Source organism: Antechinus flavipes, chromosome 3 (assembly GCF_016432865.1).
Source record: "Antechinus flavipes isolate AdamAnt ecotype Samford, QLD, Australia chromosome 3, AdamAnt_v2, whole genome shotgun sequence".
Taxonomy (NCBI): domain Eukaryota; kingdom Metazoa; phylum Chordata; class Mammalia; order Dasyuromorphia; family Dasyuridae; genus Antechinus; species Antechinus flavipes.
In genome coordinates this window covers 508829726-508901814 of record NC_067400.1, presented here as the reverse complement: position 1 = coordinate 508901814, position 72089 = coordinate 508829726, and the positions used below count along the sequence as shown (strand labels likewise).

At 36.5% G+C, this 72089-nt stretch overlaps 1 pseudogene; it reads right to left on the bottom strand.

Moving 5' to 3' along the window:
* Positions 1-20369: 20369 nt before the first annotated feature.
* On the bottom strand, positions 20370-34898 carry LOC127557358 (sorting nexin-24-like; annotated as a pseudogene).
* Positions 34899-72089: the final 37191 nt, after the last annotated feature.

Genomic DNA, 72089 nt, shown 5'->3' with positions numbered 1-72089 from the left:
CCTCTCTCTTCCCTGAGAATATGAGAACTTGATTATTTTTTTGCCGACCTTAGTATTTGTTCTTTTATTTAGTAATCTTGAGTCTCTTCCATTGAGAATATTGAAAGGTCAGGAGACTGAGCCTCTGTTACTCTAGAAGGTTGCCTCCCTGTGTGGCTTTACAGCTAACCTATCATTGATGCCCCATAGAGGATTAAGGACTAATCTTCAACATTCTAGGTCAGTGGGAGCTGAGATTCATCCAGCAATGAATTTGGTCAGATCAATATTCTGTAGAAACTGTGCTAAGTATGAGAGCCCTCTTTTCAAAGAAAATAGAATGAAGGAGAGCATGAATCTGAAGTGTTTGGGGGAAATGTTTGTACTTTTGTTCTTACCATAGCTTCAAAGTAAATATCTTTTGATAAGAGCTAATTGATGATGAGTGGTTAATGGAATTGGGAGTCTAATCATTCATTGATTGGCTAATAGAAGTGTTGGAGGTAGTAGAACACAGCTGGTAGGACCTTCAGCCAAAAACTTTAGAGAAGAGATACCGTAAAACGTCTGTATGCCCCTAGAAGCCTGAGGGGGCAATGTAGCTGGCCCATCTTGGAGAAAGTGAACCAGAAAAAAAAATGGTTAATTTACCTATGTTGGCTCTTCTGACAGAATTGGGCTTATTTGTTTTTTATTTGTATCTCTGTATTCTCAGAGCATAGTATCCAGTAGATGCTTAATAAAACCTTATAGATGGATTAATTGACCAGTAAGTGTATATGTTATTGAAGGAATTGGACCATATCAATATCAAGATTCTCACTATAATTGTAACAGTATACATCTTACAGCAAGATTTGCAAGCACTGGACTCCTATTCCTGCACCTGAAGTCTTTAATAGACATACGTGGCTACTACATGCAAGGTATTATGCTAATTTTGGGACTATAATGACAAAAAAAGGAAGTAGCCTCTGATGACTGGAACACTGCAGTTCCTAGTAGAGTGAATAAATTAATTTTTTAAAAAACTACTATAAAGCACCTACTATGTGCTAAGCACTGTAGATAGAAAAAGAAAGTAAGACATTTCCTCCTTCAAGAAGTTTACATTCTAAAGGGGGATATGTAAGAGTTTATCAAGCCAAACAGATAGAAAAATCCCATGATTATCAGCAACAAAGCAGATGGCAAGGCTTCTTTTACAATATCATTTTCTTGATAAAATCATATCAGTTTTGATATTGAACCATCTAATAGTGTCCAGGACATTGGTGACAGGCACTTTCTTTTCCAGCTCTTCAACAGTGCTGGATAAAGCACCTGCAGGAACAGTCTGCATCAATGCAGAAGATGCTAGGTGGCACAGTAAATAGAGCTCTGGGCATGGAGTCAGGAATACCTGAATTCAAATCTAGCTTCAGACATTTACTGTGTCATTTAACCTGTTTGTTTCAGTTCGTCAACTGCAAAATGGGGATAACAGCATTTATTTCATAGAATTGTTATGAGGATCAAATAAAATATTTGTGAAAGTCTTAGCATATTTCTTGGTACATAGAAGGTGCTTAATAAATGTTTATTCCCTGGAGCAGCTAGGTGGTACAGTGGATAGAGTACCAGCCCTGAAGTCAGGAGAACCTGAGTTCAAATCTGGCTTCAGACACTTAACACTTCCTGGCTGTGTGACCTTGGGTGAGTCAGTTAACCCCAATTGCCTCAGCAAAAAAAAAAAACAAAAAACACAATTAATTAATTAATAAGTGTTTATCCCCTTCCCAGGATGATGGCTGAAGATACTGGACTATTATCAGGGCTCTTGGACTCAGGATCTCGAGTTAACACCATCAGACTCTGAGGAGAGTCAGTGGTCAAAGTGGTATTGGTTAACTTACCACATTCTGCCCCTTCTTATCTTGAGACTTTTTGAAAGTGATTATTTGCATGGTCTGACTCTAATAGATTTGTGTGTGTGTGTGTGTGTGTGTGTGTGTGTGTGTGTGTGTGTGTGTGTATTTTAAGGAGGATACACAAATGAACATGTGAACATGTTTTCCCTTGACCTTTAGAATAACTAAACAAGAGTTACTGCTTGATTGAGATGGATCCTGTCTGGGATCTGAGGAAGTGAAGAGGAATCAAGTTACGCCTATTTGGACTGAGGACCTGCTTCTGCAACTGAGAGGGAGTGAAAACATTGGTGCAACAGCTTGTGGAATCCTTTGGGCACCATCTAGATGGGCCACAGGCGACACCAGAGGAGAGAGAAGGAGAGGGGATAAATATTTCTGTACCATCCACTATATCCCAGGCATTGTGCAAAGTGTTTTACAAATATTATCTCATTTGTTGATATTTGACAGAAAAATGTCAAAATCTCATAGGTTTTCCTCAAGAGATTAAAACAACAACAACAACAACAACAACAAAAAACTGGTGGAGTTGGTTTCTCAGAGAATTCAAAGACAAGAAGAATCAATCAACATAGTTTTCACAGTCTGCTGGGTCATTTTACTTTGTGTGATTCATGATGAGTACAAATGTAAATCCAAAATTAAAATTTTCCATGTAGCGTGTGTTAGTTTAAGCACAAACATCCTTTGCAGAGAGACTGAAGAACAGCAATTCTAAGAAGAACATGATGAAGTTCTCCACTTCATCTTCAACATCTTTAGCTTCTATTATCACTCACTGGTATGAAGCTCTGTAAGATGTAAAATGTATTTTGTGAAAGGATTTGCTCATGATCATCTGTAGGAAGTGGTAGGACTGGCAAATGAAGCTACTTTTTGTGTCTTCTCAAGAACTACATGTTTTCTGTATTGGTCAACCTATCATCTGGGGCAGGGGGTGGGGGAAAGGAAGAGAAAAATTGGAAAAAAGGGTTTTGCAATTGTAAATGCTGAAAAATTACCCATGCATATATCTTGTAAATAAAAAGCTATTTAAAAAAAAAATAAAATGTATTTTGCACATTATACTAAACAGATCTGAACTCCTGCTTTCTACTCAGAGGCAAGAGAAGATAATTACAATTAAAAATGCTTTAAAAGATTTAAATTTTTAAAAATATATTTTAGAATGTTTATTTTTAAAACTTAAAAAATCTAATTATTCATTAGCACATGAAACTCTAAATCTATTATGTACAATTTGTTATTCCTTTTAAACATATAATAAATTTATCATGTAAATTTCTTTTTTCTTCATTTTTTCCTTCCCTCTTCCGACCTTGTCCTTTAGATGATTCCCATTAGAAACAAATAGGTATATGTGCATATAGATACACACATGTATCTATATAAATATACATATATATTTGTATGTATATTTGTAAACTTATTCTGTACATATTTCTACTAATTAATTCTTTCTCTGGATACAGACAGCATCTTTCTTCATATATCCTTTACAGTTAATTGGATAATTGACCTATTCACTCAAAGTAGTTATTAAAACAATATTGCTTTCATTGAAACATTACAATGTTCTCTTGATTCTGCTAATTTTGCTCTTCATTACAATTTATATCAAGAAATTAAAGAAGTCAGGGTCTTATGGACAACTTAGAAAACACCCAGCTACTATTAGCTTGTTAGATTATGAGTTAAATAGATTTTTGTGAGCAGAATTGAGTCCTTGTCCACCATTTATATTATTGATTCTGTGGCAGACTATATCATCTCCATCTCCACATATGTGATTTACAAGCATATCTTTGGAACCCAGCTCCTTCGTGTAAGAGTCTGAATGAATGATGCAGCTAGGTGATAAGAATGGAGTTACTAAAATTTGAATTTGATTTCTCCCAGACTAGCTATGTGACTCTGGTTAAATCATTATCTTCTCTGAGCTTCACTTTCCCCATTTAGAAAATGAGGATAATCATAGCCTCTGTCTATCAGAATTGTTGTAAGGATCAAATGAAGTAATATATGTAAACTGCTTTGTAAGAATTGTTTTTTTTTTTATCTTAAGATACCATCAATCAATAAACATTCATTAAGCACCTACTATATTCTGGGCAGGGCAGCTAGATGGTACAATGGATAGAGTTCTAGCCTAAAGTCAGGAAGACCCAAATTCAAACCCAACCTCTCTCTATTGTTTAGTACCTATGCCATCCCAGGAAGACACTTAATTGTAATTTGCCTTAATCCACTGGAACAGGAAATAGCAAATCACTCTAGTATCCTTGAAAAGAAAACCTTCTGGACAGTATGGAGTACATGGTCATGGAAAGCTGGAGATGATTAGACAACATTATTGTAGGCACTGTTCTAAGAGCTGGGTATACAAAAAGAAACATATAGATGTTTTATTGTTGTCGGCTGTTTTTGCTATAATTGTTATAGTTATTTGTATTGCTAGAGATGGCCCAGGCACCTGAGGAATTCAGTCTAGTTAAGGAACTGAGAGTACCGCACGTGAAGCAACTTAATAGAAACAAAAGACAGTACATGATTATGTGGCAAACAGTATGGAGGGCAGGCTATTAAGTGGAATAGGAGTACTGAGAATGATTGCTCCTTCTAAACTTGGGAAGTGCAGCTACTGAAGTATGTTCACAGTAAAATAAAAATTCACTGATCTATACGAGACTAGCACACTGGAATGACTTTTTGCCCCTGAACGGGAACATAATATGAATTAAATAAGGCGTGCAAAGATATAGACCATGGTTAGAGACATGAAACATATTTTGCTGTGAATATATCTCACCTCAATATGTCATAGCCAGTGGAGATCTTCCTTGCTTTGTATTGATCTTCTAAGCTGTGACATCTATGTATTCTGTTGCAGACTCCTAGCACGGTCTTAAGAAAGCTCTATCACCTCTGTAGATCCCTGTTTCTCACCTGTCAATAGTCCAAATGTCTAAATGACCTCTAAGTTCTTTTTCTGCTTGTTATATTCTGTCATTCAGTGGCAACCAAATGACCATGTTGGTTTCTCTCTCAGAACTTTTCAGTTTAATATCTATTGTTTAATTGACACCTGAGGCTCCTCATCTTTTGGGTTATATTCTTCAGAAATGAAAGATGAACAATAATATAGGGACATAATGAGAGCTGTGACATTTTCTTCTTGTAGTTTCAGCTTCATTTTGAATCCTGTCTTCTGATATTTGACAGGGAAGAAAACGTGCAGGTCTTTTTAAAGATCTCACTCATTTAGAAATGGCAGAGCAAAATCTGACAGCTATAATAAGAGCTGAATGGAAAATGGATTTGGGACAACTTTTGGTTGAGAAGGGAAAGAAGAAAAAGAGTAGATCTTGAAACTGTAAGGAGATGTGGATGCATGCACTACCATAGGGCTATTAAAGTGTAGGAGGAAACAACCCCAAGGAGGGAAGTGGAGAAGCTGGCTTGGGAGCAGGGATTAAAGGAGAATGGGAAGGAAAATTAAGCATGGTGGTGGGAGTAGTCCAGGTAAGTGCAGTAAGAAAGGATTGTGCTGGAAAGGCTGCTCCAAGATTTTTACCACACTGATGCTGTACACCTGAGGTTTTAGCTCCACTGCAGCTCAGAATTCTTGAACTCAGGTGATCTACCAGACTCCCAAGAATCAGAAAATACAGGTGTTGTTGTTCGGCTAGAAGAGAGATTTTGTGGATATTTATCTTGTTTCTTCCAGTGGAACATAAGCTTCTTTAGGGATAAGAAAGGATTATTTCTTTTCCTTGATAAAAGTTTTAGACTGTCTCCTGGAATATTTTTGGTCTTCAAAATGCTTACTGAATTAAACCATTCTTTCCACATTTACTGTATTTCTTCTTCTATTCCCTCCAAGGACAGTCTTTTGACCTCCAAATAAAACCACCTCAACTCTATGAAGATTCAGTCAGGACCACCCAGTAGTTGAATCTCCCAAGCATGAGCATGGAAAACAAGCAGCTTGTCAAGAAAGCAACCAAAAGAGGGCTATAGAATGCTGTCTATTTGCTGTTCTCCCTCCAGTTTTTCTATAAGCTTATGGGAGGATATGGTTTAGTTGGCTCTCACATGAATTTTTCCACCTGTTTATTTTCCCCTCCATTGCCTTAGAATATTTTGTATCCATATTGGCAATATTCATGGATCAAAGAAGGAAGATAATTGAGTTAGGAGAGAGTGGCCCAAACATTGCTTCTCATATCTGTCTTGCCTGGAATATATTACATTCATGGGTTTCACAGAATGAAGAAGAGCTTGGAGGAAGCCTAAAAGTCCTCAAGTCAAAACCCCTCCTTTTATAGTTAAAGAAACTGGGATCCAACAAGTTAAGTGATTTTTCCATATTCACGCAGGTAGTAAGCTGGAATTTGAAATTAGATCCTCAAATACAATACTCTTTCTATTATACCATGCTGATAGAGCATCGGAGTTGGAGTCTGGAAAGACTAAACTTAAAGCTAACTCAGATACTTATTAGCTATGTGATGGTGGGCAAGTCATTTAACTGCTATCTGCCTCAGTGTCCTCACCTGTAAAAAGGGATTAATATTAGCACCTACTTCCCAGGATGGTTGTGAGCATCAAATGAGGTGATATTTGTGAGGTACTTTGCAAACCTTTAAGTGCTATATAAACGCTAGCTATTATTGTTACTGTTATTAATTCCCTACTTTTTAGATGAGGCAATTGGAGTGATTTCCTAGAAGCAACACAGCAAATCATGGAGCCACTGTTGGGACACAGATCCTCCAACCTTTTGATTCCACTTTCACACATGACTTCTACTGTCAGATCAGAGTCCATCTTGAAACAAAGAAAAGAGTTCCCCATGTTCAGTAGAGATTCTGCATAATTGGACTGTGATTTTTGAGTCCCCAAAAAAGTCCTTCACCCCTCAAGCAGTTTTTTTCTGCAAGGCTAAAAAATGCCTCCAATTCTGTGGGCCAGGAATTTGAGGACCCTTGCAAATCTGCACTTGTTCATGGTCCCAGGGAACATAAGAAACCAGATGTCAATGTAGTGAATGCAATTAAAAAAATGAAAAGTGCTCCCTATTTATGCTTTCCTTTCTCCTTGTTCAACTTCCAGTTATCAGAGGTTTCCTTGAGAAGACTCAGGCAGAACTGAATTACTTTTGTGACCAGAAGTTTTAAAACTTAAATGAAAAGGTAAGTGAAAGAGGATCCTATTAGCAAACCAGTTTGCTCCCTTGGTGGGCTAATTTTCATTTCAATCTTTTGTACTTAAAGCCAGTATCCTACAGATTAAAACACTTAGGGACATTGATGTAGAAGAGAGAATTCTAACAGTTTTATGCATGAATCATTTAATATGTAAGCAGGTTTCCACAGCACCTTTCCTTCAAGTAGTTCAAGGTGATGTACAAGTAACCTTCACAATGGTCCTTCAAAAAAGTGAAAGAAAATCTAAACCTTTGACTTCATTGATGTGGAAATTCATAGTGAAGAAACTTCCTCTACTGGTGCATTTCTGCAACTGTTTTACAATTCACAGTTTTAGAGGGAAAACCAGAATACTGAAAGGTTGGGATAGAAGTCTTATCTTCTTGACTTTGAGGTGGGCTATCTGCTATATTGTTTCATTTTTTTTGTAAGAAACATTTCTGAATATCAAATAGCAGACTGGTATGACAGATAGGAAATGGGGACAAGGAGGACAGATTAAAATGGAACTGGGAGAACAATTAACTTACTGTCTCTGTTGCTATCTAATGTGCCAAGAAAGATATGGTATCTAAACATTTAGGAAATTTATGTCAGAAAGTGAATGGCTGTAAACATGCAATAATCATGGTGCAATATTTTATTTTGTTTTTGCAACCATTGGCACAAATAAGTTTCATAGTCTTAGATACAGAAGAATGGGGCAGGAGGAACAGAAAAAGAAAACAATTCAACAGAGCCTCTTTTTTGTCATTATAAATCTCTTTCTATTACTGCTACCCTGCTTTTTATGGACTTTATTCTTTTTGCTATCACTATAAACAATCTACATTTTTATCATCAGAGTAGGTGGCTACCTACATGGAAAGATTCCATCCATAGACAAGAATCTGCTTTCCATTTCTGTTCAGTGAGATGTTCCTTAATGCCAAATGATGCTAACTGATAGACTATTTCTATGTAGTTGAGCTATTGCTCTAAATATGGTAGAACATCAAAGGATTATTAGGTGGCTCACCCATCTGACTCTACTTCTGGTCTTGTCTTGCATTATTTTATTTCTCAATCCCTGTCAGCCAGCTTGCTGTGTAAAGAGAGACCATATCCTGGTGATCTTAATTACTTCACCTCTGGGATTGTGCCTTAAATTCTCTATACTTTGCTTTGGTAAATGACTCATCTTACCCACTATTCCAGACAGAACTCAGCCATATTTCACATTACTCTTTGCCAGAAGTATGCTGGTAAAATTTTAACAAGTGGGTGGAGGTAGAGGGATGGTGGAAATGCATGCACGCCCTTTTAAGCTTAATCTTCATTATTAATACTCTTCTAAGTCGAGACAATCAATAAAACTATAAATCAAACTCTGGTTTGTAGTAATTGCTGATTTCTGAAATGTAAATGCTCACACTGAAAATTTAGCAACTGTCTCTGACTAGCTGGTTAGAACTCCTACGTCTATCATACTCTTGCTCCTTATTCTCTCTGGAAATCTCTCCAAAAGATTTATGATCCTCCACCCCCAAAACACACACACAAACACACACACCAAAAACTTTCTGCTTTTTGGTTCTATATCTATAATAAAAATTAATACCACCATTGCTCTTGGAAACAGTATTTCAATCTATTCCTCTTCAGCTCCACTGAGCATCCCTATAACTTTCCGAACCAAAATATCCCTCCCTACATGCAACTCCCCTATATATGTTATCTCCCCTTGTTAGAACAGTATGGACTGTTTTTGCTTTTGCATAGGTATCCCTATTGCTTAGTACATAGTAAGTGCTTAATAAATTTTTTTTCCCATTAATTCATCAATTGATGTTTTTAGATCTGTGACATCTGCACCCTGGAATAGAGAGCTGAGTGGAAAATTCAAAGTATCATGAAATAATTTCCTGCATAATCATCATCTTGGACACTGTTGTCACTAAATTTGAATATGGCCCTTTCCCTGTTCCAAGAGTGGGATGCAATATAATACAATGGCAAGAATGCTGGATAAGAAGTCAGAGAACTTGAATTTGCTTCCTGACTGCTACTTAAGATCTGTATGATCTTAATTGTGATTACACCTCCCTGAACCTCAATTTCCTCATCTATAAAATGAGACTTGGACTAGATGACCCCAGAGTTCCTTCCAGACCTAACTCTCTCAATGTAGGATGGTGTCAGGCATTCCAAAAAAGGACCCATTTTCTCTACTCTACTGGATTACTTGCTGCTACAGAAAATATTCAATATTTCAATGGGAACCCATTGTTTCATTCACACTTCTGGACAGCTATTCTCATCACCTGCTGAGTTAAATTGAGTTAAAATATATCTATTTACTGTTGAATGTCTCCCAGTGATGAAGATATACGGAGAGGGCCAACTAGGACCTCAGATAGTACCTCTGCAGTTATATTTCTATCACCAGGACAACTGAGTTATTTTCTTTCCACAATGTAGTTATGTCAACAACTCCATGACTACCTCCTTACAAAACTCCTTTGCTAATTATGATTTTCCCCAACACTTCTGTCTTCCAGTGATATTTCATGTATTTATATTCATAGGCAATTAATACCTGGTAAAGGCAAATGGAGACCAATCTGGCAGATCTAAAAGTAGGATTTGGTGGTAAATGATTAATAATCCTACTTTTTGGGGAGGGAAGTGCCTTTAAGTTTAATCTATATTATCAAGATTAGATAATGAACAAAATGATGAATCAAACCCTGGTTTTTATTGATTGCCAAATTATGAATTGTAAATGCTCACACTAAAAATTTAACAATTTGCTCCCTTAAAAGCCCTGAGCTGGTTCAAACATAATACCCTAGTTTATAGAGTATTCTAAGTAACTTACAAAGAGGCTGCTTATATTTGTCAGGCAAGTAAACATGAATTTGCTAAGTACCTACTGTCTGCCAGACATTATGCTAAACACTGATGATACAAAGAAAGAAAGAAAAATTCTCTATCCTCTAATGGGAGGGAGTGGCAATATGTAAATAAAATATAGACAGGATAAATTGGAGATTATAAACAAAAGGAAGTCATTAAGATACCAGAAAAATTCTTTAAAATTCGAGATTTGTGTGATTCTCTTTATGGATCCTTTGTCTAATCACCACTCAAGAACTGGAAGATTGTGGTAATAGAATTCTTTCTGATAAGCTAATTCACAAGTCTTATGGACTTCCAATTAAAGCTCTTGCCTCCATGAAAATTCCTCTATAAGTCATTATGGGAGAAAGCTCCTAGAGCCCAATATACTATTTATTCACTCCTTAGCCAGCTTGATCCCAGTTGGTGACGGTGTTAAAGTTGATGGTTGGGAAGATTTTGATGAGTTATAAGGATAGGCAATAATGGTACCTGGAATACTGGGAAGACTGTGGTATTTTGGGAAGTTACTCAAAATATTCACTTTTGAACTCTTCAGCACCTTTGACCAATAATAACCACAAAAATCCCCAAGGATTTTGAGATACAAAATTGAATTAGTCCCCATCTATTTGACAAGATAGCCACTCATAATATTAGATAAATATTCACAACATCTCTCTCTCTTCTGTGGTAATCACTCACTAGATTCTATGAAGATACATTGGGGTGTGTGTGTGTGTGTGTGTATGTGTGTGTGTGTGTTTAAGTCAGAAGTCAGTAATAGGACTTGAACAGAATGAAGTCTGGCTTAAGCACCTCCATAGCATGAGGGTCCTAGAAGAAATTCACCAATCACAGAAGTGAGGAGGATCCTGAAAAGAAATAGTTTAGCTTGAAAAAGTCTCAAGGAAGGGTGATGTTCAAAAGGGAGGGGTCCTTAGACACAGAGAAGTTCTAGAATGGGACAGCAGAAGAGGCATGATTTCTAATAAAATTAAAAGAAAAGAAACAAACAATTTAAGTATATTCCAAAAACTTGAAATAACTTAGGCAAATAGGAGCAGAGAAAGAGAGAGTCTAAAGAAATAGACTCAAAATAAGGTAAACTAAACTGATCTTGGGAATAAAGTGCTGACTTAAAAGAGAAAGGGAGACCAAAAAAAAATAGATCAATAGCAAATAAACAAAGGGAGAAAAACACAAACCTTGAGATCAGAACTACATATTTGAATGAACTCAACACCCCAATAAAATGAGATTGACATCTGTTAAGAAAAGAAAAGCCAGCAATTTGTTGACATGAGAATAGCATCTAAAAAACAAAGATACACCCAGAATGAAAATAAGAGGCTGAAACAAAATTTACTCTGTTTCAGGTGAATGCATAAAAGCAATTGTAATCATGCTGTCAGTCAAAGTAAAATTAAAATTCACAATATCAACAGAGATAAACAATGGAAATCACTTTCCCATTACCATTCAACTATTCTCTGAGAAAGAGATCTTTCTCTTATTCCTCTCAGTCTTCTCTTTCTTCCTTCTCTTTTAATGTAAATATTTTCTATACTATTCTCTCTTCCAAAAGACATTGATTCAATATGGGAAGTCAGAGGTCTAGTTTACGGTGACTTATACCACTCTTCCAACTTAAAATCTCTTAATTCTTAAAATTTTGCTTAAATCTTTATCCCTTTGTGTATTTTTTGTTTCTTAATATTCTTTATTTTTCCTCTTTTGAACTATTGATCATATTTCCCCATACAAAAACAATAACATCCAAAATTGGGGCAATTATCTTTGATACTTAAATCTTTTCTTATTATATTTATTCTCCCCATTTTATTTACTTCTGTTTGAGGTGTTTGTAAATCAAATAATCCAGACGCACAGATTTTTATATCTATCTATTTATTTACATTTTTCCTCAGAAATGCCTCAAATGTTCTTTTGTTGAATGTCCATCATTCTTTTGTTGATGACTAGGCTCTGGTTTTCAGGAAAAGTTATTTTGTGTTGCAACCTGATCATCTTTGCTTTTTGGAATATTCTTCATTTTCTCTGATGTTTTGGAATTACAGGATGAAACCTTATTATTCAATTTAACTTTATCTTACATTACATTGAAAGGGACTATGGTTCAAACACCACCTCTGATGCTAACTTAAGGATCATAAGTCTCTCAGAATATAACAGATCAAAAGATCAGAATACCATAATGCAGTAAATAAGACACTCACTTTGTTGTGCTATTTCCTGTATCATTTGAACAATGTTTGAAAATGTCCAGAGGTGACTTCTAGAAATAATCAAGAATTGAAACTCTTAAGAGAGATTCATGCACAGTCTTATCTTCAGCATCTGTTGTTTTAACTTGTATAGAATTCACATGGTCCCTTTATGTTTTCTTTTGTTGCTCTTTTGTGAAATTTTCTTCTACTTCAGTCTTCATGTGTCCCAAATCGGTTCCCTCCTTTTGAGAAATTTTCTGCCATGTATTCCATTTTTCCTAATCAATTCTTTGTTTAGTACTTCAATTACTCATGCAAATTTACTCCTTTATGGATTTAATTTCTCTTTTGAACCATTCTGAGGTTTCTTGTTTCAAAACTTCTGGAGAGATCCAAAGAATTCTTTGTTTCAGGGGTCATCCTCAGTTTTCTTTCTTTCATATTTCCTAGTAAAATTTTAGTTTCTCTTGGTGGCTTTGTTCATTTTTCCTTCTGAATGTTAGTTAGGATCTTCTTTGATGGGTGCTAGGTTTTTATTATGATTTCAATATCTGGATATCTTGGGCATTTTTAACTTTTCTCTTTTATTCCTAGGTACACGCTCTCTGGTCCCTTCCTTTTGCTATGGCCAAAGACAATCTTTGGGAAGATTACAGGTTGGCCTCAGCTTCCTCAGAAGGAGAATATAGACTTTCCTGGCCTCTCTCTCTCCATTTGGAGGAACTGTGAGTGGGTGAGTTTTTTGCAGTACAGTTTCTAGTAGCTTTTCCCTTGGGACCATAGCTGCTTATACAGATCCATTCCCTGAGCCTTCATTCTCCCATCTCTCATTCTGACCTCTTTTTTCAATCTGTTTTTCTTTCATGTATATCATAAGTGGCTCTGTGGGTCCCTATTTTGGGCCCACAAATGGAAGATCTAGCTCATTGATCAGGAGACAGGTGGAGTGGATACTGAGTGAATGCTCTACATGTTAATTTTGTCTAATATTAATTCACTGAGTTTCTATCCTGCCTGTCTGTCTTATTTTCTCATGAGAATTTAGCTGTCTGCTATTGTTCCTGTTGTATCTATTATACACACATATCATCTGTGACATATCACTCATATGACATATTTATATTATGTATAACACATCTATGGTTAACAACATTAACATTATCTATCTGTATCTATCTTAGATCCAGATCTGTAGATTTAGATTTCTATCTATCTAGAGCCATAGAATATGATCTAGGTAGATATCGGTTGCCATTTAGTTCCACAGATCTAGATTTGGATAAACAGGAATCCAAATCCATAAATCTATATAGATCCACAAATCTAGATAAATAGCTATGTAGATCCAGATCTATAGCTCTAGACAGCTACAGTTCTAAATCTACATAGCTATCTACCTAGATTCATGATCTAAATACATTTCCATCTGTCTAGATATCTATTTTTCTATATTTATGGCTCTAGATACTTATAAATCTATCTATTTAGATCTAAACTTAGATCTATAGGTCTAGAAGTAATTAGATAGATAAATAGATAGATAGATAGACAGACAGACAGACAGCTATCGACAGATAGCTGGTTATCTTACCTACGAATAGATGATCTGGATCCTTTTTCCTTCCTAGTCTTACATATTACTTTACTTCAAGTACTCTTACAGTCTAATCATATCAGTTTTATACATGATGATGCTTCATCTCCCATCTCCACCCCTTTACAATGGCTGTCTCTCCATGCCTGAAGGTTTTCCTCTTTACTTTTGCCTCCTAAGATCTCTGATTTCCTTCCAAACTTAGTTCAAATGCTGCCATCTATGTAAAGTCTTTCTTGATTGCTGCTCTCTCATTTTCTTTCTCTTTCCATCCATCTTAAAGACATCTTGACAATCATTTTCTAAGTGCTTTGTACAGAGTTATTCATATTGTCTCCCTTTTTAAGACATAAGTTCCTTGAGTTCGGGGACCATTTTACTTTTGTCCTTGATCTCTGATACATTGTAGGGACTTAATAAATATCTATTCAATTCCAATAAACTTGTAATAAAAAGTGCCATCTACATCCAGAGAGAGAACTATGGAGAGTTCTCACAGTATCACAGTACAGTATTTCAACTTTTGTTGTTACTTGTTTGCTTTTTTTTTTTCTTTCTTTCTGTCTTGTGGTTTTTTTTTTCCTTTTTGATCTAATTTTTTTCTGCAACATGATGAATATGGAAATATGTTTAGAAAAGTTGCACATGTTTGACCTATATTGTATTATTTGCTGTTTTGGAGAGGGGGAAGGAGGAAAGAGGGAGAAAAATTTGGAACACAAGGTTTTGTAAAGGTGTATGTTAAAAAGTATATTTGCATGTATTTGGAAAAATTCAATACTAATAAATATTTTAAAAATAAAATTAAAAAATAAATCTTTATAAATAAATAAATGCTTATTAATTGACTGACTGATCACTGTTTGTCTATCACTTCTAGAACACATAGCCATTTTAGTTTTCCTCCAAGAAGTTTAGACATCACACAGGCTACATGAATGTACCAAAACTCTACATATGGTCTAAAGGCAGAAGTAACTCTTATGTGTAGGGACCGAACAGATAGATAGCTCTATGGATAATCCCAGGGGCACTGAAAATCATCATCCTGGCCTCCAAATGTTTCTTGTATCTTAATTTTATTTTATAGCCCTGTATTCAGTAATATACAAACCATTTTAGTGGATCTTCAACATTGGAAAAGCCCTGTTATTCTAAGTAGATGTTATTTTATTACTTGGCAATACTACTTGTGTTCACCATGAAAGAGCATAAAATGACCTTTGTATAATTTATCTTAAAAATGCAGGAAGGCCTTGAGTTTATGCAATTAGACTTTTATTAGCAATAGTGAAGTTCATTAGTTCCAATTTCAAATTTGTTTCTGCATATATTGCCACCCAGGAGCTTACTAAAACCACCCACCTTAAAATGGAGCTGCTATTTAGTTTTCAGCTGAATGGCAAGCATATATGCCTTTACTTTTCACCAATCAAATATGAATTGGATATGTTGGGAGTGGAGGGAAGGGAAGAACCAAAAGAAATATGCTAATGTGTTCAAGTTACTCTCATTTTCCAGTTTGACCAATTTCTCCCATTTCTTTGTTGCTGTTTGTCTTTCATTCTAGAAAAGAACCATGACATCAGAAAGGGGATGCCATGATGTGCAAATGAATTGGATTTATGTGAGGAAGGACTGGTCGAGGTCACTTGCCTCACTTTCCCCTGCAGAGCCATTCATTCACTCATTTGTTGTAGTGTTTCTGTGACAATCTTTTTTGGTGTCAGGTCTTCAGTAGACTTTTAGCCAGATAGGGAAATCCTAAGATAACTAGATTAGTTCATTGAAATTTACCCAAACTAAGCAAAGTTTGCAAGGTTATTCTGTCAGTCTCAGTTTGTCTATGTGATCCTCATTTAACTTAAAGTATTACTGATGCAGATAAGAATTCTTTCATACTGCACAAAAGCTTTTAAGGAGTCAGAATTTGACTTCCGGTTAAGATGGCGGAGAGGAGGCTCACAGTTGCATAAGCTCCGCGCTTTCTCTCACTATCCACTTCATTACAAGCCTCTGAATCAATGCTTGACTGAAAAAAACCCACAAATAGTTACCAAGAGAAGCCATCCTTGAGATCCGCCAAGAAAGGTCTGTCTTTACTGGAGGGCTGGGGCGGTTTTAGATCGGGCGCAGGCTGAGGGCAGCGGCAGTGAGAGCACGGGAGCAGAGCTGAGAGGGGGTGGGGAGTGATCGTAGCCGTCTCTGCGGGGAGAGCTTCGCTACAGGTTTGGAACCTGCAGCAAGTCAACAGCCCAGCAGAGAAGCTAAAAACACCGGGGCTGAAGAACACAACCGCAAACAGCTGGAGTCTCTCAGGACCTGGCCGCCCCCCCCTTCCCCCCCCTCAGTGACTCAGCACGCTTTGGGATCTCAGAGCGCAGGCGCAGCACAGTCCTGCTAGTGCCTCACTGCTGCCACCTGCAGTCTGTAGAGGAAGCTCGATAACACACCCAGCCCCCCCCCAAAGAAAGACTCCAGTTTTTTCTGTTTTTCTTTGGTAGTTTGTCTCTGATTAATAGACAGAATGAGCAAGAAGCTGAAGAGGACTTTAACCCTAGACAGCTTCTACACAGATAGAGAGCAGACTCTAAATCCTGAGGAGACTAAAAACAGGCAGTCCCCAGGTGATTCCCCAAAAGAGGAGATCGTCTGTTCCTCAGCACAGATGAACCTCATAGAAATGATTAAAAAGGCTCTCACAAGGGAGCTAGAAGAAAAATGGGGAAAGCAGAGTGAGGCTTGGCAAAAGGAGAAGGAAGCTTGGGAAAAGGAGAGGGAGGCTTGGCAAAAGAGCCTGGAGAAAGTTAAAGAGAGAGTGGATAAAGAAGTAAAATCCTTGAAAAATAGGATTAGTGAACTGGAAACAGAAAACAGCTCTCTAAAAAACAAAATTGGCGAAATGGAAAAAAATTCCACAGAACAAAAGAACTCAATTGGACAATTAGAGAAAGATTTTAAAAAAGTGAGTGAAGAGAATACTTCACTGAAAATCAGAATTGAACAAGTGGAATTGAATGACTCGAGGAGACAAGAAGAATCAGTCAAGCAAATCCAAAAAAATCAAACAATGGAGAAAAATGTGAAATACCTTCTGGGGAAGACAACAGACCTGGAAAACAGATCCAGGAGAGACAATCTGAGAATCATTGGACTCCCAGAAAAACATGATGAAAAAAAGAGCCTGGACACTGTCTTCCAGGAAATTATCAAAGAGAACTGCCCAGAAGTCATAGGAACAGAGGAAAAAATAAAAATTGAAAGGATTCATCGATCACCCACTGAAAGGGATCCTAAAATCAAAACACCAAGGAATATAGTGGCCAAATGCCAGAACCCTCAGATGAAAGAAAAAATATTGCAAGCGGCTAGAAAAACCCAATTCAAGTATCAAGGAGCCACAATAAGGATCACCCAGGATCTGGCAGCATCCACATTAAAAGATCGAAGGGCCTGGAATATGATATTCCGAAAGGCTAAGGAACTTGGTATGCAACCAAAAATAACTTACCCAGCGAGAATGAGCATCTTTTTCCAGGGAAGAAGATGGACATTCAACGAAGTAAGCGAATTTCATCTATTTCTGATGAAAAAACCAGAACTTAACAAAAAGTTTGATCTACAAATATAGAACTCAAGAGAAATCTAAAAAGGTAAAGATTAATCTTGGGAACTATATTTTGACTATATAGATGCATAAAGAATACATGTATACCTTGTTCTAGAAATTGATGTGGAAAGGACATTGTACCAGAAAAAGGGTAAAGTGGGGGTAGTACATCTCATGAAGAGGCATAGGAAACCTATTATATCTGAGAGAAAGAATGGAGGGGGATGAATATAGTGGGTATCTTACTGCCTTCAGAATTGGCTTTAAGTGAAAAATCTTAAGACATATTCAATCTATGGTGAAACTTCTCCCATCTCATTGAAAAGTGAGAAGGGAAAAGTGGAAAGGGAAGGAATAAGCTAAGCGGAAGGGAATACGGGAACTGGGAGGGAAAGGGGTAAGATAGGGGGAGGAACTCTAAGGCGGGGGGAGGGACACTAAAAAGGGAGGGCTGTGAGAAACAAGGGGTGCTCACAAGCTTAATACTTGGAAGGGGGGGAAAGGGGAAAGAAGGGAGGAAAGCATAAACCGGGGTTAACAAGATGGCAAGTAATACAGAATTGGTCATTCTAACCATAAATGTGAACGGGGTAAACTCCCCCATAAAGAGGAAGCGGTTAGCAGAATGGATTAAAAGCCAGAATCCTACAATATGTTGTTTACAGGAAACACACCTGAAGCGGGGAGATACATGCAGGTTAAAGGTAAAAGGTTGGAGCAAAATCTACTATGCTTCAGGTGAAGTCAAAAAAGCAGGGGTAGCCATCCTGATCTCAGATCAAGCTAAAGCAAAAATTGACATAATTAAAAGAGATAAGGAAGGACACTATATCTTGCTAAAGGGTAGCATGGATAATGAAGCACTATCTATATTAAACATATATGCACCAAGTGGGGTAGCATCTAAATTCTTAAAAGAGAAACTAAGAGAGCTGCAAGAAGAAATAGACAGTAAAACTATAATAGTGGGAGATCTTAACCTTGCACTCTCAGAATTAGATAAATCAAACCAGAAAATAAATAAGAAAGAAGTTAAAGAGGTAAACAGAATACTAGAAAAGCTAGATATGATAGATCTCTGGAGAAAATGTAATGGAGACAGAAAGGAATACACTTTCTTTTCAGCAGTTCATGGAACCTATACAAAAATTGACCATATATTAGGACATAAAAACCTCAAACTCAAATGTAGTAAGGCAGAAATAGTAAATGCATCCTTTTCAGACCACGATGCAATGAAAATTACATTCAACAAAAAAGCAGGGGGAAGTAGACCAAAAAATAATTGGAAACTAAATAATCTCATACTAAAGAATGATTGGGTAAAACAGCAAATCATAGACATAATTAATAACTTCACCCAAGAAAACGATAATAATGAGACATCATACCAAAATGTATGGGATGCAGCCAAAGCGGTAATAAGGGGAAATTTCATATCTCTAGAGGCCTATTTGTATAAAATAGAGAAAGAGAAGGTCAATGAATTGGGTTTGCAATTAAAAATGCTAGAAAAGGAACAAATTAAAAACCCCCAGTCAAACACTAAACTTGAAATTCTAAAAGTAAAAGGTGAGATCAATAAAATTGAAAGTAAAAAAACTATTGAATTGATTAATAAAACTAAGAGTTGGTTCTATGAAAAAACCAACAAAATAGACAATTTTTGTAAATCTGATTAAAAAAAGGAAAGAGGAAAATCAAATTGTTAGTCTTAAAAATGAAAAGGGAGAACTCACCACTAACGAAGAGGAAATTAGAGCAATAATTAGGAGTTACTTTGCCCAACTTTATGCCAATAAACTCGACAACTTAAATGAAATAGAAAAATACCTCCAAAAATACAGCTTGCCCAAACTAACAGAGGAAGAAGTAAATATCCTAAACAGTCCCATCTCAGAAAAAGAAATAGAACAAACTATCAATCAACTCCCTAAGAAAATGCGGGAAAACTGGGACACTAATGCATTGTTGGTGGAGTTGTGAACGAATCCAACCATTCTGGAGAGCAATCTGGAATTATGCCCAAAAAATTATCAAAATGTGCATATCCTTTGATCCAGCAGTGTTTCTATTGGGCTTATATCCCAAAGAAATACTAAAGAAGGGAAAGGGACCTGTATGTGCCAAAATGTTTGTAGCAGCCCTGTTTGTAGTGGCTAGAAACTGGAAAATGAATGGATGCCCATCAATTGGAGAATGGCTGGGTAAATTGTGGTATATGAATGTTATGGAATATTATTGTTCTGTAAGAAATGACCAGCAGGATGAATACAGAGAGGCTTGGAGAGACCTTCATGAACTGATGCTAAGTGAAATGAGCAGAACCAGGAGATCATTATACACTTCGACAACGATATTGTATGAGGACATATTTTGATGGAAGTGGATTTCTTTGACAAAGAGACCTGAGTTTCAATTGATAAATGACGGACAAAAGCAGCTACACCCAAAGAAAGAACACTGGGAAACGAATGTGAACTATCTGCATTTTTGTTTTTCTTCCCGGATTATTTATACCTTCTGAATCCAATTCTCCCTACGCAACAAGAGAACTGTTCGGTTCTGCAAACATATATTGTATCTAGGATATACTGCAACATATCCAACATATAAAGGACTGCTTGCCATCTAGGGGAGGGGGTGGAGGGAGGGAGGGGAAAAAAATCGGAACAGAAATGAGTGTCAATATAATGTAATTATTAAATAAAAAATTAAAAAAAAAAAAAAAAAAAGGAGTCAGAATTTAAGAGAACCTTCTCTGTAGGGCTCCTTTTTGATAGGCTACTATATACATCTTCTTAAAAATACACTTCCCTGAACATAACTGGGACTCTGAATTTTAGCAATGCTTATAACTATCATGTCACAAAGTTTAGGTAATTGGGGAATATCAGTTTACTTGACTAAGACTTTGAAACTTACTCCAGCTTTTTTAATCACATAGGATTTCTACTTAAGCTGTAGATGAGGGTAAAATATCCCATGACCAACTCCTTCAAAAACTACTTTTGGAAAATCTTCATTGATTTTAGGGCAAGACATGTGGATTCCTTAGGAACAGCAGCATTGACTGGTAAGACCATTTGCTAGACTTTTAAAATTCTGTTTCCTCAAAAGAGATACAATCTTTCTATCTTTGGTAGAAAGGGTAAATGTTGTACATTTAGAAAATCAGGAAATAACTCCTGAAGCGCCTCATTTTCCAAAATAAAGCTTGTAAATAGACTTCCAGACCTTATCATCACTGTTCCAAGACTTTGGGGACCCAGTTTCTAACATGTTTGGAAGAAATTTCTGTAGTTTTTATTCATTTCTTGAGTTTTTCACGCAGAGCCTGAAATTCACTCTAAATGTTTTCTACAAAATAATTCTGTCTACTCATTAGCATTTCTATCTTAAAGACCTTTTTTTTGGTTCATGAATCGTTGCAAACTACTGGTCAATCTGTCTTGATGAATATTACAAGAAGTCTTGCCAAAATTTAATTGTGCTGAGTGTAGCCTCTCTCCAGCTTGTTCTCTTCATAATGAAAAAATGGAAGGTAGACCTCTATAGCCTGGCCAGGCTGGAAAGGATAAATTGGGGGTCATCCCCACTCCTTTCTTCCAAAGGTTTCTTAACAGATTTTGCTAATAGTCTATACCAAATCCCAAAGGAAATCTCCCAATTTGATTCAGAAGAGGTCATTTCTAGACCAACTTGCCCCTGAAGAAAAGTCCCTTTCTACAACATATGGAACAAGGGATCATTCAGGCTTTGTCTGAAATCCTACTAATTTATGAAGCAGACTTGTCACTTTTAGATAGCTTTTATATAGGCACAAACTATTTTCATATTTTAAATTCAAATTTGCCTTTTTACATATTCCTCCCATAGCTCCAAATTCTGCCTTCTGGGATCAAGAAAAACTAATCTAATTCTTGTTCCATATGTCAATCATAAAATAACTTGAAGATAGTTATCATGCCCTAGTTTGAAACTTGTCTTCTCCATTCCCACTACAGGCTAAACAGTTCTTTCAAACTATTCTCATATAACATGATCTTGAAGTCCATGACTCTCCTAGTTGCCTTTTCATGAACATTCTCAAGCTTATAGCTGTCTTCCTTAAAATGTAATTTCCAGAACAGATAGTCATGTACATAGTAGACATGTACAAGATATTGCATGTCTTCTTTTTGGATGGTAAGTCATTGACAACCTCTGTTAAAATGCAAATATTATCTAGGAAGGGGCCAAGTAATGGAGTTGTTATCCACCAAGAGCAATCTTGTCTGAATTATCACAGATGAACTAAACAGTAACCCACTGAGTCTTCAGAGAATAGAACATAGGATACTCTCTCATTTGGATAGAGGGTTGTCCTGTGCAGAGGGATACAGCAGAGATCTTGGGATTCACCAAAGGGGCAGAAGAGAGGATGTGAACATATAAGAGGAGGAGCATGATTTACCAATGATCTCTCCATGTCAGAATTCAGTCCTCTTCCCAGACTTTATTGCTGGATTGCACTTTCTCCTTACCTCTGCCTCTTGGAACTCCAATTTTCTTTCAATATTCAGCTTAAATGTCCCCTGATGAATATGGTCTTTCCTGATCTCTCATCTCCCTACCCCCATAATCTTGTATATAGTCATATATGTATATATGATGGCCCAGCTTGGCACTAATAAATACTTGTAGACTTTACATATATATATTTATTTATATAAATAGATAGATAGATTCACAATACATATATAAACATGAATATGTAAGCAAACGCACATATTTGCACACATGCATATATGCATACATAAAATTTGATGATTGTCCTTTAGTATAGAATTGATCAATTTAAGTCTCTAATCAATCAATTCCAGAATAAAATATATTATTATCATCCCTAAGACAAACTATGAGTCACTCTGTTTAGCTTTCAAAGTCCTTCCTTCAATTTGTGACCAAAAAAGAACTGGTATCCATTATTGAACATCAAATAAATAATTTTGGTTATATTAAGTTGAAAACTTTTTGTGTCAACAAAACTAATGCAGACAAGATTAGAAGGGAAACAGTAAATTGGGAAAACACTTTTACACTTAAGGGTTCTGATAAAGGCCTCATTTCTAAAATATATAGAGAACTGACTCAAATTTATAAGAATTCAAGCTGTTCTCCAATTGATAATTAGCTAAAGGATATGAACAATTTTCAGATGAAGAAATTAAAACCACTTCTAGTCATATGACTATGACTAGTCTAGTAGTCTAGTAGACTGTAGTCTAATGATTCTCTAAATCACGTTGGATCAGAGAAATGCAAAGTAAAACAACTCTGGGGTACTACTAAACACTTCTCAATTGCCTAAGATGACAGGAAAAGGTAATTGACAAATGTTGGAGGGGATGTGGGAAACCTGGGACACTAATACATTATTGGTGGAGCTGTGAATGGATCCAACCATTATGGAGAGCAATCTGGGACTATACTCAAAATATTATCAAACTGCACATACCCTTTGATCCAGCAGTGCTACTACTGGGCTTATATCCCAGGGAAAGGGACCCACATGTGCAAAAATGTTTGTGGCAGCCCTTTTTGTAGTGGGACGAAACTGCAAAGTGAGTGGATGCCCATCAGTTGGAGAATGACTGAACAAATTATGTTATATGATGTTAGGGAACATTATTGTTCAGTAAGAAATGACCAGCAGGATAATTTCAGAAAAACCTGAAAACACTTACATGAACTGATGCTAAGTGAAACGAGCAGAACCAGGAGCTCAATGTACATGGAAACAAGAATATTATATGATGATCAATTCTGATGGACATTACTCTTTCCAACAATGAGATGATTCAGACCAGTTCCAATAATCTTGTCATAAAGAGAGCCATCTATACCCAGAGAGAGGACTGAGGGAATTGAGTATGGATCATAACATAGCATTTTCACTCTTTCTGTTATTGTTTGCTTGCATTTTGTTTTTTTTCTCAATTTTTTCCATCTTGATCTGATTTTTCTTGTGCAGCATGATAATGGTGTACACACACACACACACACACACATACACACACACGTGCGCGCGCGCGCACACACACACACACACATATATATTGGATTTAACATATATTTTAATATATTTAATGTATTGGATTACTTGCCATCTAGGGGAAGGAGTGGGGGAAGGAGGGGAAAATTTGAAACACGAGGTTTTGCAAGGGTCAATGTTGAAAAATTACCCATGCATATGTTTTGTAAATAAAAAGCTTTTAAAAAAATGAACCAAAAAAAAAAAGTCCTTCCTTCACAATCTGGCCCTAACTTCTTTCTAGTGTTGTTAAATATTTTCTTTATTATTTTTTGTGATCCAGCCAAAATGGCCTTTTCTTTGTGCCCCATACAAAACTCTGTGTCCCTTCTCTGCCTTTTTGGACTAGTCATCCTCACTCCTTACCCTATCACCTTAAATATGTTCCTTCTTTACCTCCAGTTCATTGAATCACTATCTTCTTGAAGATACCTCTGCATCAGACTTTCTTAAAATTTTTCTATTTACACACCTTTTTCACCCAAGATATTTTACCTGGCCCTGAGCTGATTTGGGAATCAGGAAAATGTAATATAAGTTTACTATGATGATATTTTTCCCTTATGTCCCCAGTGCCTTGTATTATAGTGCCTGGCACATAGAAGGCACTTAATGTTTGTTGATTGATTGAACAGGAAACATAACCAAACATAAAAAGGCTCATGTTTTTTTATGAGTCCTATTTCCCAAGTTGATCTTCTTTCAGAGACAAGACTTTGAAAAGGGGCTTTAATCATCCTGGGGCATTTTTGGAGCATTGCCCCATTTGGGGATGCCCAGGTCAGTTATGAGTTAACAAGGGAAGCATTAAGAAGCACTTTGAATATTTGAAAATATTCAAAATATTTGAAAAAATATTTGAATATTTGAAAGCCTTCACTATTGAGATGATGTTTTTAAAACATCAGTTACCCCTGCTTATTAAAGACACTCTGCATCTTTAACCTCTTTGGGGGGTCCTGATTCTTGTGTTGAGAATAGGGAGAAGAAGGAAAAAGAGATGAGAGGATCTCTCTGCTATGGATGGTCTAATTGTACATCAGTGACAAAACTGGTTTTTCTAGCACAGCAGCCAATGGAAACCTTTCAGGTCTTAGGCTGCAGATATTTGAGCTATCTGGTAATAGAAGTATTTTATTTCTGACTGGGGTGGGGTCTTGTTAGCATAAAACTCCCACATTTAGTCTTGGTCGGATCTATCCTAAAGGGTACCTATGAAAAAGCAGAGGTGGCTGGGATGGGGAGCACGAGAAGTATGTGATCTGAAGGAAGGGCAAGGGTATCTGAGTTCTAGTCCTGGCTCTATCACTATTGTGATCATAATCAGCCTAGTTACCTCTCCAGTCTTTAGCTTCCTCATCTGTATAATGATGGAGTAAGATCTCTGGAGTCTTTTATATCTCACATTTTCAGAACACCAGGAAGAGAAGCTTTGTTGTTGCAGGAGACATCTTAATAGCTTAAGTTGAAGTTGCTTCTGACATACTAGTTGTATGATCAGAGACAAGTTACATAATGCCAGCGTGTCCCCTAGACAACTGTAAGAAGGTGAGTTTTAGATTCTTCTCCTTGATAGAAGGAGTGGGTTTCCATACTTGGCCAGGAGAAAAGAGAAGAGAAGAGAGGGAGAGGGGAGGAAAGAAAGGAGAGAAGAGGAGAGGAGAGAGAAAAAGGAGAGAAGATGAGAAAAAGGAGAGAGCAGGGGAGGGAAGAGGAAAGATATGGAGATAAAGACAAAAGGAAAGGAAAGAAGAAGGGAGGAAAGGGGAAAGGAAGGAGAAGAGAAGAGAAGAAGAGGAGAGGAGAGGGGAGGGGAAGAGAGGGGGGAAGAGAGGTGAAGAGGGAAGAGAGGTGGAGAAGGAAAGAGAGGGGAAGAGAGGAGGGGGGGGGGAAAGGTGGAGAGGGAAGAGAGGTAGAGAGGGGAGGAGAGGGAAAGAAGGGGAAGGAAGGACAGGACAGGATACTCAGGCCCTAACTGGACCCTGGGTCTCAGGTGAAGAGCTATCAGAGAAACTTGTTCAGTTGTAGCCAGAACTTGGAACTCAAGAGTCACCTCAGATTTGGCCATAAAGTGGGCTCCGGCTCCAAGTTGCTGTGTGTATAGATGACAAATATTTATCCTCACTCGTAAAATCTTGGACAAGCCTCCTGCTGCAGACAGGTCCTCCTGGCCTTGTAAGCAGAAAGCCAGATCCGATGTTTTGCTCCTGGGCCCCTCTGGCCCAGCCCAGGGCAGACACATTTAAAATGAACCCAGCTGTGCGGTGGAATATTTGATATGACTGCAAAGGGCAGGTTCTATTTCAGTCCTATGGTGGATTTTTTTAAAGCTTCCTTTAAAAAGTTAAATTGATATGGGGCCAGCCAAGAGATTTCCAGGGACACGGAGTAGGAGGCCGGCGCATGGGGCAGAGAGGACTTTGCAATGTGATCTTCTCTGCGGGGCTCTCCCTCAGGCCTTGATCTTGGCTGACGGTTAGTGCCGGCCTTCGAGGGCTGAGCTGCTCAGTGGCTCTGGCTTAGTCTCAAGCCCCTTGCTGAGGGGAGCCTCACATGCATTTCACACTTGGCAGGAGGGGAGAGGGGGAAGGCGACGAGAGAGGAAGGGGGAGGGGGCGACAGGCAAGCAGCTATGAGCCGAAAACAAATGCCAGAATCCGTGCGGCTCCTCTAAAGGCGCTGGTGGCTGGAGGTGTCTGCCCTGTCTCCCGCAGTGGGGACGGCCCTGGGCTCCAGCTGATGGAGGAAGGTGCTGTGGGAGGGCCCTCATCTGGAGCTGTTCTGCTCAGGGCCCTGGGAGCTAAGAACATGCACGTGTGCGTGTATAGTATATCTAATATATGGCATGTGTTTGCCTGTATACACCCAAACACACATATTTCAAATGCATATAAATACTCACACAGACCCCTACATAACACAGTGGCCAGAGTGCCAGTCCTGGAGTTAGGGAAACTCATCTTCCGGAATGCAAATCTGTCCTTAGACACTTAATAGCTGTGGGCGGAAGGCAAGTCACTGAGCTCTGTGTGCCTCAGTTTCCTCATCTGTGAAATGAGCTAGCGAAGGAAATGGCAAACCAGCCCTGTATCTTTGCCAAGAAAACCCCAAATGGAGTCACAAAACATATCTCTCTCATGTTATAGTTCTCTTTGAGAAGGAAGGACAAACAATAGCAACACTGTATTATCCATATGTGTTTCCTCCGTCAAAAATGGCTAATATTCAGTCATCCTAGCTTTGTTTCTGTGAGTTGAAAGGCAGTTCCTATTTGAGTGCTCAAACACAGAATTTTGATTCAAATATCTGGTATTTTCTAGGTGTATGATCTTAACCAAGCCTTTTTACCTTGGTGGGACTGGTTACTTATCAGTAAACTGAGGAAGTTGAGTTAGACAATCTTTCAGACCTCTCTAGTTTAAAATCTAGAATTCTAATATAAATTATATATTTGTATATATGTATGTATATACATATACATATATATACTATATAAATAAATATACACATATATAAGTTTATATACACACATGAATTTATATGTATATATATATATGTAGCATTTACTATATGTCAGAAGTGTTAAATGCTTTACAATTATTATCTCATTCTACCCTCACAACAACCCTGTGAGGTAGGTGCTATTATTATTTCTATTTTACAAATGAGGAAACTGAGGCAGACAGAAGTTGAGACTTGCCTGAAGTCACATAGCTTGTGAGTGTCTGAATCTAGATTTGAATTTAGGTTTTCCTGACTTCAGGCTTGGTTTTCAGCCTATTGAGCCACCTCTTTGTCCCATATTTTTATGTATTTATATTTATATACGTACACAAATACACTTTCTTGGGAGTGATACTCTTTTAAGTCTTTCTTGTAGTTTAATCCTTGGTGCTTAATTAGATCCTCTGCTGCCTGCCCCAGAGTAGGTTTTAATAGTGGGCAAAGGAAAAGCCATATCAAATTTTACATGCAAGCAGCATCCAATGCTCCCCAGGGCAATTGATGCCCTCAGTTCAGGGGAAAGGTTGGGGGTAGCAGAGACCCTGACATTCTGAAGAGCTCCTGTTTGGGATTGGTGACTTTGAGTCAGATGAGAACAAGGAAGAACTCACCTGGTTTTGATGCCTGAGGAACAAAAGATGCTTTCACTAGTAACTTCTTTTTAAACTAATTATTCTTGCTAACTCTGCAAATCTCAGTTGGTTTTGTGTTGCTAAGGGATTGAAAATGCTGTTATCACCCCTTTAAATTTTGGCATCTTTGCAAAGTCCTGATCACTGCGTTCTAGTTACAGCTCTCCCAAGAGGCTTCCAGGCTGCTGTGGGGTAAGAAGGAGGTGCCTTGGAGTGGGACCATGACTCAGGAAACAGCGGCTGAGGGCACTGAAGATAAATCTGGACTGTTTTACAGCTCTGAACAGGGACAGGCCTGGTTGTAATGAACACATTTGTTTTTAAGAGAATAATGAGGGCCAATTTCCCAGAGCTTCAGAGAATTCTATTAGCTCCTGGCTGATCATTCTCCCCATTTCTCCATCTTATCTCCACTTCAGAGCTCAGTTAAGTGAGAACAGAGAAGAGCTTTCCATGATTTTCTAGGAAATTCGGAGACCTTGACTCCTTCACCTTTCCCCAATCAAGGCCCCTTCTCTTTGGGATGAATTAAAACCAAGTTTGATCCAAACCTTTATGTCTAGGTCTGTGGCTAAGGCAATGTCTTACTTCCTTCCATCCCCTAAGGTCTCTGAAAATAGCCTGAGAAGATAATGTAATCTCTCCCTCTTACTCACTTACATCTGTGTCTTTAGGACTGGGGAAGAATTTGGGGGACAAAGGGGTACACCATTCTTACTGGGTCTTCAGTGATTGATAGAAAAGAAAACTCATTTCTTGGGGTGTCAGCAGGTCATGAGGCTCTCCCAGATGCCACTCCCCAGACATATTTTACCAGAATCAATTTGTTATTAATGATGTTCTAAAAGCAGCAAGTTTGTGGCCAAGGGAAATCAATTGGCCAGAAATGTGACAAAAGGGGAAATACTCTGTAGAGTATGAATTATTGATGCCTTCAGTCTGAGGCGTACGGGCCCAGGGTCCTCACCTTGGAGGACATTCTCCAGTCCTAACCTATTCCCCTTTGAGCTTGTTTGAAAGGCTCCCTCATGGTGAGAAGAAATCTCTCTCAAAACCAATCTAGGTCTCTTACTGGACAGAGTGCAGGGCCAGCCAGGTCTTAGAAGCCCTATTCTTTACCTGAAAGTATCTCCAGAGATTTTTACCTTCATTTATCTCTTGGTTCTACTTTCTTAGAATCAGAGGCTGGAAATCTAGACCAGTCTTGATTGGTCTGACAGACAGTATAGTTGAGGACAATCTAGAGAGAGGACCATAAATTTGCTGTTCTCTGATCCCCTTTTTGAGGGGACTTAAAAACATTCTGAATGTCTATTTAGATTAAGAGAAATAGTATGTTTTTGTTTTTAATTGAATAAAACACTAATTCTTTTTATTTGCCAAGCATCATATCTATGATCTAAGACTTCAGCTTCAATGCTAATAAATAATGCCACAGCAGCAGCAAAACCCAGGAATACTCATTTATTCTAAGATCTGTCTTGAATAAGTCTGGAAATTAGCACAAAATTGTCCCAAAGGCCCAAATATTCTCCCTCTACCTCAGAGACTTTGGTCTCTATCACTTCACATTTCATGCTGTAGCATGTAGCTTTGTAAATAATCTTATTATCTCATATATTCTGATTCCCTTATAAAAGAATCCAAAAAAACCCAATTATGATACTCATCTCTACTTTTAACCTGCTTGTTTTCCTCTTCCCCTCCCCTTCTTCCACCTTTCTGTCTCCCTTTCCCTTCCCCTCCTTCACCCCATTTCCCCTTGTCCCTGCTGGATTTAAAAGTAGGGGAAGTTCAGTTGCTGGCTGAATCATTCAGCAAATGAATGAATGAATATGTTTCCTGTCCAAAGGATAGAATTTCTCTTGGAAATAGTCTCAAACTCTGGACCAGTCACCGGATCCACATACCATTTCATGATCCTTCAAGGGGGAAGAGGGAGCAGCTGTTACTCAGATGAAAAGCTACTAGCTGTCAGCACCTACCAAGGTTATCTAACCCTTTCCCTGCCAAGCTTTTTAGCTCAGTGCCTTCTGAAGTTTATCTCTAGCAACAGAAATGGATTTAAATAGATAGAACAAGGTATATACATGCCATTTCTTTCCATTTATCAGGAAGGGGCTTGAATTCATCACTGACCTTCAGTTTCCATAAGTTATTCTTGTCCCATCTCTTGGGAAGGGGTGGGAAAGGAAGGGGGAATCAAATCACTAAGCATTTATTAAATCCTTCTATGTTCCAGGCACTGAGCTAAGTGCTTATGTTACAAAGAAAGGCAAAAAACCAATCTCTTTATCTTTGTTCAGTCATGTCACATTCTTTGTTGCCCACTTGGAATTATCTTGGCAAAAGCACTGGGATGATTTGTCATTTCTGTCTTATTTCATGGATGAGGAAACTGAGGCAAGCTTGGTTAAGTGACTGACTCAGGATCATACAGCTGGTCAATGGCTAAGTCTATGTTTTAATTCATGAAGATGTCGTCCTGACTGCAAGCCCCGAACTCTATCTACTGGGCTACCTGGCTGTTCTCTTCTGGAGCTCAGTCTAAAAAATTCTAAGGGACAGTGTGTAGAAAATCCCATTCAGGGACAGTTTAAGAGGCAAGTGGTAGAGAAGCTAATAGGGAAGAATTAGGGGGGGAAACCTAGAAATGGGAGGAAAGGAGCTGAGAATTCTAGGATCCCGTCTTCAAGAGACAAACAAATGGGTAGGAACAAAGAGAAGGACCATGGGATTCCTGGGTAAAACAAAAGGCTTTTGTCCAGAGAGGGAGACCTCCTGGATTCAGGCCTTTTGGATGCCTTTTTGTGCTAGTCATCTTTCTGCACTTCTGATGCCCTGGTTTTGGGGCTCTCTGAAGACAGCCAAATCTCTTTCTTATTCACCTATTTAATGTTCCTGCTCCTTGAAGGCAGACCAGGGTCTGGGAATTTTCCTTCAAACGCTACCAGCTTGACTCTTGGCTTCTATCTAACTCTAACTCTGATTCTGTGACTCAAAGCAAATGAACTGCCTCAGTTTCCCCACAGAGCAGATGTTTGGAGGTGGTCCCAATCAGGGGATTACTGGGAATAGCAAGACTAGCCTCTGGAAGTTTGAATTTTAATTCTGGCCTTTTTTACTAGCTTGCAGTGGGATCTGAGGCAAGCCTCTTGGGCTCTCTAGGGCCCTGTTTCTTCAATTGCAAAGTGAAAGATGAGACTACCTGATCACCAAGGTTTCTCTCAGTCTCAACAGATCATAAGATTATCGAATTGTAGACCTGGAAGGGAATTTGGTCCAGTCTCCTCATTTTGCAGATGAGGAAACTGAGATTCAGGAAATGACTTAAATGCAAGCCCTCAATCCCAGGAAGTCTGACTTCCAAAGTTTAACCCCTTTTTACCCCTTGAGAGCCTGTGATTACAAAGCTCTCTATTATATTCTTTCTAACAATGATTCAGACAAATAAGTGATCCCAGCTCACTCCAGGATGCCCTCATTCTTATCCCAGCTGCCCCTAGATAGGGCATCATTTCTCTTTCCCACTGAGCCACCAAAGCTAATGTGTCCTGGGGTCTCAATTCCTCCCCTTCTCCCCAGCTTTGGTTGCTTCTGTAAACAATCCTGCAATTTGCCTGTAAACTAGCAAAACGACAGCTTCCCTGACACCTAAGCTCACACTCCTTTTGCTGATCTCACTGCAGCCCAGCAGCAGCCAGAGACAGACAGGATGCTCAGACCAGCTATCAGTAGATCCTATTAGGCCCCTCCTGCCTGCAAGGGCTCCTGCCTTAAATTGCTGCTATTGTGACTGGCAAAAAAGCACCAGCACAAGCAAATTCCTCAGCCAGGTATAACTCTTCCTGGTTTGGCCAAATGCTAAAAGATGGGAGAGAGCTCTGTTTTCCAGGCCACCTGATGAGAAACTGATTATATGGGAGTCCAGCTGGGGATGGGAAGGACAAAGGGAAGTAGCCCAGGGAGGGAATAAGGGGACACACTAGCACCTTCAGAAATGTGGATGTAGGAAGGCCAATAAGCATAAGGATCTTGAATATCAACTAGGAGATAGTAGCGAGGTGACATGATGCAGAGAGGGCTAGATGTAGAATCAGGAAGACAGCCTTTTCATTTGTAAAGTAGACATCCTAATAGTGCCTCCCTCAAATGAATTATAGGTGGATTTTTTAAACCTTAAAGTGCTAATAAAGTACTGGAACTAGTCCAATATTTTCATTGACAGATAAGCCAGCTGAGGCTCAGGGAAAAGAAGGGGCTTGTTGATACCCAAAGCTAGCAAGTAACAGACCTATAATTGGGAATTTCAGGTGCTCCTGCTGCCACTCAAAGGGTTATTTAAATTTGACATTTTCCAGGACAATAATATTCTCAAGGGGTCAAGAATTCTGCAGAGAGACCTCATTTTCAGTAAATGGAGCTAGTTTAGGAATCCTGTCCAATTCATGAAAATCTCTGGGAGGAAATCAAAGGAACATAGATTTAGAGGTAGAGGGAGTCTTAAAAATCATATCATTTAACTCTTAGTTCTACAGAAGAAAGAAATTAAATGTTTACTATAATCTAGTTGAATGGTATAATGGGTGGAATACTGGGCTTGGAATCAGGGAAATCTGAGTTCAAATCCAGCCTCAGACATTGACTAGCTATGACCTAGGTAAGACACTTCATCTGTGTTTGCCTCAGTTTCCCTATTTCTAAAATGAGGGCAATAATAAGACCTATCTTATTCCACTTTATATCTGCTCCCTGGTTTCAATTTGAAGGAACAAGGTGCTCTTCCTGGGATAAACTCAACACATCTAAACCCACTACAAAGCTGGGTTAACTCAAGTCTTGATTCATACCACTTCCCAAGGCTTCCTCTCCTCTCTGATTGGAAAGCTGGAAGGTACAGTACCAAATGCCTCCCAATGCCTTCCTTTATAAAGGGATGAAACTGGACTTTCAGATCACTCTACTTTGTATCTGCTGCCTCCCTGGTTTCAATGCCATGGATCTAGAAGGGGAGGGGACCACTTCTCTTGCTTCCTTTTCCACTATAAGCTCTTTGAAGGCAGAGAATGCCTTTCATTTATTAATTGTATTCCCGGGGTTTAGCACAGGGTCTGATACATAGTAAGTGTCAAATAAATGTTAGCTACTACTCTTATTATTGTCAGTCAATAAATATTTTAAAGTGCCTACTATGTGTCAGGCATTGTGTAAAAGTTGAGGATACAAAGAAAGGCCAAAGGCAATCCCTCAACAGGAGTTTATTACAGTTTAATGAGGAAGACAATATGCAAAGAACTATGTAGAAATAAGCTCTGTACAGGATAGATGGGAAATAATCAACAGAAGAAAGACACTAGAACTAAGGTGATTAGGAATTGCTGTAGAAGGTAGAATTTTATTTGGAATCTGAAGAAAAATGGGAAAAGCCAGGAAAAGAAAAAGGAAACTTAACTTAATGCCTGGCACACAGTGGATATTTAATAAATGCTTATTGGCCACACTAAGAGTAGATAATCAGTGTGGGAATCAAGATTCCTACACAGGTTCTCTGCTACAGAATACATCACCCCAATGCTTTGTAAAGCATTTCCAGAATCTAACTAAGCAAACCTTCTTTCTCTGAGTTGGTAGAGAACCTCAACTTTGACTGCATTTATGTACTCAATAAGGATTAATGGTATTGTTATTGTTCAGTCTCTTCAGTCAATACAACTCTCCCTGACTCCATTTGAAGTTTTCTTGGCAAAGATTCTGGAATGGTTTGCCATTTGACAAATGAGGAAACTGAGGCAGAGTTCAGTGATTTGTCCAAAGTCACTCAGCCGGTAAGTATCTGAAGCTAGATTTTAACTCAGGACCTGAAACTTTAGGGCCAGTTTTCTAACCATTGTGTCACCTAGCTGACCCCCCATTGTGGTAAAAGTAGACCAAAGTCATAAGCCTACAAGAATCCAAAGTCCTAGTGTTGTTGCTAATTGTTGAGTGACCTCAGGGTTTAGGTTTCCTTAAAATGACCAGATTATCTGTAAGGTTTCTTTGAGCTCAAAAATGCTGTGATCCCAGTGAGTGCTCACACCCTGTTTGGTGGCTAAGAGCATATGGAAGATATGGCCCATGGTCTGAGGTGACAGAACAGATGGACCCAGATCTTCTTTGTTTGTTTGGGTTGATTGCCTATGTCTGATGTGAACACTGGGGGTTGGCCTCCCAGATAAATGGACCATATCTTGAAAGCCCAGGAGGAAAAAAATAGCCCCTTAGAGGTGAAGGCCCTCCTGCTGTTCCCTGTGGAGCACCCCCCCTGCCCCAGTGCAGAGGGCCATCTCCCTCAAGTCTCTGCCAGAGTACCAGCTGGTGGCTCTCAGAATTATTTTGGTGAAGTGGAATTTATTTTGAGATGAAACCGAGCCTCTGCTCCATGTGTTCATGCCAAGGGCTTGGCAGCACCAACTGAACCATTCCGTGCAGCTGCTGTTTCTGAATTACCCAGAAATGAGAATGTGTATGTGTGTGGGGGGTGATGGTATTAAGAGGAATAGGGGTTTGGGTCAAATCTGAACCTTCAACTCCCAAATTCTAGACTCATTATGGAGATTTTTTAAATCTCTACTACCAGATGGGGAAAGAGGACATAAGGTTTCTTGACAGTTCTGATCCATCCATCTTAGAAGGGTCAAACAGACTCCACAGTGAGAGAGAGAATGTCCCTTTTCTACCATCACAGCCCTGAGGTTAGAGAATATTAGGTCAAGTCTTTGCTAAGAAGGTTAGGACCAATGACCGGGGTATCCTGCCCTGCCTCTGAGCTGACTTGTCAAGGTCCTCCTGAGGTTTCCAGCTTTACTTTTGGGTCTGGAAAGTAGTTCTCAAATAGTCTCTCCTTCATTCTTCAGATTACACATGCCTGGAAAGGGTTTGCCCTTCCCTGAAAGCGATGCTTCTCTTGGGCATCTGACTCACCAAGGCGTCAATCACCCTGATGGTGATTAGGATGGCGCTCCACACAAGACGAGCCTCGAAACACAACTGTGAAGTAGGCGAAGTCAGCCCGCGCCTCCTGGAGAATGCCCCTGACAGCTCTGCGACTGGGGAAAGCCAGGCATCTCGCACACTCCCCCACCCAGCCCGGCTGGCTCCCACTGCTTCATCTGCTCTCCCTCTGACAGGCAGCCGCCAGTCCCATGGAAACAGTTTGTTTAATCTTAGGTTAAGCTCACGAGCTAATGATGCCTTCTCCAGCCTCCTGGGGGCTTTGGGGGATGACTTCATGACACAGAAATATCAGTTCTCTTCTGGGGAGGTTTTTCTCTCCGCCTCCTTCCTCCCCTTCTGTCTGAGGACTCTGGGCTCCTACTTCCCTCAAGTCCCAGCTGAAGTACCATCTTCAAGAAGATGTCACCTGATTACCCCAGACCTTACCTGGTTCTCCCAGATGGCACCGCTCCCCATGTTTGTACTTTTTTACTTGCTTATCCTTTCTGTTCCCTGCCCCACCCCCTGACAGTTTCTTGAGGGTGTCCATAGTGGATAAGATACAAAGTGGGTGCTTTATCTTAGTCCCCGTGCCAGTGTGTCAGGGTCTCTCCCCTTAGCTCACACCCCATGGGCAGCCTCCAAACGAATACCTCCCTCTTTGGGCTTTGGGAGTGGGAGGTTGGGGAGAAACAGGCATGGAAGGGCTCCCTTCCTCAAATATCTCCCCCACCACCTGCCACAGGCTGGAATTTCCACCAACTCAGTCAGTCTCTTGGGAAGTGTGCATTCTGTCTTTGGAAAGACCCCATCAAAATGCAAATCTTACCCAGAAGGTTAACACATTAACTCATTAGCATCCATTATCACCTTCGTGCAGATTAGTTTATCAGTACCCCAGCTGAGAATGGGGCTCTGGGCAAAAAGCTGAAGTGGAGGTGGAGAGACGGAATAGGAAATTTCGGTCTGGGGTGTACTGAGAGAAAGATTGTACTTCTTTGGTGGGGTTGCACAGGGACGTCGCATAGGCAAAGGGCAGATCAAGGGCATGGGAGGAGAGCAAACTTCTTTTTTTCCACCTAACGGTTTTCCTTAGGTCCATTCTTTTATGTAATCCATTAAGATTCAGCCCATGTGAATAGTATACTCATCTCAATCTCATTGTCGGGAACAGGTAATCTCTTTCTCGGGATAATAAAAATAATGATAGCTCATATTTATACAAAGCTTTAAGGTTTAAAGAGAATATTCCTCCAACAATTTTTTTATACCTCCCAGGTATTATCATCCCTACTTTAAGCAGAAACTAAGACTTAGAAATGACTTGGTGACAAATGTTGCAACCAGAATTTGGCCCCAGGTTTTCAGAGTCCAAATTGGTTTTAGGTAGCCCAGGACCTGAAGCCAGAGAGATTGGGTTGAGATTCTGTCTCTGACATGTGAGAAGCAGCTTGTTGCATGGGGTTTGGTCAGAAAGATCTGCAATAGAATCCAGTCTCAGATACTTGTGACATACAGCAAAACTATTCTTTACTAGCAGCCTCTGGGACCTATGGGGAAAGTCCAAGGAGATGTGTAAAATACTTTTTATATTTTGAAGTGTTGTATAAATGTGAGCTATAAATATTAACTGTCTGACTTCAGCAAGAAATCTACATTTTTGAGTTTTGTTTTCTTTACTAATCAAATCACATGAGGGAGACTGTGAGTGAGAATGGGGGCCCTCCATCCTTTAGAGCTGACCAATAGCATTTGCATCCTAAATGTCCCTGGTAATACCTTTGGGTATAAGAAAGTTGATTTACCTTTATAAAATAGGGATAAAAATATCTGCCTTACATACATCATCAAACTGTTAGAATGCTTAAAGGATAGCCTGTGTTTTAAGTAACTATCTGAACATCATTTGTTATTATATTTGCTATACCACCCTGAATAAATACAGCCAACTTTTCAAACATCTGTATGAATAAAGAAGCGATGCAAACATGTTTTTTAAAAACACTTTAAATTTTGGTTTGGAATTTATTTTTAGCTGATTTCCCTTTCTAATTGGGTGCTGCTTAAGCTAATATTAAAATTCATTTGCATTCCCTGAACATAGACTGACTGACAATAGGGTGCAGTGGGCCAAGCACACACTGGGTATCTGGGAGAGCTGGGCTGGGATTAAAAACTTGCTACAGATAATCCACAAAGTGGATAACCCACACACAGATAATTGAGTTGACTGTAGCAGCTATTCTGCCCCAGGCCATTTTCTCTATCAGTCCCCACTGGGGGTTCCCGCCTGAAGGTTTTCTCAGGATCACAGCATTTTAGAATGCTTTACTTCTTCCCAACAGCCAAACAGAAAAAAGACTGTCTTTTTTTTTTTTTTTTTTTTGACTTGGTCTATCCATCTGGCTATATAGCTCAGGTTCCAAAGAAGTAGATTTGTTCTGTGGAGGAGCTGAAAGATGTCAGCCTAGTCCAGATAATAAGGAAAAGTGGGGACTGGCAGACGTGTTTATGTGTGAGGGGGTATTAGGCAGGGAATGCTGGCAAGGAAGCTTCCCTTTCACTATCTTTCTAAAAAAGGGAAAAATCCCACTTATTTCCATCCCTTAGATGTGGGACTCTCCATTTTAAATTCATGATGGAATCATGAAATTATAATCCTAGTGCTGAAAGGACCATTTAGTTCAATTCACTTTATTTTATAGATGAGGAAACTGAGATCCAGGGAAATTAAGCAATCAGATCAAGATAATAAAGATGGTGTCAGGAATGGGGTTTGAATGTAAGTCTTCTTACTGGGGGTAGGTAGGTGGAATGGCAGATAAATCATCGGGCCTGGAGTTAGGAAGGAAGACACTAGCTGTGTGACTGTGAACAAGTCATGTAACCCTGTTTGCCTCAGTTTCCTTATCTGTAAAGTGAACTGGAGAAGGAAGAGACAAATCATTCCAATATTTGCCAAGAAAACCCCAAATGGGGTCACAAAGAATTGAATATGACTAACTGACCTCTGACTTCAGAGCCACTGATCTTGCTACCAAACTAAATTTAAGAGGAACTATCAACTACTACTAATTCTGTCTCTTCTAGTCCCCACTCTTAGCTCTTGTACTTCCATGGTTGCATTACATTTTAGTAAACAACATGAAAATAACTTGTAATAGAACATCTTTTATCAAACTGGAGTTCAGCTATTTTCAGTTGTGACCCCATTTGGGGTTTTCTTGGCAAAGATACTAGAATGATTTTGCCATTTTCTTCTCCAGCTCATTTTATAGATGAGGAAACTGAGGCAGACTGGGTTAAGTGATTTTTCCAGAGTCAAACAGCTAGTATCTGAGGCCAGATTTGAACTTTGGAAGGGTCTCTTCCTGATTCTAGGTCAGGTACTCTATCCATTATGCACATCAGTTGTATGAATAGGTAACTTAACCTCCATATGCCTCAGTTTCCTCATCTTTAAAATGGGAATATAATAAGAGAATCTGCCTCCTAGTGTTAATGTAAGGATAAAATGCTTTGTAAACTTTCAAACACTTTATAAATGCTGTTGTTTGTGTCCTTACCTGATCACTCCAGCTGAGAGGAAGACCACTCACTAGCACTGAGAATGATCAGTCAAACCAGAATGATGTTTAGGCAGTCAGAGACAGCCACATATATGTCAGTGAGAAGAAAAGGAGAAAATGAATGAGCTAGAAAGGAACTTTTTAAATAGGTTGGGATATGACACCCCAGTTGCCCCGAATTGGCAGCCAACCAGACAGCTCCCTCACCCTCTCCTCCCTGCCAGCTATGGAGAGATGGCTACAAGGAGTTTCTGAAGCTAGCTTAGCAGTAGGAATTTCCATCAAGTTTCCTGCTTAGTAGGCAGCCCAAGGTTCCTCCTTCTCCTCAGACCCTACCCCATTCCCTTCTCTTTTCCCAAGCTGCAGGAAAGTCTTTTCCTAGGCCGGGAGAGCTTTTTGTTCGGCTACAGCAGGGGTCCTCAAACTATGACCTGCGGGCCAGATGCAGCAGCTGAGGATGTTTATCCCCCTCACCCAGGGCTATGAAGTTTCTTTATTTAAAGGCCCACAAAACAATTTTTTTTTTGGTTTTATTATAGTCCAGCCCTCCAACAGTCTGAGGGGCAGTGAACTGGCTCCCTATTTAAAAAGTTTGAGGACCCCTGCTAAAGTGTGTTTTTCTACCTGTTCCACAGCCCCTTTCATTCTTATACATCTTTTCTGTAGTAGTGAAAGGTGCTGTTCTGCTGGCCAATACATGAGATGTTCCCCAACATTCTCAATAATCCTTCATGCTTCCACTCTCTGTACAAGACCTGTCCTTAGTGTTCTCAGTCCCAACCTCCGCTCATGGTGGGAAGTCTCATTGCTAGAAGACATCTCCCGGGTACCTGGACACTGCAGATCGCCTGCTTGGGACTAAATCTGGTGTGTGAGGAGGAGGAGGGCAACATGATTGAAAATTCGTCTCCATGGCCAGAAAAGTGATCTCAGCCTCTTGGCCCAGGGAGTAGGGGGAGTCTGAGGGCCATAAGTTATCCTGGGCTGAAAGGAGCACTGCCCCAGGAGAGCTCCCAGCCCCCGAGGTCACTCATCAATCACCCTCAGGAGGCCTGATGCAAGGTTTGTAATGGAAATCACTCGGTTGTCATGGCAACCCAGGCTGGGCCAGCCTGCCAGTCTGCCATCCCCAGCTCAATGGGAGTCTAGCAGGCAGGGTTTAAAAAACTCCTCTTAATCTTAATCTTAATCTCCCTAAGGGAGAAGGTTGTAGCTAACCCATATTCTTGATTTCTTCAGCAACAGTGCTATAAACCAAGGAGCCACGGCCCTTTTGGTTAGGAGTTAACCATTTCAGTACCCCACATAAACCTCCTTCCCTTTGTCTGCATGGAGACCCAGAAGGGCTGTAGGGAAATTGGATAGAAACATATTCCTTTGGTACTTTATTTCCCCTATGGATTGGTATGGGACTGGACCTGCAGTTTCCTTAATATCAGGAACTTCTAATGTGAGGAAATTCGCTCCCTCTATATAAATCCATACTCTCTCTGCAACTAAAAAACAAAATGGACCTCCCACTCCCACCCTATTACAGAATCCTTTTACTCCTGATTTTATTTCTTCATTCAGCAAATGTTTATTTTCTATTTATTAAATACACAGCACTGTACAAGATTCAAAAGCACTGTCGAAATGCTTTAACATTTGCAAAGTACTTTACATATGTCATTTCACAACAACCTTGAGAGCTAAGTGCTATGATTATTATTTGATTTTCCAAGTAAGAAAACAGGAGGTTGAAAGTGATTTGCCCAAATAACCAAATAGTAAATATCTGAGGGTAGGATTCAAACTCAGGTTTTCCTGATTGTGAATCTAGCAAATCTGTGACACTTAGCACACTAAATAGCACATAAGTATATGGGGATATATGTATGTATATATATACAGATATATATGCATATAAGTATTATGACCCCTTTCCTAAAGAAGTTTATTATTTAGTTCCATGTTCAGAACTCACAATAATTAACAATACAGATCAATATATGATTAAGAATCAAAATGTGTGATAAGAAAAAAGGATGTAGGATTTTGCAGAAGAGAATACAGTGATTTATGGATGTGGGAATAGTTTATGACCAAACAAGAAATAGAGAGCATTACAAGATGTAAAATGGATAATTTTGATTGTATTATATCAAAAAGTTTTTGAGCAAACAAAACTAACACAGCCAAAATTAAAAGAGAAGCAGAAAATTGAAGACATTTTTATAGCAAGTTTCTCCAATAAAAGTCTCATTTCCCAAATACATAGAAGAATATGAATCATTCCCAAATTGATAATGGAGGAAGAACATCCACAGGAAGTTTTCAGAAGAAGAAATCAAAGCTTTTTATGCTCATTTAGAAATCCTCTAAATCACTATTGATTAGAGAAATGCAAATTAAAGCAACTCTGAGATACCACTTCACTTCTGTCAGATTGAATAACATGACAGAAAGGAAGAATGGCAAATGTTAGAGGGGTGGTGGGGAAATTAGGATACTAATGCACTGTTGGTAAAGTTGTGAACTAATCCAATAATTTTGGAGAGCAATTTTTAACTATGTCCAAAGTGCTATAAATCTTTTCATACACTTTGACTCAGCAATACTAGTCTGTATCCCAAAGAGATCATAAAAAAGGAGGAAAGGACTCCTTTTTGTAAAAGCTATTTTTGTGGTGGCAGAGAACTAGAAATTGAGAGAATTCCCATCAGTTGGGAAATAAATTGTGGTAAATGAATGTAATGGAATACTATTGAGCTCCAAGAAATGACAGGTAGGATGGTTTCAGTAATATCTGAGAAAACTTGCATAAACTGATGCAAAGTGAAATGCATAAAACCGGGAGAACATTGTATACTGTAACTTTAATATTTTCTGAAGATTGACTTTGAATAAGTTATTTTCAGCAATACAGTGATCAAAAATTATCTGGAGGACTTGTGATAAAAATGGTATTCACCTCCAGAGAAAGAACTCATGGAGTCTGAATGTAGATTAAAGCATGTTTTAAAAAAAAAAAACTTTCTTAATTATTATTCTTGGTTTTTTTCTGAATTTTCTTCTGTAACATGATTAACATGGAAATATTTTTGATCAAATTGCATGTCTTCTCAAAGGAGATAGGAAAGAGGAATCGAATTTGGAACTTAAAATGTTGAAGCGAAAGAAACAAAAATACTATTACAGTTTTTTTGTTTACATGTAATTGAAAGAAAATTAAAATTAAATGATAGAATATAGCAACTAACTACCAAATACTAAGCATGTACTAGATTAAATTAAAGCAATTATTAAGCACAGATTAAGGATAAGATACTAATGGGCACAGGAGATACAAAGACTAAAATGAAATCTTCATGCTCAAGGAACTTATCTTTTGTCATAACCTACAAAATGTTCACAAGTAAATATGTGATGATTTAAGGAAAGAGGAGACACATAATTAGGTGGATCAGGAAGGGTTTTATGGAGGAGATAGCACAGGAGATTAGATTTGAAGAGAGACAAGAATTCTACAAGGTGGAAAAAATTGTCAGCACAATGCACACAGATTGAAATGAAATACTGATTTGTTTTTTGGAGACATTCAAGGTTAAGTAACTTTTCCAAGGTCACATGGCTATTGTCTAAAGTCAGATTTGAGCTTAAGTCCTCCTGACTTCCAAAAGTCCTCTGTCTACTATACTTCCTAGCTGAGATACTAAATTATTAATCCAGCTGGTAATCCATTTTGTTTGAAACCATGTTCGAAGAGCAATGATATGAAATAAGACTAATGTAAATTTAAAAGTATAAAACCTGAAAACAGGTTTTATAGCATCAATCAGCTAATCAATTAGTATTTATAAAGTACCTTTCAGTCATGTTCAACTCTTTATGACCCCATTTAGGATTCATTTGGAGAAGATATTAGAATGATTTGCCATTTCCTTCTCTAACTCACTTTCTACATAATGAAACTAAGGCAAACATGGTCAAGTAACTTTGTCAGGGTCACAGAGTTAATAAGTTTATAAGTCCAGATTTGAACTCTAGATGTTATTTTAGGACTCTAAAGCCAGCACTCTATCTACTGTGCTACCTAGCACCCATTGTAAGCCAAGGACTATGTTAAACTCCTGAAGATACAAAGAAAGGCAAAAGCCAGACCTCACTTTCAAGAACTTCATAAATTAAGTAGGAAGACAACATGCAAAATATTTGTATAGAATTTGAATCATCTATCTATCCATTCATCCATCTATGTATGTATATATGTATCTTTCCATACATCTATCTATCTATCTAATATCTACAGGAATAGAGAGATAGATATAGATTAAATAAACATAGAGATAAGATATAGTATGTAATAGTTCATATATATGCACATATACATCTAGATATCTATGTAACTGAAGATAATTTCAAAAGGAAGTCACTAATATTAAGGAAGACAAGAAAAAAAATTGCTTGGAAAAGAGTTGTTCTTTGACTTTGCAAATTATTACCTCTATGACTTTAGACAAGTCACTTACACTCTGCTTCCTCAACTGCAAGATGAAAGGTTTGGACTAAATGAACAAGGAGGAGGCATCCAGTTCTATAGTCTAATATGTATGTAGAGGAGATGGGCAGGTAAAGGACTATGAGCAGCTGAGAATGGATAGATCATCTTTATCCTGGGAAGGGAACATCAGCAGAGGCGTAATGAAAATGATACTCATTTTAGATATTTAAGCAAAAATATAGAGACAGGAGAATGAGGAGAACAGAAAATAGTCTAGTTTTGTTGGGATGTGGATTATTTAAAATAAGTTCAGGGTATAATAAGTAGTAGGGACTTTGAATACCAGGACAAGATATTTGGTCCTTATTTGGTAAGGAATGGAAGGCCACTAATGATTTGGGGGTAGAAAAGTCATGTGTCCGAGAAAGAAAAAAATCAATGTGCAATTAAGAATTATAACTTGAGAAGTGGATGAAACAATAACATGATATGATAAAAAGAGTCTTGACTCTGGAATTATGGGGCATGGATTTGAATCCTACTCCTAATATTAAGATTTTTAGCATTCATGGGTATCAGTTAAATAAAGAAGATAAAAGAGATAGTTCCCGGGGTCCCTCCCAGTTGTAGATATCTGAATTTATGAAGAAGGAGATATAAAGGTCAGTGAGAGGTAGTTGAGAGAGAGAACACTAGTCTCCTTCAGTCTTCTTTGGGACTTTTTATCTTGGGCACTTCGGCTTCCAGTTTTGAGAAGGAAGATGAGAGAGACCAGTTGTATTTCAGATTGCTGAAGTAAAAGATGTTGAGAAGACAGGAAAGGAGTTGACAGTCACTATCATTTGCCTATACCCTCTTGCACACCAAAATGTTAGGGGAGTTTCCCCTTGAGCGAGATCTTGTTTTCTTCTTTTTGGTTGAGCCAAGTTTCCTCACTACCAATGGTAGAGCTCATTGTATTTTTATATTCTGTGTATATCTTCTCTGATTTCTGTTTTGGGGGCAAATAGGTTTCTTTTCTGTTATGTGTGGAACTCTGAGTTCATTGTGGAACTGGTATTTAGTGGGAAGGGGGTCAAGCCTGGGGTATAGAACTTGGGATCCCCCCTCCAACAATAGCATGGCAATCAGGATTCAGATGTAATTTCACTCTCTCTCTTTGAGGAGGTCAAAATAGTCTCTAGTCTCAACTTTTCCTTCGCTTGTCAGGAATTAAAATGTCCCTTGGAGAAAAGTTGTAGAAAGAAGAGGCTGAGGATATCTCTTTTGTCTTCCTTTGAGACACCCAAAGACAACTCCTTGCTACGTATTAACCCTGATCCTTCTTAGGCTTCTGACTTGTAGGGCTATTCATTATATATCTTTAAGGGAGAAGAGATTAGAATAGCAACAAAAATACTTGGAGTGGGATTTGAGAGGAAGAAATAGACAAGAAGTGAGATTCCAAAGGTAGAATTGACCAGACCTGACAATTGAATGACTAAGAGAGATGGTGTTGAAGGAAAAATCCTGCATGAATCCCAAGCTTTTTTCTTGATAGTTTATTTATGGCTTGTTAGATTTTTCTATTTGAGATTGGATTAAAATCCCTTGTTAATTGGAGTATTTTACATTTTTTATAGATAATCATCCATTTCCTTTAAAGCTCTCAGTTTTGCTAGCATGTAATTATCTATAACAGTTCTTTATCAAGAATTCTCTCCTCCCCCCACCTCTATTCATTATGAACTCACACTGTTTGTTTTTTTTATTTTTGGCTATTTTATTTTCCTGTCTCTTTTTTGATCCACATAAGTAATGGGTTATAGATTTTGTTATTCTTTTCTTTATTTTTTAAAAAGATTTTTTTTAGCAGTTACACAGTCCTTTAGAATTTCTCTCTCTTGATTTTTAATTGAATTTCTCTATGTTTGTTTTGGAATCATTGATTTGTTGTTTTTCTAGTTTTTTCAACTACATAATCAGTTTACCAATCCTCTCTTTTCCCTCTTTTGTTAATATATTTCAGGTGACCTAAAATTTCCTTTCGGGAAAGTATTTGTAGCAGCCAATAAATTTTAATCTGTTTTCTCATTGTTACCATTCTTTTTAAAGTATGTATTGTATCATTTTCTATGGTTTTTTTTTAAACATATAAACATAGTTTCCCTGTATATTTCACTTAACCTCAATTTTCTCTATCTGAAGTAACAATTTAAATTACTATTTTTTGAAATTAATACATAATATTTTCCCAATCTTTCATTTACACTCTGCATGTATTTTCAGGTTTGAAGTACACTTCTTATATACAGCAAATTGTTGAGTTAGATTTTCTTTTCTAGTCTTTCATTCTTTTCAGTTAATATATTTATAATTAGGAATATTATAGTTAAGTCTTTATTTTCCTCCATTGTATTCTATATTGTATTATTTTCCTCCTTTAAAAAAAATCAGAATTTACTACCTGTGGTTTGTTTCAGTTACACTAAACTAAAACAAATTTCCTCCAGTTATCATGCCCAATCTTTAGTTCCTTGAGCTTACTTTTATTTTTGGAACACTCCCTTTGAAATACTTCACTAAATCTCACTTTTTGACAACTTCTCAGGATTTTTTCCTCAAGTAACCCTGAGGGGATGTGATTTCTATGATTGTCATTGCCAGACTTCTTCTGTTGTGATTCCAACAATGATCAAATAGTCCATGTCAACTAACTTTTTACAAAAAAGTATTTACTGAGAAGGTATAAAAAGGACAAAAATTATATCTCCTAGACTGAAGATATATTCTCTCCTCTGTACACTCAAATGATGTCTGGAAGGTAGATATAACCTTAAAGCTCAAGAGTAGAAAACATGTAGGACAACGGGGTAACTCTAGACCCTTGGAGATTGTTTTTCCCTTCAAGAAATTTGTATAAAATTTGCTTTAGGGTGTGATATTACCCTATATCATCCATTATATGGATGAATTGCTACTTCCTTGTCAGCTGAACAGGCACCTTGCATGGACTAAATGAAAGAGGAGGTTCTTTGCCTCATTTGCTCCCTATTCTTAATTATTGAATGGGGGCAGCCTTAGTCAAAATGAGACCTCTTAAAGACCTTAGCTTAGAGCCATCTCCAGCCATCCTGATCTCTAAATGGCCATTGGACCCAGGTGGCTCTGGAGGGGAAAGTGAGTCAGGTGACTGCACAGCCTTCCTTACTTAAATCCAATTCACCTGTATGTCATGGCATCCCCTCTCTGATGTCATGGTCCTATTCAAGAAAGAAGGTTACTGGTGATTTTCGATGGCTTTGATGAATTTCCTATCCCCATTGCTAACCTGGACACTTCTGTTGTGGGCTGCTCATTCAGCTACAATCAGAAATGAAGAAACACAACAGAAACAGAAGTGCTATGTGTTTTAGGAAACATGACACCTGAGAGAGAAATGAGGAAACTGCTCTTTTTGTGATCCAGAAGATCACCATAGCAGGTTTTAAGTAATGAGGACCTGCTAAAGAAGAGAGAGGGGGAGAGAAGGAGAAGGAAAGGGAAAGGAAGGAAAAGAAAGGGGAAAATAGGTGAATATTCCTTCTGATTGAATCCAATTAATTTTTTTTTCATTATGTAATACTAATCTGTAATCATGTTAAAACAGAAGCAGGAAGGGAATATCATGCATTCTCTATAGAATCCACTGGGAAGGACAAAAAAATCCTCCAAGTAGTAGGTTCTTATTGGCCAGTCTTCCCCCAACCTCCATTAGATTATCATTCAGTTGATATCAAGAAACATTAGGTAATTACTATGTGTGAGTTACGGTTGGAATATAAAGATAAAAATGAAACAATTCCTTCTTTCAAAAAACTTACATTCTAGGTAGATTCAATATTTATATAGATTAATAAATATAATACAAATTAATAATTAATAATAGCAATTACACAATGTTTTAAGGTTTGCAAAGCACTTGAATCTCATTTTATCTTCACAATAGTTCTGGGAAATACATGTTCTCATAATATAAGGGTTATAGGACTTGCCCAACATTATATAGCTAGCAAATATCTAAGGTTAACTTTGAACTCTGGATTCCAGGTCCAGCACTTTATCCATTGCAGCACCTAGTTGTCTTAAAGAAAAGAAAATGATCCATAGTAAATTCAATAGATGATCAGGAAAGCTTGGGCTTACGTAGAAAGTGGTATTCAAACTATAAACAGATGGACATTAGGGATGCTAAGACATGGAAATGAGGAAAGATTGCATTTTAAATATGAGAAAAGCACCTGTGAAAAGACATACAGATGGGAAATGAAACATTTTATAAGGTGAAGAGTGAGCTGGCCAATTTGACTATTGTAGTAATAAAAGTGAAGTGAAGAGGGATGGGTAGGGACCACATTATGGATTATTTTAAATGTCAGGCTTATGATTTTATATTTATCATAGTGACAATAGGAAACCACATAAAATTGTTGAGTAGGAGAGTGGTATGGTCAGATGATTGCTTTAGAAATATCAATTGTCTGAGGCAGCAACTCAATTGAACTTCCTAACATTCACTTCCAAAAAGCTTTAAAATAACTCCCCAAATAAAATTTTGGAATTGCAAAGCCAACAAAAGGTCAGGTGAGATATTTTTCCAACCTTAGACAATTTGTGAAGTTGGCAAGAAGAGTCTGTTGGGGTGATGGGCTGTGACAACATCACCACAACCCCAGAAAGATCCCTTGTAGATGGCTGCAACAATGATAGTAGCAGCTTCAGGGGTTCTTAACCCACAGAAAGTAAGGGAATTGGACACCTGGGCAGAAAAATATTAGAAGGCACATTCTTCTGGCTCCAGGATTAGGACCTAGTTGAAATTGCTTATAGGTAATTCTGGATCACAATTTCAGGGTGAAGAGAAACACTAGCACTTGTAGCTACAGAGAAATGAAGGGTCCTGGTCTTAGTTTCAAAGTGAAGAAGAGTGATTGTGATCACTCACAAGAGAATAGGAGCCATAGTCTCAGTTCCAAGGCAAAAAAGGAACACTAGAAATTGCAGCTACAAGAAAATATGAGACCTAGTCATAGTTTAAAGGCCAAGAGGAGAATTGGCATTTCTGGCTATAGAGAAATAAAGTCCAATACTGGATAAAGACTAGAGCACAGTTCAGGAAAGTAGTGATCACATCTCTCATTGAATCATATTACCCTGAAAGAACTAAAAACTTAAACCTCAGAACTACTCTGAAAATAAGCAGCACAAAAAAATGTGGAGCTTCCTAGGAAGAGAACTCAACTTTACACAAAAGTAAAAATCAAGAAGTAGTCTGAAAAATGAGAAAACATCAAGAAAAGAATCTGACCATAAAAAGTTACTATGGTTAACAGAGAAATCAAGACACAAACTTGGAAGAAGATAAGAATGTCAAGCATCTACAAGCAAAAATTCAAAGAAAAATATGAATTGAACACAAGTCCATAACAAATCTCTGTAAGAGTTCAAAAATAATTTTAAAAAATCAAATAAGAGAGGGTCAAGAAAAATGGGAAAAGAAATGAGTGATGCAAAAAAAAATATGTAAAGATAATCAACAACTTGGTTAAAAAAACAAAAATATTGAAGTTATTGATAAATTGCCAAATTATATGAACAGGCAATTTTCCTATTCCTTCTTTTTCCCCCTGAGGCAAGTGAGATTGAGTAACTTGCCAGGGTCATACAGCTAGGAAGTATTAAGTGTCTGAGACCTGATTTGAACTCAGGTCCTTCTGGCTTCAGGGGTGATACTCTATCCACTGCACCACCTAGCTGCTCCAGTCTTCCTTTTTGTAGAAAAATGTTTTGTAGCTTTCTATTTTCAAAATATATACATAGATCATTTTCAACATTCATCCTTGCAAAAGCTTTTGTTTCAAAAATCTTCTCCTTTCCTTTCCCCCATCCATTCCCTCAGACAGCAAGTAATCCAATATACGTTAAACATGTGCAATTTTTCTATACATATTCCCACAATTATGCTGTATAAGAAAAATCAGATCAAAAAGGGAAAAAATGAGAAAAAATCAGAAAGCAAGCAAACAATAAAGAAAAAGGTGAAAATACAATTATGTTGTGACCCACACTCAATTTCTACAGTCATCTCTGTAGTTGCAGATGGCTTTCTCGATCACAGGCCCATTGGAACTGGCCCGAATCAGCTAATTGTCAAAAAGTCACATACATCAGAGTTGATCATCATATAATCTTATAGTTGCTATATACAATATTTTCTTGGTTCACTTCACTTAGTTTCAGTTCATCTTTCTCTCCAGGCCTTTCTGAAATCATCCTGCTGATCATTTCTTATAGAACATTCCATAACTTTCTTTAACATTCATACATCATAACTTATTTAGCCAATCTCTAACCAATGGGCATCCAATCACTTTCCAGTTTCTTGCCACTACAAAAAGGCGGCTATAAACATTTTTGCACATGTGGATCCTTTTCTCTTTTTTTGTGATTTCTTTGGGATTCAGATCCAGGTATCTCAAAGTTGTCTTATTTTGTATTTCCCTGATCAGTAGTGATTTGAAGCATTTTTTCATGACTCAAAATGATTTTAATTTCTTTATCTGAAAGCTGTCTCTTTATATCCTTTGATCACCTAAATATGTTTTAAGAAGTTTTCTTCAGATATTTTCTGTTTCCTTTTTCAAACTCTCCTGAAAAGTTCTTATTTCCTTTTCTCATTTTTCTTCTTTCTTTTAAGATCCTTTTTGAAATCTTCCAAGAGAGCCTTGTGAGATGGAGATTAAATCATATCATCTGAGCTTCTTCTGGAGATATTTTGTCTTTAGCATCCTCAGGGTTTGAAGTTTGTTCTTCCCTGTCTCCATAAAAGTTATCTACGGTCAGAGCTCTTTTTGCTTTTTTGCTCATTTTAAAAGTTTGAGGTCTGCTCTTAGGACAAAGGGAGGAGATTGTCCAAGTTTCCTTTACAGGTGACAGTGGCTTCACACTGCCCTGGATCTGGCTTCCTTCCTGTGCTGGGTGGGTGTGGGCAATTCCCATGCTATTCTGGAGTTTAAAGGCTCAATATTTGCCTTTTGGAGTTGTGTTGGAGATCTCACAGCTAGTCTTCTGATCCACTGGCCTTTTAAATCAGAACAGAGTAGCCAACACTACTGTATTTTGGCTAAGCATCTCCCAGTAGATTCCTCAATACAGAGAGCCTTCTCTGCTCTGGGTCCCTACATTGTACCTGTACTGGGTTGACTCCCCGACCCCTGCATTGAAACAGATGTTTCCTGAAATTCTTCCAAAATATTTTCTGCTGAAAATTTATTTCAATTCAAATATTTGTGGGTTCTGTTACTTCAAATTCAGTTCAGAGGCTTGATCTAGCATTGACCTGAGGGAAATTAGGAAGAGCTTGCACAAAGACCTAGCTATTCTCTGCCATGTTGACTCCCAATAGGCAGTTTTCCAATAAAGAAATCAAAACAATTTATAGTCATATGAAAAATGTTGTAAGTAAAAACTGATTAGAGAAATGCAAATTTATATCTATCAGATTGACTAAAATGATTAAAGGGGAAAATGACAATTGTTGAGGGAATAAGGAAAAATTGAGACATTAATTCCTTGTTGGTGAAATTGTGAATTGATCCAAGCATTTTGGAGAGCAATCTAGAATTATGCCCAAAGTGTTATTAAACTGCCCATGTGCGCCCTTTGATCAGGCAATACCACTACTATGTCTATTTCCAAAAATGGTTAGGGAAAAAAAGGAAAAAAAAAACATATGTTTTAAAATATTTATAGCAGTTTTCTCTGTGGTGGCAAAAAAAACTAGAAATTGAGAAGATGTTCATAAATTAGGAATTACTAAAAAAGCTGTATTATAGAATTGTGATGGAATACTATTGTGCTATAAGAAATGATGAGCTCAGTGATCGTAAAACAACATGGAAAGACTTGCATGAAATAATGAAGCATAAAATAAGTAAAACCAAGAGGACATTGTATACATTAACAACAATATTAATTTAAGAATGATTTTGCATTTAAAATAACAGTAGACAAAATAAATATTTGGTGTCTACCTGCCAATACAAACCCAGGGAAGTATATGAACAAAATTACAAAACACTTCTCACACAGATAAAGTCTAACCTAAATAAATTGAAAAAAATATCAATTATTCATGGATAGCTAATATAATAAAGACAACAATTCTATCTAAATTGGTCTACTTGTTCAATGCCGCAAAAATATTTTATAGAGCTAGAAAAAATAATAAAATTCATCTGGAAGAACAAAAAGTCAAAAATATCAAAGGAATGAATGAAAAAAAAATACAAAGTACAGTGATCTAGAAGTAACAGACCTAAAACTATATTACAAAGTAACAGTCCCCAGAATCACTTTATACTGGCTAAGAAATATAGTAGTGGATCAGTGGAATAGATATGCAGAACACAATAATCAAAGACTATGGTAATTTGATATTTGATAAACCTCAAAACTCCAGCTTCTGGGATAAGAATTCACTATTTCACAAAAATCATTGGGGGAAATGGAAAATTATATGTCAGAAACTTAGTATAGACCCATATCTCACATTCCAGACCAAAATAAGGTCAAAATGGGGTACATGATTTGGGCATAAAGGATGATATCATTAATTAGCAAATTAAAAGAGCAAGAGATAATTTACCTATCAGATCTTTAGAGAAGGGATGCATTTATGACCAAAGAAGAAATAGAAAATATTATTAAATGCAAATTGGACAATTTTGATTACATTAAATTAAAATTTTCTGCACAAACAAAACCAACACAAACAAGATTAAAAGGGAAGTACAAAGCTGGGAAAAATTATAGCTAAAGATTCTCTTAAAGGCTTCATTTCTAAAATATATAAAGAACTATCAAATGTATTAAAAGTTATTTTCCAATTGATAAATGGTCAAAAGATTATGAACAATTTTCAGACCATTAAATTAAAGCCATCTATCATCATATGAAAAAATGTTCTAAATCACTTTTGATTAGAGAAATGCAAATGAAAACAACTCTGCAGTACCACTTTACACCTCTTAGATTGGCTAAGATGACAGGAAAACAGAATGATAAATGTTAGAGGAAATGTGGGAAAACTGGGATACCAGAGTTGTTACTCTGGAGAGCAATTTAGAACTATGACCAAAGAGTTATAAAATTTTGATCCAGCAATCCTACTACTGGGTCTGTATCCCAAGGAAATCATAAAGGAGGGTAAAGGATCTATATGTACAAAAATGGTTGTAGCAGCTCTTCATGTGGTAGCAAAGAATTGAAAAATGAGTAAATGCCCATCTATTGGAAAATGGCTGAATAAGTCATGGTATATGAAAGTAATGGAATATTTTTGTTCTATAAAAAATGATATCCTGGAAAGATTTACACGAACTTATATAGAGCAAAACAAGCAGAACCAGGAATACAGTGTACTCAGTAAAAACAAGATTGCATGATGATCAACTGTGAAAGAATTGGTTCTTCTCAGTAGATCAGTGATCCAAGGCAACCCAATAAATTTTGAATAGAAAAATTCCATTTGCATACAGAGAGAGAACCATGGAGAATAAATGTAAATCAACACATATGTTTGCTTTTTTTCTTCTTTTTCTTTTATTTTTGCCCTTTGTTCTGATTTTTCCTCTCCCAACATGATTCATAAAAAAATGTATACTTTAAAAAATTAATGTACATGTATAAACAGAAAAAATAAAGAAAACAATAAAAAAGAATGACTTTGAATGAAAAGAAAAGTGACAAATGTTGAAGATAATGTGGAGAAAATGAGACATTAATGCATTGTTGGTGGAATTGTGAATTGATTCAACCAATCTGGAGAGCAAATTGAAACTATGCCCAAGGAGCTACAAAACCATGCATACTCTTTGACCTAACAATAGCTCTAGTAAGCATGTGTCCCAAAAGAGATTTTAAAAAAGAAAAGGAAAAATGACCTAAATGAACAAAAATGTTTCTCAGAATAGAGAATTGGAAAACTGGTGAATGGCTGATGTGATTATGATGGAATATTATTGTGTTATAAAAAATGACAAGGATGCTCTCAGAAAAAAACTGGAAAGACTCATGAGCTCATGCAAAATGAAATGTACTATGTACAAAGTAAAAGCAATACCATAACATAATTAGCTATAAATGAATTTCATTTTCTTAGCAATACAATGATCCATGACAACTCTGAAGGACTTATAATGAAAAATGCTAACTATACCCAGGGGAAGAACTGATTGTGTCTGAATACAGATTGAAACATACTTTTTAAAAAACTTTATTTTTCTTGAGAGTTTTTTGAGGAGGGTAATATGTTTTTTTCACAACATGATTTTTATGGAAATGTTTTGCATAACTTCACATATGTCTTCTCAATGGGGATGGTGAGGTGGGGTGGAAGGAAGGAAGGGAGAGAATTTGGAACTCAATTTTTTTTAAAAAATGTCAAAAAAGTGTTTCACCTGTAATTGAGAGAAAAACTAAATATTACATAAAAAAGAATTACTGAGTAAATAATACTTTTTGAGTATTACAAATATCCAAATTAACTATATAAGACACATAAAGATACTATCAGCATCCAGACAAAAAACTAATAAATAGAATTATACATAGAATAATTACATACACACATGCGTATGCACACACACATACACACTTATTTGTATCTAATGATAGCTTTCTCTAAAAGGGTGAAGGAAGGAAGCAAAAAGAAAAAAAAGATTAAAATTTACATAACTTTATAATATATGAAAATAGCAACTGTAAATAATAGGTTTGCATTTTCACATACAATCATCTTTTTTATCATCCTATTCTGTGGAAATACTTTATTTCAAAAATTAAAATTAAATAAATGGAAAAGAAGAAAAAATAAAACAAAGTCAAAAGAATGAAATAAAATGGAATGAAATATAAAATACCTCATTGGAAAAAGAACTGACCTAGAAAATAAATTGATGAAACTCTTTCCAACAATGAGATGATTGAGTCCAATTCCAATGATCTTGTGAAGAAGGGAGTCATTTACACAGAGAGAGAGGACTGGAGGAACTGAGCATTGATCATAACATAGTATTCTCACTATTTTTGTTTTTGTTTGCTTGCATTTTTTTCTTACTCATTTTCTTTTCTTTTCAATCTGAAATTTTTTATGCAGCAAAAGAACTGTATAAATGTTTACATATAATGAATTCAACATATATTTTAACATGCATAATATATATTGGATTGTTTGCCATTTAGGAGAGAGGGTGAGGGAAGAAGGGGAAAATTTGGAACACAAGACTATAAAGGTATATGTATACCTGAAAACCATGATCAAAACAACCAAACAAAAAACAACTCTCAACATCAAATTTCAAAGAATTATCAAGGAAAGCTTCCCTGATATCATAAAATGAGAAGGCAAAGTAGAAACTGAAAAAAAAATCCACTGACTACCTCCTACAAGAGATCCCAAAATAAAAACTCCCAGGAATCTTACAGCTTTCACATAAAAATAGAAATTTCTTTTTTTTTGTTTTGTTTTATTATTAAAGCTTTTTATTTTCAAAACAGATGCATAAATAATTTTCAACATTCACTCTTTCAAAACCTTGTGTTCCAAATTTTCCCCTCCTTTCCCCCCATCCTCTCCCTTAGATGGCAAGTAATCCAATTTATGTTAAATGTGCAATTCTATACATTTCCACATTTACATATTTTCACAATTATCATGCTACACAAGAAAAATCAGATTAAAAAGGTAAAAATGAGAAAGAAAACAAAATATAAATAAACAACACCAAAAAAGGGAAATAATATGTGGTAATTCAAACACATTCCCACAGTCCTCTCTCTAGGTACGGATGGCTCTCTTCATCATAAGATCATTGGGAGTGGCCTGAATCACCTTGCTGTTGATATCAGCCATGTCCAAAAAAGGAAAATTTCAAGTAGTCAGAGAAAATTCAAATGCTATGAAATCAGAGTCAGGATCACAAAAGATTTAGTAGCTTCCACATTAAAGGGAAAAGCAGAATATAATATCCCAAGACAAAGAAGCTAGAATTATAACCAAAAATCAGCTACTTAGAAAAAAACTGATTACAGTCCTCTAGTGGGAAAATGAATATTAAATAAAATAGAGGGCTTTCAAGAATTACTGAAGAAATGACCAGAGCTGACTAGAAAATTTGACTTTCAAATACAAAACTATAGAGAAGCAAAAAATGATAAATTTGAAAGAGAAATCATAACTGACTTTATAAGGTTAAAATGTTTACATTCCTAGGATGGGAAGATAATACATTTAATTCCTAAGAACATTATAAATTTAGGAAAGTTAGCAGACCTACACACAGAAAAGGTATGGATATGAGCAGATTGTGATGGGATGAATTTAAAAAAAAAGAAAGGATGAGAAAGAGGAATACATTGGAAGAAGGGGGAAGGGAGAGAAAAAACAAGGACAATTACCCAGTTAAAAGAAATGTGTAAGAAAAAATTTTTATGATGGAGAGAAAATGGAGGACATGGTTGTGAGGTAATTCGTGAACCTTATTCTCATGGGAATCGGCTCAAAGATGGAATAATATACACACTTTTTGGGTATTAAAATCTCTTACCCAAAGGGAAATGAGAGAAAAAGATAAGAGGGGGTGTTGATAGAAGGTAGAGTGAATTAAAACAAAAGCAAAAGAGAGAGACAGAGAGCCCCAGAAAGCAAGAACAAGAGTGAGAGCAACAGGAAAATAGATGGAAATAAATAAACAATTAGTGATCATAACTGTGAAACAGAAACACACAGAGGTAAAAATAAGGGGCTAGAAAAAAATCTATTATGCTTCCACTGAGGCCAAAAAAAAAAAAAAGGCAGAAATAGAAATTATAATCTCAGATTTTTTGCCAAAGCAAAAATAGAATAAACTAAAAGAAATAATCAGGAAAACTACATTATGCTAAATAATAGCATAAACAATAAAGTCATATTAACTAAACATATATGCACCAACTAACATAGCATCCAAATTTTTAAAGAAAAAGTTAAGTGAGTTACAGAAAGAAATAATCAACAAAACTCTAATATGGGGTGACCACAACTTTCCCCCCTCACAACTTGAGAAATCTAACCATAAAATAAATAAGAAAGTGGTAAAGATGATGAGTAGTATTTTAGAAAAAAAATTATATATAGTAAAATTTTGGAGAAAGCTGAATGGAAGTAGAAATAAATATATTTTTTTCTTTTTCATTTTTCTTAAATTATATATGGCATCTTCTCAAAAACTGACTATGTATTAAAGCATAAAAACCTCAAAAACAAAAGCAGAAAAGCATAAACTTATTAAATGAATCATTTCTGACCATAATGCATTAGAATTATTTTCAATAAAAGACTAAGAAATATAGATTAAAATTAATTGGAAGCCAAATAATCTAATCCTAAAGAATGGGTGGTTCAAAAAAGAAATGATAGAAATATTTTCATTAAAGAGAATGACAACAATAAGACAATATACCAAGACTTATAAGATGCAGCCAAAGAAGTACTAGGGAGAATTTCTATCTTGAAATGCTTATATTAGTAAAATAGAAAAAGAGTAGGTCAATAGACTGGGAATGCAATTTAAAAAATAGGAACAAGAATCAATTGCAAATCTGAAATAAAATACCAAATTGAAAGTCCTAAAAATTAAAGGAGAGTTTAAGGACTGAAAATAAGAAAACTATTGAACTAATAAATAAAACTAGGAGTTGGTTATAAAACAACAAAGAATAGGGAAACCACTTGTTAATTTGATTTTTTTAAAAAAAGTCAAATTACCAGTATCAAAAATTAAAAGAGTGAATGCATTACAAGTGAAGATAAAATTAAAACAATTATTAGGATTCATTTTGCTTAATTGAGAAGGTAGGTAGCACATGGGATAAAACACTAAGCTTTGAATCAAGAAGACTCATCTTCATGAATTTCAATCCAGCCTCAGATACTAGGTGTGTGACCCTGTACAATTTATTTAACTGTTCTTCATCTATAAAAATGAGATCTCCCAGTATCTTTGCCAAGAAAACCCCAAAATGGCATTACAGAGAGTTGGACACAACTGAAATTACCAGACAATATCATTTTGCCTAATTATATGCCAATAAATCTTATAATCTATGTGAAAATGAGTGAATATTTATGAAAATATAAATTAAGAAGATTAACAGAAGAAATAGGATAGTTAAGTAACCTTCTTTTACAACCTCTAGAATGCATAGATTCACAAGTTAATTTTATCAAACATATAAAGAACAATCAATTCTAATATAGAAAAATACTGTGTTTCCCTGATAATAAGACATTGTCTTATTATTTTTTGGGGCAGAAAAACACCAGAGGGCTTATTTTCAGGGGAGGGCTTATTTTAGTGAACATTGACAGCAATTTTAATAAACAAGTAAATGTGGGGGGAAAAGTACCTTTATTCAATAATGATCATGTCATCTTCTTCAACAATGTTGTTGAAGTGTCCATACCCTGAATTCCATCCTGGATGTCTTGTACCTCTATTTCCTTCAGAAGAAGTGGACCCAATCTGTCATGTCCAGCAATATAGCTCTCTTTAAACGAACATGTATTGTCCAGGTAACCTGCTCGTAGTGCCTTGGCGACACAGCTGTCAGTAATTTTATCCCATGACTTCTTCACCCAAGTCACGAACTAGCAGACAGGGCTTCACAAAGTTTCCACGCTGATTTCTTTCCATTCTATTTTCAATGTAGTCATTGACTTCCATGCGCAAATGGTCCTTGAATGGCTTGTTTATTGCAATATCAAGGGTCTGGAGATAGGCAGTCATTCCTACAGGAATCATTACTTGATCTATTCTTCTCTCTGCAAGGAAGTTCTTCATTTCTTTAGCGTGGTGAGTGCTGGCTGAGTTCTTCTTTTATCCTCCATCATGTCCCCTGAGTTCTTCTTTTATCCTCCATCATGTCCCTTTTATCCTCCATCATGCCTCCTCACTCCCGCTTACACACCAGATTTTTATGTTGTCCTGCCTCAGCTCTCCTCCGCGGCACTGCTCTCAATGGCGCCAGCAAGCAAATCACTGGGGAGGAACAGGATGATGCGCTCACTGCTGCAGCTCTGATTGGATGCAGCTCAGAGTGCGACGTGCATTTCACCTGGTGGGGGGGGGGAAGGGGGGAATGGTGCATACAGAGGGTACCATAATGTAGCTTGTAGCGCAGGGGATCACTTTCACTACAGTAGCAATCTCAATAGGGCTTATTTTTGGGGGAGGGCTTATTTTAGAGGAATCTTTCACAGTAAGGGGAGGGCTTATTTTCGGGATAGGTCTTATTATCGGGGAAACATGGTAGTTCCAGAAGGAGTCCTACCAAATTCATTTTATATCACAAATATGGGTTGACATCTAAACTAGGAAGAGCAAAAAACTAGGAAAACCAAAAAACCACAGATCAATTTTTCTAATGAATATTGCTACAAAAAAACTTTAAATGAAATACTAGCAATACATTACTAAGAGAAATGATTATAACTCTATTATATTAATTACCATTTATTAATTGAGAATAGGATTTCCCCCTTTTCTGTCTCCTCATACAAAAATCAGTCTCTGTATGTTATCCATCCAGCATCTGAAGGACATTTTTAATAGGTGAGATTGCCAAAATCTTGGAGATATATGCTTTTTGATCTCAGGTAGGGCTTCACCCATACTACAAAACTGTATGAAGAGAATCTAATCTAATTGTAATTCTTAGCTCACTATCCTTCATTGTTTGCTAACTGGGTGGACCTATAGATCCATTTGTAGGGATTGCAAAGGCTAAGTAGGTTGCCTTGAGATAAGTCTCTTTGTCCATCAGCTACATGATCAAAGTCACCTAATCAGTCCCTCATTAGAATAGGCCTACCTTTCATTATAATATTCATTCTCTTATTAATTATTAATGAGCTGTTGCTATCTATCAAGAACACCCACTCTTCGAAGAATATATAAGCATCAGAAGGCCTTCATGAAAAATCTTTGATTTGTGGGAGAAGGTCAAATGATCATCCCTTTTTAAATTATTCACTAACCATATTTAACATAATGATTACCCAGAAATTGTCTTTCAGAATCTTCAGACATAATTTTCAGACTTTAGACATACAGAGATTGTATATTATGATATTTGTGATATTTATACCAAGAATATAGAACTGGCTTAATATTAGGAAAACTATTAGCAAAACAGGCCAAGGCAATTACAAAAACAAAATCAAATTATCTTAATAGATGCAGAACCATCAACAAATATTATGTGTAACATAGATAAGCTATAAGCTTTCCCAATAAGCTCAGGAATGAGGCAAGAATGCCCATTATCACCACTATTATTCAACTCTCACTACAGCAATGAGAAAAAAAAAAGACTAAAGTATAATAAGTTTAGAGTTAACAAACCATCACTCTGCAGATGATACGATGACATATTTTGAGAATCCTAAGCAAGCAAATAACAGAAACAATAAACAACACAACAAATTCACAGGATATAAAATAAACCCCCATAAATCATCAGTATATATAAATAAAACCAACAAAGTCTAGCAGAAAAGCAAAGAGAAATTCCATTTAAAATAATTGTAGACAGTATAAAGTACTTGGGAGTCTACCTGCCAAGACAAACCAGAGAACTATTTGTTTACACAAGATTACACAAATAAAGGCAGTTCTAAACAACTGAAAAATATTACTTAGTCATGAAGAGACTGAGCCAGTATAAGGAAAATGACAATTCTACTTCAATAAGTTACTTATTCAGAGCCATATTAATCAAACTATCAAAGAATTATTTATAGAGATTTAAAAATATAACAATCCATTTGGAATTTTTTAAAGGGTCAAAAATATCAAGGGAATTAACAAGAAAAAATATGAAGAAAGATGCATTAGCAGTACCATATTTCAAACTTTATTACAAATTATTAATCTTCAAACAATCTGGCACTGTCTAAAAATAATAGGGTGGACCACTGGAATGTATTATATATGTAATACACATTATAAAATGATCACAATAACCTAATAATTAAAAACCCAAATATCCAAATTTTTGGGACAAGAACTCATTATTTGAGAAAAACTACTGGGCAATATGGACAGCAGTTTAACAGAAACAAGATATAGAAGAACATCTCACACCATATACCAAAATAGAATAAAAATGGATATATAATTTATACATAAAGGGTGATAGCATAAGCAAATTAAAGAAACATGAAATAGCTTATGTGTCAGATCTATGGATAAGTGAAGAGTTAATAAGCAAACAAGAGATAGAGAAGATCACAAGATGCAAAAGGGAAAAACTTCATTACACTAAATTGAAATGTTTTTGTACAAACAAAGTTAATGCAGTCAAGAATAAAAGGAACCCAGGAACTGGAGGAAATTTTTATAGCAAGTTGTGCTGATAAAGGCTTCATTTCTCAAATATATAGAGGAGTCAAATTTATAAGGATACAATTAATTTCTGAATTCATAAATTGTCAAAGAATATGAACAGACAGTACTCAGATGAAGAAATTAAGGCTATCTCCAGTCATATGAAAAAATGCTCTAAATCACTATTGATTAGAAAACTAATTAAATTAAATAGAGAACTAATTAAATTAAAACAACTCTGAGGTACCACCTTGCATTTATCAGATTGATTAATATGATAGTCAAGGAATATTATAAGTGTTAGAGAGGAGGTAGGAAAATTATGATCCTAATGCATTGTTGGTAGAGTTGTGAACTGATACGACTACTCTAGAGCATAATCTGGAACTATGCCAAAAGAGTTATAAAACTGCATATCTTTTAATCCAGCAGTACCACTATTAAAGAGATAATAAAGAGAAAAGAACACTTACAAAAATATTAACAGTATCTATTTGTGATAGCAAAGAATTGGAAATTGAGAGGATGGCTATAGATTGGATTGGCTGAACAAATTGTGGCACATGAATGTAATGGAACCTAAGTGTTCTACAAGAAATTTTGAACAGGTGGATTTCAGAAAAACCTGAAAGGACTAACATGAATGGATGTTAAGTGAGGTGATCAGAACCAAAACAACATTGTACATAGTAACAATAACATTGATAGATTTAGTTCTTCATAGCAATACATTGATCTAAGACAATTCCAAAAGACTCATGATGGAAAATGCTGTCAATAATCAGAGAAAGACTTATGGAGTCTAGATGCAGATTGAAGCATGTTATTTTCACTTTTGTCCATGGTTTGTTTTTTTTTTTCTTTCTTGTGATTTTTCTCTTTTGTTCTAATTCTTCTTTCACAACATGACTAATGTGGAAATATGTTTAATATTATTGTATGTGCAGATCCCTTGCTATCTTGGAGAAGAGAAAAGATGGTAGGAAATGACAGGATTAAAAAATGGAAATCAAAATCTTATAAAAGTAAATGTTGAAAACTTTTAAAAAATTGGTAAAAGCGCTCATAAATAAAAAAAAAAGAAAAAAGAAAGAAAGAAAAAAAGGAAAAGAAAAACCTGGGAAAACTTAATATGGATTGTTGCAAAATGAAGTGAGTCAAACTAGGAGAACTTTGTATACAGTAATAGTATTTTAAGGAAAATTAATTGAGAATGATTTAACTATTCTGATCAATACAATGATTGAAAACAATTTTGAAGAACTTAATGAAAAATGCTATCTACTTTGAAAGAAAAAGCTAATAAAGTTTGAATGCAGATTGAAGCATAATTTTTCCACTTTATTTTTCTTGTTTTTATTTTTGTAGCATGACTAATATGGAAATATATTTTCATGATTTCATGTGTGTAATTAATATATTTCTTGCCTCCACAATATATGAGGGAGAGATAGAAGGGAATGAATTTGGAACTCAAATTTGTAAAAAAAGATTTTTAAAAATAAATAATATGAATTTGAAAAAATAAAGACAAAAAGGGGGGGGAAGCATCAATCATCAATTATGTAGAGGAATAGATTGAAGGTTAAGCTGAAAGCAGGGTGCCAATCAGGAAACCATTTTTCCCTTCTATTTTTGAATACTTTCTTTTTCTAGGCCTTCTAAGAATTCATTAGAATGTCCACCTTCTCCCTATCTGCATTCAGGTTTTAAGTTTGAAAACATTTATTTATGGCACTCTTCTAAGATATGTTAATTTAAGTCACTCTCTTTATTCCTTTGTTTTTGTAAACCTAGACTCTAATCTTCCATTCATAGATTCCATGCTTGAACTTTTCTTTTTATTTCTCTTTATATCCTTCATATAAGTTGGTGCTTTAAGAAAACAAGATCATTTTGTCTTCATCTGTGCAATTAATTTGGTAATATTATTACAGATTTTCCTTCCTCTTCCTTCTCTTTATTTTTGTTGTTTTTATTATTATTATGAAAAAAATTTTCTAATCTCTCAAGATGTCACATTCTCAGAAACATTAATACATGAAGGAGGTAATTTGGTATGCTGGATGGAGTTCTGTGTGCAGAGGGCCCATTTGGACTCCAAATTTTTTACATAGCACTGCCTCATTTGGAGGCTACTACAGTCAACTGCTGAATTAAGCTCACTTTTATCCACTTATCCATAGCACTAAGAGATCCGAGGTATCCTGATACTTCTCTGATGCAAAAGTTGGTGTCAAGAAGCATGGTTCCTTCTCAGAGATGGAAGCCTTCTGAAGTGCCCACTCTTCCTGTTCAAAATATTACCAGGGTTCCATTGCAGTTCACTACTATCCCCATAACAAACATCCATGGGGTACCTGATCTGGCTTCCATATTCTCACTTATATTCCATGACCTAATTATAAAACCCTATTGTTCAAAAAAGAATAAGGAAAAAAAAAAGATTTCATAACCCTTTTCTCTCCAGCTCAGATCACGTAGAAATGCGGCTTGGAATCTCTGGAAAACCAAAAATTCTTCAATTATCTCTACATTTCAACCTGCATTCAAACCTGCAAGTTTCTATAATTTGTTGAAATTTCATGTATTCTTCCAATATTCACTTAATTTTTGTTTTGTCTCCAAATTTTTGAGAATCTATTGTTTTGGGGAATTTATCCATTTTTTGTTTGAAATTCTTCACTATATCCCATCATTCTTTTTAACCAATTAATAAGACAAGAGAAGAATATAGGGAACATGTGATTAAATAGCTATATTGGATAAGCAGCAAGATTCTAAATGGCTATCAGAGAAACATACTCCCACAATTTCATGGAGCTCAATGTAAAGTTCAGAGTTTATCATGGGCATGTGGGACATGAATAGGTAATGAGTAATTAGCTAACAGAATAACTTTTGTTTCTTTTTCTAAGGAATTTATCTTGCCAAGAGTTGTATCCCCTCTCTTATTTGTCTGATTTTTAATTTTTTTTCTGTTTAGTTTGTCCAAAGGATGGACAAACTAATCAGTGGAGAGACCAAAGGTAAGACCCAGGTCCTCATTCAGTCATTTGTTTATTATGCATAAAAACACTGTGAACCCAAGGTATTAAGTGTTACTTAGGAGTATTTATATTTCATGGTCTCCACAAAGACTTGTATTAAAAGACTGAAGCTTCAATGTTGGAATATCAGGAATCATTGTGGTACAGCAGAATATTATTCTGACCTGGATTCAGAGGATCTGGGTACCAAGCAGACACTAATTATCTCTATGTACTTAGACCCATTTAACCTCCTCAGGCTTCAGTTTTCTCATTGTAAAATGAAGGGGCTGAACTAGATAACATTAAAGGTTTCTTCTGGCTGTATATCTTTATACCTATGAGCCCAGTGGAAAGTATTCTGGAACTGGAATCACATGAACTGAGTCATTTTCTGCTGCTTACCAGCAGCAGAACTTTGTGATCTAAGAGATCTAGGAGAGAAATTGTGATATCTCTTTAAACTCTCCGTGCTTCATTTTTCTCATCTGCATCTCCATCTCACCTGAGTATTGAGAAGAGTGTCTTCTTCAATAAAGATCATCAGCTTCTGAGTCAGGCTTCCCCCCAAGATTGAATGCAGACTCAATTCAATTGAGTCTCTTACACAAGAGAGGGAGAATCATGATGGATAAAAACAGATGGATTGGACTGAATGACCTCCCAGGTTCTTTTAGGTTTTAAATCTTCCTGAGATTAGAATCCTATTTTCTCATACTGAAGGTATATGTACTGAAGTACTACATGTAAAATTAAATAAGACTGAATGATGTCCCAAATCTATTCAGATTTTAAATCCTATGAAGTCAGCATGGGTGATGACCCCATATCAAAGTTTTTCTTTATCTATTTTTGGAGTTTCCTCACATGTATGGAGACTTTCACACTAATGTTATAATCAAGTCTACTCAAGTGGACTGATATCCCCTTATGGGGTCTGCTGATACACTTTCAACAATCACAGCATCATGCATTTATTAAACTTCTATTTCATGTAAGACATTTTTCTAGGTTCTAGGGATATGAAAATAAAACATAATAGGCATTGACTTAACTGGCTTACTTTACATTATCAGGAAGATATCGGAAGAGATATTGCATGACCTTTCTGTTTGTCTTTCTGTAAAACAAACAATCTACCTAATTTTTTAGCTTTGCTAAATGGAATAAAGGTAGAAAAGAGATTTCTATGAAATTCAGGGAACAAGTGATTCATGATTCGAAAGTGGACATTTTTATATCATTTTTTCCCCTACAAGTTCAGAGTACTAAGCAGCTATTCTCTCTCTTCTCAACTGTGGGTTTCTGTGAGGGAGAATTCTCCATATTTTCACTGATTGACCTTTCCTTGCCATAAACTATTTTCCTTAGTTTCTTAAAAATAGCACCTTGTAGTGATGTAGCATTTTGTAGTTTATGTTACATTTTCACATATCTTAATTCTCACAGAACTCTAGGAGGTAGGCAGAAACACTATTTAGTAGATTATTTTAAAGATAAGGAATTTAGAAGGAGCAATTAAGTAACTTGTCCAAGATCTAACAGCATGGAGAATTGGAGAGCCTGTGTTTTTTTTTAAATTTATATGTATACATGAGTGTGATGCGTGGTATGTGGTGTGTGGTGTGTGTATGTATGTGTGTGTATGTACGTGTGTGTTTCTATTAACCCACATGGCTTCTTCTGGGATTGCAAAACTGGAAGGAATTTAAGACACCATTTACAAATGAACAAAAAAGAACCTCAGAGGGATGATGTGATTTACATGAGGTCACATTCCAGTAAAATGCTCTAGCAGAAATTTCCAAAGAAATCTATCCACTTCTGTTAAGAAGTACTAACACACATTCTCTACACTTAAATTTTAAGAAGCATGCCATACTCAAGGACTCACAGAATAAAAGAGTTTATTAGAATTCAAGATTTGAAGAAAGGATTATCTTTAATAAATGACATGGATTTGATTGTATGTATATAACCTGTATTGAATTGTTTGCTGTCTTAGGGAGGAGGGAAGGGAAGGATGGAAAGAGAACATTTCGAACTCAACATCTTATTAAAATGTTAAATTTTAAAAATTTATAAGTTAAAAAGTTAAAATTATCTTTACATATAATTGAAAAAATAAAGTACTATTTAAAAGAAATAAATGCATGAATAAATGAATCAATTAATAAACAAAAACAATATGCGCAAGGCTTGGGGGACACTCAAACTTAAAATTCAAACTACAGCTTCAATTCTTTTACTCTTTAATTTTATACACAAAGTTGTGCTCAGAATTCCAAGCACTTAGAAGTCACCCCAGTTTTAGGATCTAGTTCATTAGATCACCATAGCTACTTGAAATCAGAGAGAACAAGTTAACCAGCCCTGCAGGAGTGCTAAGAGAGACAGCTGAGATAAAGAGGTGACAAGGCTAAACAACAGGCAAACTGGTTGGTATTGATGCAGGGAAAGTGCAGATTGTAAACTTCAGGATTTTCATCTTTCTTCCCCTCTCTCCCCTCGCCCCCCAACACCTAGCAGGGAGAATCCCAGGTTGTAGTAAAAATAACTCACATTTTCGCTCAAGCTTCTTTGAAAGTCCTGAGTTTGTGAAAGCCTCTAAAAAGTAGGAACATTTGAAAATAGTATTTATTTTGAGCTCCTTCAAATTTCTTGGAGAAACTCAACTTTCAGAGAGATTCAGCTAGGTTTGGAAGATTGCTTTGTAGAAGATTCCCTAATCTATTGAAAAAATGGAATATTGCCTTTCATTTTTGTTTCTGAGGAATAGCACCAGAGTATCACAGGTATAGAGTTAGGTTGGATCTTTAAATCCCTACATTTTATAATTGAGGAAACTGAGCTTAGAAAGGTTAAATAACAGAGATAGTAAGTAGAAGACAGGATTTAAACTTAGGTCACAGGATCGATCATAGATCTAGAAATGGAGGAAAACTCAGGGGCAATCTGCTCCAACTCCTTCATTTTACAGTTGAAGAATTTAAGTGATTTGTCTAAGGTTAAATAGGCAATAAGCCTCAGGATGGGTATTGAACCCAAGTTCCTGACTTCAAATCTATTGTTCTTTCCCACAATAACTTTCATCTTTGTTTAAAGCTTTTCACTTTATAGGTAAAGAAAATAAACCTCAAAGATTTAGAGGCAGATATTGTCTTAGAGACTAGTTCAATTCCATATTTTATATTATTTCATTTCATATTTTAAAATCTTCATTTCATATCACTTTCTTTTTATGTAAAATGTATAGTACATTCTGCATGTTATTTTCAAAACTGTCCTAATTGTCTGTGCTTCCTTTTGAATTTCCTTCTACTTGATTTTTGGTACCACTGTTAACTAATTCCTCCATCTCAATCCCTCAATAGCTTATTCCAGCTAAAAATGGATAGAAATAAAGAAAAAAAAGTATTTTTAATAATAAGAATAGCTAAGTAAAACACATTTATAGAATAGCCCTGTCCAAAAAAATATTTTTAATCTTATTTTTTCCTGTAATTCAACTGTTATATAGAGGCATTTAGGTGGTGCAGTGCATAGAATACTAGGATAAAGTGATAGGAAAACCTAATTTGAAATCTGTCTTCATACACTTACTAACTGTGTGACTCTGGATAACTCAACCTTTGTCTCAGTTTCCTCAACTGTACAATGGAAGTAATTATAGCATCAATCTCCTAGGGTTATTGTGAGGATTAATATTATGTGTATATTATGTGTATATTTTCCATACTACCTAGTACATAGTACGTGCTACATAAATGCTTATTCTTTTCCCTTCCTTGTCTGCCACAAGGTAGAAGATATACTTGAACAGAAATCTTTTTGAGACAGAAGTGACCACTGCAATAATCAGAGTTCTTAAACCTTCCAAAGAGATCTTTCTTGAAATTGTTATTCTATGTAAATCATTCTCCTAGTTCTAGTCACTTTGCCCAGTGTCCATTAATAACACCCAGGATTCTCTGAAATTGTGTCCTTTTCCATTTCTTATAGATTTATAATATTCCACCAGTTTCATACACAATAATTTGTTGCAACAATATTGCCATTGCCATTCTGTAAGCGTTTAAAAGGCAATTTAAAGCATTCCTCACTGAGATCCTGATTGCTAATTTTTTTCATCCTCCTTTTTCATGTCTCTTGAGAATCAAGAAGTTTGTTTTGCTGGCAGATTTTCCTTCCTGGTATTATCATCTTTCTTAATCCCTGCCCTGTCTCTTCACCATTTCCCTATATTTCTGGTGGTTTGAGTTTGCTGTTGTTGTTTATGCTTCATTCTCAGACAGGACTAATGATATGAAATTGATGTCTTGACATCTAAGGGAATTGGATATAGGTTGAGTTAGACCTCTAAAAAATTATTAGTCTCACTCTTTTCTCAAGACTCAATGAGGTTCAGTGATAAGACAAAGGTCAAGATAACTGGGCCACTGCCCAGTTTCACAAATAACTAAATTAGTCTTATAGAGAGAGAAAGAGAGAGCAATTTAATTCCATCAGGAAAATCCTACAATCATATAACTGCTTTAAGGGAGATGGCAAAAGTGAAGCATATAGTAATTTGTCCATTAATTCTTTCAAAACCTTATTCAAGGGGTTGGGGCCAAAATGGTGGAGAGTAGACAAGTTTTTGAATTCTTTGTTTCTCTTGGATCAACATTAGATCAAACCTCTGAACTGTTTTTAGAGTAATAGAAGACACAAATATTTGGAGTGCAACAAATTTCCAGCAGAAGATATTTTAGAAGAACTTCAAAAAAAGGTCTATTTCAATTAGTCATGGGTCGGGGGCAGGGGAAGAGGAAGTGGCCCAGTGCAGGTGCAGCACAGAACCCAGGGTGGTATAATGTCTAGAACTGGGGTAATCTACTGGCAAGCTTTAAGCCAAAATTCAGCAGTATTGACTGCTCTGTCCTAATTCAGAAGCCAGTGGGTTAGCAGACTAACTGTGAGACAGCCAAAACAACTACAAAAGGCAAATAGTGAGCTCATGAACCCCAGAATAATGCAGGATTTGGCCATGCACAGAAAGGACATCACCAGCACCAGCCCCAGGGCAGCATGAAATCTGCAGAGAAAGCACGGGACAATCTCCCATTTTTCCTAAGAGCAGACCTTAATTTTAAAAAATGAGCAAAAAAGCAAAAAGAGCTCTGACCATAGATAACTTTTATGGAGACGGAGAAGAACAGACCTCAAACCTTGAGGACTATAGAGGCAAAATATCTCCAGATGAAGCTCCAAAGGGTGATATGAGTTGGTCTCCATCTCACATGATTCTGTTGGAAGAATTCAAAAAGAATCTTAAAAGAGAATTAGAAGAAAAATGATGAAAGGAAATAAGAACTTTGCAGGAGAGTTTGCAAAAGGAACTACAGAAAGTATCTGAACAAAACTTTTTAAAATAGATTTAATGAAATGGAAAAGACATATAACTCCTTACAAAATAGATTGGATGAAATGGAAAAAGAAACCAACTTGCTGAGAAACAAAATTTGTGAAATGGAAAAAAATCCAATGAACAAAACAACTCATTTAAAAGTTCAATTAGCCAAATGCAAAAGGAAATCAAAAAGCTAATTGAAGAAAATAATTCACTAAAAATTAGAATTGAAGAAATGGAAGTAAATGAGTCAATGATGAGTCTAACAAAATCCCCCCAAAATGAAAAAAAAATAGGAGAAAATGTAAAATACCTCACTAGAAAAACAACTGACCTGGAAAATAGATCTATGAGAGACAATCTAAGAATTATTGGACTACCTGAAAATCATGATGAAAAAAAGAGCCTAGACAACATCTTTCATAAAATCATTGAGGAAAACTGCCCTAATGTCCTAGAACCAAAGGGTAAAATAGCCATTGAAAGAATTCATCAATCATCTCCTAAAAGAAAGCCCAAAATGAAAACTCCGAGGAATACTATAGCTATTTTTTCTTTTCTTTCTTTCTTTTCTATTTTTTTTAAGGCAAGTGACTTGCCCAGGGTCACACAGCTAGGAAGTGTTAAGTGTCTAAGGCCAGATTTGACCTCAGGCCCTCCTGACTTCAGGGCTGGTGCTCTATTCACTGTGCCACTTAGCTGCCCACTGTAGCTAATTTTAAAATTTATCCAATCAAGGAGAAAATCTTACAAATAGCCAAAAAGAAACAGTTCAAATATCAAGAAGCCATAATCAGGATTATCCAGGACCTAGAAGCTTCTACTTTAAAGGATCAAAGGGCCTGGAAAATGATATATAACTTGGAGAAAATAAGATGGTGGAAAATACAGAGCCAGTGATTTTAACTCTGAATGTGAATGGGATGAATTTTTCCATAAAACGGGAGCAAATAACAGATTGAATTAGAAACTAGAATCCTACAATATGTTGTTTTCAAGAAACACAATTAAACTAAAATGATATATACAGAATAAATGTGAAAGGCTGGAGCAAAATCTATTATGCTTCAGCTGACGTAAAAAAAAAAAAAAAAAAAAAAAAGCAGGAGTAGCATCCCTAATTTCACATCAAGCAAAAACAGAAATAGATCTAAGTAAATGGGATAAGAAAGGAAACTATATGTTGCTAAAGGATACCACAGATATTGAAGTAATATCAATACTAAACACATATGCACTAAGTGGTATAGCACCCAGATTCCTAGAGGAAAATTTAAGAGAACTCCAAGAAGAAATAGACAGCAAAACTCTACTAGTGGACAATCTCAACCTTGCTCTATCAGAACTAGATAAAATCAAACTACAAAGTAAATAAGAAAAGTTAAGGAGATAAATAGAATTTTAGAAAAGTTAGATATGATAGACCTTTGAAGAATATTAAATGGAGACAGAAAGTAATATACTTTTTTCTCAGCTGTACATAAACCTACACAAAATTGAGCATATATTAGGGCATAAAAACCTTCATGTCCATAAGATTGTGATAGTATTAAGCAGGTGTATTTTAGAGATGTTTTTTAAAAAAGTGAAATCAACAAGTTTTGGCAACAGATTGGCTATGGGGACAAGAAATGCTGGGGAGTCAAAAATGACACCTCCATTGTGAGCCAAGGGGATTGAGTAGTTGGTGTTTTCCTCAACAATAATACAGTAGTTTGAAGGGTAGACTTTAAGAGAATTGATAATGAGTTATGCTTTGCACATGTGGAATTTAAGTATTCTACTAAATACCTAGTTTAAGATATCTGAAAGATAGAGATGCAGGGTCAGCAGAGAAATTACAACTGGGGAGTTAGACTTGGGAATCATCATCCTAGAGACAAGAATTAAAACCATGGGAGCTGAGGTGCTCACAGAACACAAATAGAAGAGAACCCAGCACAGGACCCTGTACAACATCTATGGTTAGAAGTCATGGACCTGGATCCAGCAAAGGAGACAGAGAAGGAGTGGTCAGATATGTGGGAGGATAACCGGAAGGGATTAGAAATTTAAAAATTAGAGAATGGAGTGAGAAAACCAGAGGAGAAAAGAGTAATCTAAAGTGTCAAAATATGTAGAAAACTCAAGAACGAGTATTGAGAATAGGCCATTTGGAGCAGTCAGATGGTACAATGCATAAAGTACTAGCCTTAGAGTCAGGAGGATCTGAGTTCTAATACTGTCACAAGTACTTAACACTTCCTGGCTATGTGACTCTGGGGAAAATTGCCTGAAAAAAGAAGAAAGAAAGAAAAGAAAAGAAAAGACTGTTGGATTTGGTGCTTAAAGCATCATTAGTAAGCTTAGACCCCTTTTTCAAGGGGGTTAGTCATGAAGATAGTAAGCAATGATGGAATATTTTTTGAGAAAGGGGAAGATATGGGCATGTATATTGGCAACAGAGAATGAGGCAGTAGACAGGGAGAGATTGAAAATCAGCAGCAGTTCATAGGATGAGACTTGGTAAGGAATAGGGTCACCCTTGGAAATTAGTATGGCAGAAATTAGGCATGGACCCACACTTAACACCATATACCAAGATAAGATCAAAATGGGTCTATGACCTAGGCATAAAGAACGAGATTATAAATAAATTAGAGGAACATAGAATAGTTTATCTCTCAGACTTGTGGAGGAGAAAGAAATTTGTGACCAAAGATGAACTAGAGACCATTACTGATCACAAAATAGAAAATTTCGATTACATCAAATTAAAAAGTCTTTGTACAAATAAAACTAATGCAAACAAGATTAGAAGGGAAGCAACAAACTGGGAAAACATTTTCACAGTTAAAGGTTCTGATAAAGGCCTCATTTCCAAAATATATAGAGAACTGACTCAAATTTATAAGAAATCAAGCCATTCTCCAATTGATAAATGGTCAAAGGATATGAAGAGACAATTTTCAGAGGATGAAATTGAAACTATTACCACTCATATGAAAGAGTGTTCCAAATCATTATTGATCAGAGAAATGCAAATTAAGACAACTCTGAGATACCACTACACACCTGTCAGATTGGCTAAGATGACAGGAAAAAATAATGATGAATGTTGGAGGGGATGCGGGAAAACTGGGACACTATTGCATTGTTGGTGGAGTTGTGAACGAATCCAACCATTCTGGAGAGCAATCTGGAATTATGCCCAAAAAATTATCAAATTGTGCATACCCTTTGATCCAGCAGTATTTCTATTGGGCTTATATCCCAAAGAAATACTAAAGAAGGGAAAGGGACCTGTATGTGCCAAAATGTTTGTAGCAGCCCTGTTTGTAGTGGCTAGAAACTGGAAAATGAATGGATGCCCATCAATTGGAGAATGGCTGGGTAAATTGTGGTATATGAATGTTATGGAATATTATTGTTCTGTAAGAAATGACCAGCAGGATGAATACAGAGAGGACTGGCGAGACTTACATGAACTGATGCTAAGTGAAATGAGCAGAACCAGGAATCATTATACACTTCGACAACGATATTGTATGAGGACATATTTTGATGGAAGTGGATTTCTTTGACAAAG